The 71,003-nt window shown below is 40.8% G+C and overlaps 4 protein-coding genes across 5 annotated transcripts in view; 2 read left to right on the top strand and 2 right to left on the bottom strand.

The window, feature by feature from the left end:
• HDIP1 (HDAC and MIER1 interacting protein 1) overlaps window positions 1-3,490 on the bottom strand; it is a 14,036-nt gene extending 10,546 nt beyond the window's left edge. Inside the window, exon 1 of the mRNA XM_086758399.1 lies at window positions 3,316-3,490. Within this exon, the coding sequence (XP_086614525.1) occupies window positions 3,316-3,381 (66 nt within the window). The 5' untranslated portion in view covers window positions 3,382-3,490. The remainder of the gene's footprint in view (window positions 1-3,315) is intronic.
• Window positions 3,491-14,210: 10,720 nt separating this feature from the next.
• Window positions 14,211-39,561, top strand: GPT2 (glutamic--pyruvic transaminase 2). The gene is made up of 11 exons (XM_086758093.1): window positions 14,211-14,974; window positions 24,382-24,471; window positions 25,943-26,051; window positions 28,637-28,770; window positions 30,752-30,995; window positions 31,758-31,837; window positions 32,399-32,535; window positions 33,237-33,411; window positions 34,234-34,389; window positions 35,462-35,574; window positions 36,824-39,561. Exons 1-11 carry the CDS (start codon window positions 14,642-14,644, stop codon window positions 36,912-36,914), a joined length of 1,662 nt encoding a protein of 553 aa, XP_086614219.1. The 5' UTR covers window positions 14,211-14,641; the 3' UTR covers window positions 36,915-39,561.
• Window positions 39,562-41,196: 1,635 nt separating this feature from the next.
• On the top strand, window positions 41,197-48,573 carry LOC104483590 (borealin-2). Of its 2 annotated transcripts, XM_086758282.1 has the most exons (10): window positions 41,210-41,511; window positions 41,909-42,037; window positions 43,018-43,058; window positions 43,413-43,473; window positions 44,123-44,190; window positions 44,951-45,018; window positions 46,231-46,329; window positions 47,125-47,257; window positions 47,508-47,594; window positions 48,407-48,573. In XM_086758282.1, the coding sequence occupies exons 1-10, from the start codon at window positions 41,382-41,384 to the stop codon at window positions 48,452-48,454; spliced, it is 864 nt and encodes a 287-aa protein (XP_086614408.1). In that variant the 5' UTR covers window positions 41,210-41,381; the 3' UTR covers window positions 48,455-48,573. The 2 variants fall into 2 exon arrangements, with proteins under 2 accessions (XP_086614409.1, XP_086614408.1); XM_086758283.1 differs by lacking the exon at window positions 46,231-46,329 and having other exon boundaries at window positions 41,197-41,511.
• A 2,474-nt stretch (window positions 48,574-51,047) lies between these two features.
• Window positions 51,048-62,407, bottom strand: DNAJA2 (DnaJ heat shock protein family (Hsp40) member A2). Its single transcript, XM_086757919.1, has 9 exons — window positions 62,239-62,407; window positions 59,477-59,536; window positions 58,267-58,490; window positions 56,849-56,929; window positions 56,407-56,540; window positions 54,504-54,700; window positions 52,662-52,806; window positions 52,362-52,489; window positions 51,048-51,846 (listed from the first exon to the last, which is right to left on the bottom strand). The coding sequence occupies exons 1-9, from the start codon at window positions 62,314-62,316 to the stop codon at window positions 51,658-51,660; spliced, it is 1,236 nt and encodes a 411-aa protein (XP_086614045.1). The 5' UTR covers window positions 62,317-62,407; the 3' UTR covers window positions 51,048-51,657.
• Between the last annotated feature and the right edge of the window lie 8,596 nt (window positions 62,408-71,003).

Raw genomic sequence — 71,003 nt, 5'->3', positions numbered from 1 at the left:
GGGGGGGGGGGGATTAAAAAAAAAAAAAAAAACCACCAAAAAAAAAAAAACCACACCAAACCAGGACGTAATTTCTCAAATGTAATTCTTTAAGACAGGTCTCTACAAGTTTGCCAGTGTCCACTAAAACAAACAGGAGTACAGAACCATGACTCCCTGCCCACCAGACACACAGAAGAACCAAGTTCCAACGTTCTACTGGCTAGGAAAAAAACCTGCCAAATCAGTACACGAATTTGTCGAGGGGAACTTAACTGCTACTCAGAATAAACCATTTTTTTTTCTGCTTTCTGTAGCACATCTTAACTCCTGTACTTCACCTTATAAACAGCTTACAGATAGACTTTTGATACAGGTTTTACACAACTAAAGGCTTTTAAAATTCCCTTTATGGAGACACTGACATAATAAAAACAACTCTAATCAAGATTTAATGATCCTCAAAGCTCAGAATTTAGCAGACTTGTGTGCACACTTATCTCCTTGTTCATAAGTCAATATAAGAGTACTACAAGACACTATCTAGCAGACAGTTTGTTCATATTGTTAAGGTGATATAGGAGTTCCATTTATGCCCATTTTTTGAACACCTAGGTCTCTCCAATAACTGCCTTTCCAGGCTCAGTCTAAAAAAAAAAAAAAAAAAAAAAAAAATTGGGCTGACACAAGGAAAGGCAGACACAAGGAAAATACTGGGTCTACTCCCATCCATGAACTTAACTGTGTTTAACAGAACAATATTGTTCTCGTGTTACAGGTTTGGCACATAGGCATGTGTCCTTTGGGGGTATTAGGTGGGAAATGGCTTGTTCACCGAAAGATAGCAGTTAATCCTTTGAAGACCTACACTGGTAACATCCTGTAATAATTATTAAGGCAACACAGTCCTACAAACACTATTTACCCTGTTTAACATTTTCCTAATAAAAAATAAATTGAGTTTCCCATACAAGAAAGTTTACCTGAAGCTAAACTAAGAAGTGATAATTATTTCTTCTGATCGACTGTGAGTACTTCAGGATACCTAGTTCAATGGGGTTGTGCTTTGGTTGTGAAAATATCATTTTAAAAAAATCTTCTTTTATTTTAAAAAATTCTAAGTGGCAAGTACATATCATCTAAATTACAACAGAAGTTTAAAAGCCTAAGAAGTGTTACTCAATATTGTGTTCCAATATTTGTGGCTGTCTAAGTATTTCCATGCACGCCACTTCCAGCGAAGAAATCAGAAACAAATGCAAAGCCCTTGTTTACAGAAGAATTTAAGAAACATGAGTACAGGACAAAACCACTTAAGAGTTATAACAAGCGCTTCCCCACACTCTGCAAAGGGCTTACTTGTACCGTCGGTTTTAGTTTCTTGTCCTCTCTCAAACATTTGGCACTGGCAAACAAGGTCCTATGAGCAATGCTTGTGCTGGGGCAGCACACATATTCATTCCATGTTAGGCACAGAGGAGTTGCAAACAGAAAATCTACACTGACATATGCATATCACACATTTTATTTTTAAAGCACAGAACAAAGTGACAGTTTCAGCATCAGCTTAAAAAGCCTATGTTTGCTTACTTGACCTTCCTACTGTTGGTGGTTTGACATTCACTGCATTTATTTATAAAAATAAAACAAAAAAAACAACCAAATCCCACCACCACTCTCATATTCAACTTCTCGCTTATTTTAATTTCTCCTTTCACCAACTGAATAATCAGAACTTGGCACACTATTTTTTTTTCTCTGAACTAGGACTTCAGTGAAGTGCATAACACATGAGCATTTGCAGTGGCTCATCTATTGCTTAAAAGATGAAAGAATGCCCCCCCCCAGCTTAACATTCCAAACTGTTGCAGGATGAGTAGAAACACTATAAAAACTATGCAAGTCAGAACAAGTAATATGACTTTAAAAAAAAAAATCCTTTTAAGTAAGGAATAATAGCATGAAGTTATCTTTTTTAAATATAGCTAAAATAGTGCATACAAGTCAAGTTCCAGGATCAAATAAGAGGAACGTGTTTCCCAGGATTACATGAAAAAGCCTCTCCCCCCATGCTGAGCCCCACTGCAGCCTTCTGCAGCACTGTGCCATTGTTCCAGTGGAGGAGTGCTGCTGGGACCAGCTGGCCTATTTTTAACAGTAATATCATCACCAGCAAAAAGCACAAATGAAGACAAGCTCGTGATATAGCAACAGTTGAAATCAGCTGTTGTTAATGATTCAGTAACTCCATTTTGTACACATAACAGAACAGCAGTGAGACACAAACAACCATTCATGCATATATTTGGACCCCTTAATAGAAATTGCAGCAAAATTGCAGGGCCTGTTGTGACAGGATGAGGGGTAATGGTTTTTAAATAGAGAGAGGTAGATTCAGATTGGATCTTGGGAAAAAAATTTTACACTGAGGGTGGTGGAACAGTGGCCCAGGTTGCCCAGAGAGGTGGTGGATGTCCCATCCCTGGAAACATTCAAGGCCAGGTTGGCTGGGGCTCTGAGCAACCTGATCTGGTTGGAGATGTCCCTGCTCCTTGCAGGGGGGTTGGACTGGGTGGGCTATGAAGGTCCCTTCCCACCCAAACCATTCTATGATTCTATGAAAGTCTCAATTTTGCTGTTTCTAAAGCACTCCATGAGAAAACACCACAAGTGAACGCTCTCCTGACCAGCCTTAGGCACACACGTCACCCAAAGGACAAACTCCACTGTGTAAATTACTGAGTTCATTATATTTGTGAATAAATTACGTAGTCACTAGACAATATTAGCGCACAAATGAACAATTTTGGACGTCCGTTCAGCAAAATGGAACACGGTATTTAACCCGCACTCCAAGCGGAGCCTGCAAAGGCAACAGTTATTCACTGCATGTAAACACTGCTTCACAGCGGCACGGAGACAGTTTAACGTTTCCCCCCCTCCTCCTCCAAAGCTCAGCCGACAGCTCCCATCGCGAACACCCGTTCGGCGGCGGCGGCTACCGAGGGGCGACCATAGCCCGCACGGAGCAGGAAACAGGAAGCCGGACGGCGGGGCCCGGCCCGGCGGGCGGGCGGCAGCCGGCGGAGCCCGGCCGCGGCGCGCCCCTCTGCCGCAGAGGCAGGGGGCTCGGACCCCACCGACCTCCCGCAGCCCCGCCCACGGTTCCCGGCCCTCCCGTCAGCCAGAACCCTGGCAGCAGGAGGCACCTGCCTTCGCCGAGGCGGCCGGCGAGCCCCTCCGCCAGCGGGGTGGGCAGAGGCGGAGGGGCCGCCATTCCTCCCCCCAAGGGGGGCGCCAGTGCCCGTTCCCCGCCGGGGCCGGCAGGCGCCTCACCTGCTGGTCGCACTCTGGGCAGGACTTGGTGGCCATCTTCACTTTCTTGGCCCTGCTCGCGGACATGCTCGCTGCCACAGCGCCGGCCGCTCCGCCCCGGGGAGGGCGGGAGGAGAGGCCTGGGGCGCGCGGCCGGCAGGAGCGGACACCGCGCTCCGACAAAGGAGCCGCGCCCCCGCCGCCCGAGAGTGCCCGCCCACCCCGCCTGGCGCCGGCAGGGCGGGGCGGGGCGGGGCGCGCCGGATTGGCCGCGCGGGGAGGGGGCGGGGAGCCGTGTAACGGCCGCGCTGTAGCGGCCTCTCGGGTGCCTCCGGCGCGGCGGGGAGGTGGCCCGCGCTCCGCGGGAGCTTCCGGGCGGTCGTGTTTCTGCGGAGCGGTGGTGCGTTCCGCTCCGGTACCGCGTCCCAGCTGCTGGTGCCCACGGGCAGCAGCGGCAGGAGGCAGCTCCGCTGGAGCGGACAGCTCTCAACAAGCGTTAAGCACTGTTTCTCTGGTTTTCACCTCAGTCCAGAAGAAGACAAGGCTAACGTTGAGGGGGAGGGTTATCCCCTGCCGTCCCTTTACCTCAACAGTTGCGGTATTCAATCACGCCTCTAAAAGTTGTGCTTGCAAATCTGATGTTTTCACATCAGTATGTTCACTTTCCGCCTAAAAATATTGATAGCATAATCTAAACAAACTGTACTCTTATCATAGAATCACAGAATGGTTAGGGTTGGAAGGGACCTTCAAAGCCCACCTAGTCCAACCCCCCCGCAAGGAGCAGGGACATCCCCAACCAGATCAGGTTGCTCAGAGCCTCATCCAGCCTGGCCTTGAACATTTCCAGGGATGGGACATCCACCACCTCTCTGGGCAACCTGTTCCAGTGTTCTATAACTCGCATCGTAAAAAATTTTTTCCTAATATCTAATCTAAATCTACCCCCCTCTATTTTAAAACCATTACTCGTCCTATCACAACAGGCCCTGCTGAAGACTCTCTTCCCATCTTTTCTGTAGCCCCCTTGAGGTACTGGAAGACCACTATCAGGTCTCCCCGGAGCCTCCTCTTCTCCAGGCTGAACAGCCCCAACTCTCTCCGCCTGTCCTCATAAGAGAGGTGCTCCAGCCCTCTCATCATCTTCGTGGCCCTCCTCTGGACCTTCTCCAACTGGTCCATGTCCTTCTTGTGCTGGGGGCTCCAGAACTGGACACAGTACTCCAGGTGGGGTCTCACCAGAGCAGAGTAGAGGAGCAGAATCCCCTCCCTCGACCTGCTGGCCACGCTCCTCTTGATGCAGCCCAGGATGCGGTTGGCCTTCTGGGCCACAAGGGCGCATTGCCGGCTCATGTTGAGCTTCTCATCCACCAGCACTCCCAAGTCCCTCTCCTCAGGGCTGCTCTCAATCCATTCTCCGCCCAGCCTGTGTTTGTGCCTGGGATTGCCCTGACCCACGTGCAGGACCTTGCACTTGGCCTGGTTGAACTTCATGAGGTTGGCACAGGCCCACCTCTCCAGCCTGTCAAGGTCCCTCTGGATGGCAGCCCTCCCTTCCAGCGTGTCGACAGCACCACAGAGCTTGGTGTCATCGGCAAAACTTGCTGAGGGTGCACTCTATTCCACCGTCCATGTCGCCGACAGAGATGTTGAACAGGGCCGGGCCCAGCTTGGACCCCTGAGGGACGCCACTCGTGACCGGTCTCCACTTGGATATTGAGCCGTTGACCACCACTCTCTGAGTGCAGCCATCCAGCCAACTCCTTATCCACCGAATGGTCCGTCCATCAAACCCATGTCTCTCCAGCTTAGAGAGAAGGATGTTGTGCGGGACAGTGTCAAATGCCTTGCACAAGTCCAGGTAGATGATATCTGTTGCTCATTCCTTATCCACCGATGCTGTAACCCCGTCATAGAAGGCCACCAAATTGGTCAGGCAAGATCTGCCCTTGGTGAAGCCATGTTGGCTGTCACCAACCACCTCCTTGCTCTCCATGTGCCTTAGCATGGTTTCCAGGAGAATCTGCTCCATGACCTTGCCAGGCACAGAGGTAAGGCTGAGCGGCCTGTAGTTGCCCGGGTCTTCCTTGTTCCCCTTTTTAAAAATGGGGGTTGTGTTCCCTCTCTTCCAGTCATCGGGGACCTTACCAGACCGCCATGACTTGTCAAATACGATGGCCAGTGGCTTAGCAACTTCATCCGCCAGTTCCCTCAGGACCTGCAGATGCACTTCATCCGGTCCCATGGACTTGTGCACCTTCAGGTTCCTCAGATGTTCATATCCAAATCATTTATCTCTAGAGTTCAAAAAAGAGGAAAGTGATAATGACGATACTGGTATTAATAGGCATTTGGATTATTTTTTTTCTTGTACTACAAATTGTCCACAAGAGAAAAGTGCGGCAAAGTCTCGACAGAAAATTCTTTTTGAAGATTACGGTTTAAAATAGCCTGAAGTACAGCTGCCAGCAAATACTAAAGAACTGTACTGGAACTGTAATCCTTTCACATGGGTAGCAATGTGAAGCTGGCTCTGGGCCCAATATAACATAGTTTTTATTTTATGTTTGTAGTTTAGTCTTGAACTCCGTTTGCTGCATGTAAATATTGAGAAAAAACATCGGAGGAGAGGCAGTTTTAGTAAGACTTCTGTCTTACTTCTCTTTCAGGGAAATTAACCTAAAAGCGGTTTGGAGGAAAGTTTTTTAAAGTGACTTTTATAGCTATTTAAATGTTAATACTGTCTACTAGCTCATTACTGAGCTGCTTTGATGCCTTTGGTCAGTTCTTGGTGGACAGGAATCTAGAGAGAGTATTTATTCATCTGCCAGGACAGTCCAAATAATTCTTCCCTGCCAGGCAAATTAAAAAGAAACTTCTTCCTTCAGGCAGAAAAAGACTAGCACTTGTCATAGCTTCTTACAGAGTAAAATTCTCTCTACGGCTGAAGGCCCAGTGGTCTTATCTTCCTGTGTCTTGTTGATCTTCCCTACAGATCAGATCGCTTCTGGTATCCTAGTCGCCAAGTAATCTTGTCTAGAGTCTCACTAGTGCTTGATCTATTCAGCTTAATTGTTGAGGTTCTGTGAAACTTGAAAATCGGGTTCCAGATCCATAACTGACAACACATGCTCTAGATAAGCAATATGTTCTTATTACAAATTTCTGAGTGACATGATTGCTGTGCACACCTTAAATGTAGACTGTAAAAACGGAAACATCTTCTGGAGGGACACACAGAATAACAAATCGCATAGATCTGTTTTGAGGAAAATCTGATTATTTAGGAGGTAACCCACGGAAGTGATGTGATATAATAAACCTAACAATAAAGAGGTGCATCCTCACCTTAATCATTAGAAATGTGGTTCCTCTTAGTAATCTTGACAGTTAATCTTCTCATATGACAAAGTCCACAGGTCACAGTGTTAGGATAAAATTTTCATTTTCTAAACCTTAAAACCAAATCTCTTTCACTTCATATTAACCCTGATCTCCTCAGAGTCAATTTCTCACACTTACCATTTGAAGCGTGAGGCCGCAGTTCTGGCTCCAAGTTGTTTACTGTCTTGTTGACAAGTTACCTCTGTGATTATCAGGGCCAGATCTCCAATAAGAGCTCCTGGATAAAACAGAATAACAGAACTCTGGACTAGACTGTTTTTCACACGCAGACTGAGGAAATGCAAGGGTTTTAACCACTTCTAATCTGCTCGGGCTCCACTTTTCCCACCTGGCCCAGGAGAACATCTTCCCACCCTTCCTTTAGCAGTCACCCTGATGAGGGAGAAGTCATCTCAAAGTATCCTAGTGGAGAGGGGCATATCTTGTCATGGAAAGAGACTCCATGAAGACAGCCCTGAAATGAAGAAGATTATGATCCATATTTGTACAAAATACTGTACTTCTCGTTGTACTTCTCACTGTATTTGATTTCATAAGTCTTTAATATAAATATTTATATATTTGTCTATTCACTAATATACACAGGTTAATTAAAGACATTGAAAAATCTATTCCGGTAACAGACCACTGGTAATGTTTCTTTGTTGTTGTTATGCACTCTTCTTAAATGAATTGATTTCATGTAAAACTGCTGTGAGATTTAAATGACCAGAAGGACCTGTTTCGTAAATGTTTTTTCTGCCTGTTTTCCACTGGAAGCCCTAGATGTCACAACTGGCTGCAGTGGAAACTTTTGCATTATTGCAACACAAAGGATTTGGATAGATAAAACAAATGCTGATAGAGGTAATTGCTCCAGATAGCTTTGTATTTTTGCTAGGGTAAAAAGTAAAGACAATAAAATGACCTCTACGTTTTTATTCTAAATTACTCACGTTAAGCAAAAGAGGAAGGATGCTTATTAAACTATTCTACAACTAAGATTTCCACCACTGGAACACATAGTAGTTGGACTTTAAGTGCAATGCTTGCTTCATGCACACTATCATGGAATGAAACCAGTGCTGGAATGGATAGAAGAACTGTAGGCAAACAAAAAAAGACTCATATTATAAATTAAATATGGTAAAATATAATTGGAAGTGTTTTAAACCCTAAATATTTATGGTGGGGGACATCACTGGACTCTGGTTATCACCTCTCCACACAAATATACTCCGAGGGGTTTTCTAAATGCTGTGGGCATCCAGATGCTGTAAGTCACAATGAGCGTATCCAAGTATTAACTTTGTCTCTTACAGATACATGCAAGACATACAGATATACAGTTTTGATTGATATAGTTTTTCTGATTCTGTGCCCAATGCCACAACTATAAAACAGTGCAGTCTCATACACAAATTTCTCTTCCTGCAGACCGCAGTCAGCGTTGTCAGACAGCAGCATGCTACTACTGTACCGCTGCCGCTACCAGGCCCAAGGCAGCAGGAAGAGCACCAGAGCTCCACTGTCTCAGCAGGGCCTGAATTTCTGTGAGGTAATTTACATTTATGTCCTCGGAAGTGCCCTTTGGTTTCCCAGTTTGTCATGCCAGCCCTCACCATCCTTACTACCAATACTGTATGATGAGTACAGAATCAAATATCACTTGCAATATCCTTTCCTGTAAAAGTACAACCTACTGATTTCTCTTCTACCCTTCCTCCTTCTTGAGTCTCTCTCTTGAGCCCAGTTGCCACGCAGGGCATGAGAACACGCTCGTCTGTGCTTGCGAGCATCTTGGGCTCCCCAAAGAGCAGGCTGTGGTTTCTGCGCAAGTATAGTGTTACTGAATCGGCTGATTTGCCCTTTTCCTTTTCTTCTCAATATTTAAGTTATGCCTCAGAGGACAGGCTTTGTTTTCCGTCTCTCTCTGCATATTGTTTTCAGACTACAGCTATCCATTACCAGCAGAGGCCTTTCTCCAGAGACACACAAAGACAAGACAGGTATATTTTTTATAAAAACTGTGACTGCTGCCGAAAGCACAAATGTGTTCTACATAAGCAGGACATCCAGATTTTCTTCCTGAATCAAGACCGAATCCATGCAACCAGGACCTTGAGACTACTTCTGGATTATTTTTTTTTTGTCTTAACTGAGAAGGTGCAGACATAGCAAGACACAGACAGACTCCGTTGGTATGGCAGAAGGGGCTCTGCTGTGGGCAGCAGTACTACCTAGTACAGAAGTTAATGAACATACACGAGAACTAACAAGATCTATTACAATACCCTGCCTTTCTTTACAGAGCAAATAGACTAGTCGGTGACAGCTGTCCAACTATTCTAATACAAACACAAATATTTTCCTAATTGGATGCAAACAAGATAGCATTTGTAGCCAAACAACTGATTATTAAAATTTACCAAACAGACAAGTATTTTTCTCGTTACTCTAATTTACTAACACATTAGTTTTGAGTTCTGAAAGTCCAAGACTATTTATTTTGCATCATTTCAGAGGTTTAATCCAGCACTGAGAAAAAAAAACAACAAATACCTTTTTAAGGGTAGAGATAGCTCCTCTCTTGAAAAGTCAATAAGGAGTGGCACTTTGCAAGACCAAGGCTCATTTAAAATGTGCTTTACACTAATCTGAAATAGAAAATAAGAAAATTCTTCAATTTCTCTATTTTATGAAAAGCTATATGTGACTTTTTACATGTCTGTTCCCAATGGCTTCTTTTCTTTGCTGTTGTCGCAACACTGTCCAGCTGATCCAAATGGTCTGAGACCTCAGGGTTCTTCCTTCCTTCACCAGAGTGTGGTGTACATGCCTGCCACCCCAGCCTCTTGCGCGCTACAGTATTTCAGCGTGCGACTGTAATTTTACTGGAAAAAAGTCCCAAAGCAGGCACAGTTCACACATCTGATCCACATTAGATTTTGAGAGAGAAGCACTTCATAAGTTTCCTTTCTGCTCACCACTACAGGGAATTTAAAGCACTCTGCCCTCCCAGGGGCTCCCTGGGAGCTGTGCCGGCAGGGCTGGCAGCCTCAGATTGTCTACGAGCTGACAGCATGCAGCAAATTGAAAAATTCCTAAAATGCTGTGCAACCTTGTGTCAGAAAGGTTATAGCATGCATCCTGATTAAGTAACAACCTCCTAATTAGTCAGCTATATTCAGTGGGGTTTTTATTCTTTCCACAGATCTAGAGAATTATTAAGTTTTATCTAAAATACATGGCTATTCATACCAAGAACGGGGCATGTCAGAGGAAAATTACAAATAATAAGAACAGCTGGATGATATTTGCAACATTATCATGAATGAATTGAAGCTGTAATGTTACAGTATACAACTGGTAAGAGGGTTTCAGGAAGCCCACGTTCAGGTTGACTTCCTTTCTCAAGTTTAGGTTTTGCACATTAGCGGTCGCCTGAAAAAAAAGACCATGCCACCCGAGTAAGTGAGTATGTCAGCTTCTACCAGTGCAATAGAACTGCTAGCTGTTTCAGACAATGACGACATTAGGAGCCATCACCAAGCTTCCCAGGTAACCAAGGGCCGCTCTTGCTTCAGTCACTACAGCACCTTCCCCTCTGCCGCAACATCATCATCACTTGTCCACCACAATCTGCGGTGACAGAGTCTAATCAAAATGAAGCCCATTTCAGTAAATGTAATTCTTTTTTTCAGAAGTCATATCTTTTCTATACCTGTACTGTACTTCTTTTTGTAATTAGAAAGAAACATTTTCATTTCTAGCTCCTGTATTTTAGTAAGCTGCTATATTAATATGGAGGAAAAAAAAATCCTTGAACTTTTCCATTCAATTGTGTGATTTTACTTGATATTTAAAGCAAATGTGTCCAATACAGGGACCTTGCCCATGTATTTTTTAACAATGAGTTATATGTCACTGAAACCCTATAGGGGTAAAAACTTGGTGGGAAGACGCCTCTCTAATCAAGCTGAGGCATAACCTACAAAATTAGTCTTATTCTCACTTATCAGGCCTTCTTCTGGGTAAACTTTACTAAAATCCAGATATAGTTCAAAAGAGTTTCCTTTAATTTTTCATCAAAAGCTTTCTGAGCAGTTTCATTTTAACAGTAGTGTGTATAAAAATGCTTTGCAAAAAGGAAATTATATTATTTGCATAGAACATATTTTCAATTAATTCTTATGAAGTGAATTCAATAGACTATTTTACATGCTCCATTTTGGGTTTGTTTTTCAGGTAGGGGGTTGGGCTTTTTTTTTTTGCTTATCATGAGAGAATGAGAGCTGGTAAACATTAAGATATGAAGTCACTGAACTGGCATTTTTTCCACTGAGTGCATTGAGCTTTGGACCAGATCTTAAAGGCTTGTGTTCAGTTTGAAGAACAGTAGGAACAGTAATTTCTCTGAAAATGGTCATTATATTCTGAACTGCTACCATTAGCAGTATTCCCCAGGAAACATCATCCCCCATACTTGTACAATACATACTTGTATAATACAGAATACAGGAAGGGTTTGCTCTTCTTGCCTAAAAACCCATATTTTTTCTAATGTGATTTCCATTTACTTAGTGTCCTCAGAATCCATTTAAATAGGACTTTATTATTTAAATATAATGAACAACATGTTGCCATTTTAAGCTATTAAGAGTAGTTTTCTATCCAGTGCCTTTATTTAAATGAAACAGCAGATGAAAAAAATCAGTGCTTAGTTACCATGTGCTGTTATTGTAATAATGGGGTTTAAAGAGTGCAACAAGTCATGACAAAGAAGCTTGCTGAAGGTCAAAATGGAAACACGTGACAGCAGCTGTTTATCAAGGTTTTTTTGACAACTCTCTATGTATTTATGCATTTGCTGTTGTTTTGTATCTCCGGCTCCTCACCACCAATATGAAATTTGTTATTTTAGGTTCTTACGACTGCAAGACAACCAGTCTCTGTCTTTATCATTGAAGACGGAACGCAACACGGAGATCAAGGAACTGCCCTTGGCAAGCAGCACTCAGCACCTTTGCCTGGCTTGTCTGAAACCTGCGTTCATACGATTTGTATAGGATACATCAGCTGTTGATCAGGCCAGTTGATCACCACCGCCAACCTGCCAACGTCTAACATCTTCTCTGAGCACGCTATCCGCAGTTCAACTCAGGGGGCAGGGGCCAGAGAGAAAGGAAGACTTCCCTAAGTAAATGCAAAAAGATACTTCATCCTTAACAGGTCATTGCGCAAGATTTTTACAAACATGCATCAACTGATTTCATAGCTCCTGAGGCAAATTTTCCTGATTTTACAGGCAGATATGCCAAGCCACAGTAAGTCAGAGTGGCATGCACAAAAACACAGTCAGAGGAGCAGAATGCTGACTCTCCCGAAGCCATCGGGAGCCTTCCCGCTCGCTGCAAAAGACAAGAAGACAGGCACAGCTTTGCCTTGAAACTTGCGAGTTCATCACACACTGCTTCCTTTCCTGAAAGTATCCACATTAAAATAACATTTGGAGATATATTTATCATAATTGAAGCAACCTATATGTTTTCTATAACACAAATGAGACTTCATGTTACACTGAACATGGAAAAATTTTTTTCATCTTATTATAAATATATATATAGAATATATATAATATATACACATAAACTATATTTCCTGTGTGCATTTCTTAACTTAGGAAATTAATCAGACTATTGAATTTCAAGTTTGCATACATCCATTCAAATGTTTTACTAAAAACATAGGCTTTGGCTTCCACAACGCGTTTTAAGATTGTTAGCCTTATTCCAGTGCTCCTGTGCTATGTTACGCGCATTACAGGATTTGCAAGCAAGATGTGAGGTCTTGCTTGGGTTGTCAGCCAGAGGCAGGAACAGAGATGTCAGGTGGTCTGTACCGTTCCTTCCCAGGGGATCAGTCAGAGATACTGCTGGCTGGAAACTTTCTGCTACGCCAGCTGTTTCTCGGGGGTGGATTGGGGGTGGACCAAGAGCAAAGGTTAATTTGTGTTCTTCCCCTAGCGAAATCCATGCTTCCAAATCCATCGGACTTCAAATTTTAACAGGCTAGGTAGCATTTCAACCCTGATTTCTAATGAACCCTGCAACACTCGAAATCAAATCAAGATGTCTAGGAAGTTTATTTGTATACACTGAATGTAAATACTAGAATTTCTAGTAAGTTGAACATTTCAGGTGATCTGATTAAAGCTTATTGTAAAATCAGTTCTGGTTTTGTTTTTGTGGTAAATTTGACCTTGACAAGTCATACCACAGCTTGAAATCTTTTCTTCTGAACTACATTTTATCACACCTGGAAAAAAAAAAAGGACCATGATACTGCTTGTTAACTATCAGTCAAAAAGCCAGATTCAGGTAACACTCAGCTTTCCAGATACACAGCCAATGAAAAAATTTAAAGTGTCAAAATGTACAGCCTCCAAAACTTGAGATTTCAAAAGTTAAAAAAGTTTAAAATATGGGGGAAAAAAAAAAATCACTGTGAAGGAGAAGCAGACCGCAATGTCCTGAAACAGTTATTAAAGCTGCAAATAAACAAAAACGTCCTTCTTGGAACCTGAATTTCTAACATATAGTGTTCTACTGGGTCATTTTGTGAGCAGAATTTTGGAGGGAGGATAAGCAGGGCCAGACACACTCCACTCAGCCTTCACAAGCTGAGCAGTAAACAAGAAAAAGCTTTTGGTACAATCAGTACAATGACTGGAAATACACAAAATGTAATTCCTGATTAAAACAAATTAGTTGCCTGCACCATCCCTAGACGGTCCCATCAGCACAAAACCCATCCCATTTCTGTTTTTGTTGTTAACTATGAATTGACTAAAATTCTCAAGCAGCAATTATTTTTAAATTAGCACAGAGCAAGAGCTAAAATACTGCACTTGAAATAGAATAAGGACTTGAACAAATTATTTACGAAACTAAACACTACAGCAAGCAGAAGGTCGTTAGAAAGAAAAAATAGCAAAGACAGGAAAAATACTCTAATTGTATATGACAAAATAAAACCAAAAGCAGCTTGCTTCCTCGTCATCCTTCCTTTCCAAGGAAAGATACCAAAACACGCAGAACAGAACCCATGTCTCAAACCATCTAATTTAGGTGCCTAAAATAGGGAGCTGGTTTCTCTAAGTCAGTGGAGGAAAAGAAAGACGAAGGTTCCACGGAAACAATCCACAAAGAAGCCTGATTTACAGCCCAGGCCGTTACTCAGGGAGGTAACGTTAGGTCACAGGAATATTCCTGAGTGAATGCTCCCTTTTTCTGCTCTCTGAGCGCAAACAAGGAGCCTCTGCCGGGCACCCACGGCCGGGTAAAACGGCAGCAAAACCACCGGGGAAGCAGGGAGCGAGCATTTCCCGCTCTTTCTCCCCTGAGTTCTGCTGCTGTTGTACGGCAGATCTGCAGTCACCCGCTACGAAAGCCGAACACCCGAGCGGCACAAACACTTTCACCATCCGGAAAGCCCCGGCGCTGCCCTGGGTCCCCTGCCCAGCTCGCCCGCTCGCGGGCGGGGCGGGGCGGACGAGGCCTGTGGGTGCGGCAGTTTCCCGCCCATCACCTGACGCCGTGGGCGGGCGGGGGCCGCAGAGCTACAAAAGCCGCGGGGCCGCGCACCGCCCTGCTCGCTGGCGCAGTCGGCGCGTTGTGGGGGTGTGGGGGGAGCTTTGGCGGGATGGCGTTACCCACGGCTCCTCCGCAGTGCTAGGGCGAGACGGGGCCGCGGCGCCAGCCTGAGGCCATGGTGGGATCCGCTGTTCCTCCGGTGGCATCGCAAGGCCGCGGGATCCGTTGTATCCGTCGCAATTAGCTTTGCGGGGCCTGGGCGCAGGAGGACTCAGCATGTCCGTGTGACGGTGCCAACCGCTCGGCGTTCCTCCGGACCGCGCCTCGCTGCTCTCCCTACCCTGGCGTGGGGAACTGCCTGCAGGAGCATGCATCGATTTGGCTTGGTGGCCAAGCAAGCCGCGGCAAGCCGGGGCCCGGGGCTCGGCCAGGGCGGAAGGGAAGCCGTGGCTTCGCGCTGCGCAGCTTTGCTGGCGGCTGGGCGGCCGCCGCCGCGCCCCCGGCTCCCGCTGCCGCCGCCGGAGGGGAGGATGCGCTGGAGCAGCGCTGCCAAGGCCTCCGCGGTGAAGATCAACGAGAAGGCGAGCAGGGAGAAGATCCTGACGCTGGAGTCCATGAACCCGCAAGTGAAGGCGGTGGAATACGCAGTGCGGGGCCCCATCGTACTTAAAGCCGGCGAAATCGAGAAGGAGCTGCGGAAGGTGAGGCAGGGGCAGCCGGGGCTGCGCGGCCGGCCGGGCGCCGCGCCGTCCGCACTGGCCCTACCCCCGGGGCACTCCTCCGCCGCCGCCACTCCTGATTGGGGCGTCGGGGGGCTCGGCAGGGCCGCGGCCGGCGGTGGGGCCGACGTGGCAGGCGGTGGGGCCGGCGGGACGGCTGACAGGCGGCCGAGCGGGGTCCACGTCTCTTGAGCCGCTCCGGCCCTTCGCCGCGGTCCCATGGCCTCTCTGTTGTAAGAGGGTGGTTGACCAGCGCTCATCGCAGTGACAGGGCGTGTAAAGCCTTCGTGAGGGTTCTGGGCAGGGAGACACCTTTGGAAACGGCGGTGTCCGCAGGCCGGAGGTGGGCCCAGCCCCTCCCGCACCCCCCTGGGCCTTCCAAAGCCGGGGAGACTCTGGTGCTTTCTGTAGAGACCACCGACACTGTGCTTCTCTTCTTATCCGTTGCAGAAGTTGAGGTACTGAAGGACCATAAGCCTTCAGAGCACAAACGCTGGGTAATGCTGCCCGAAGTTCTAGGTGGCTTGCACTTTTAGAAGGATTGGGCAATAAAGCCTGATACAAGATACTCCTGAGGGTCTGGGCCAAAGTGTACTAAATAAAGCATCAAAATCAGTCAGTGCTTACATTTTGTCCTTCGTATTTTGCTCCTATTCCTTATCTTGATATTAAGACTTAGCATTGAAAAACAAAACAAAACAAAAAAAAACCAAAACAAAAAAACCCAAACCCTTAGCAATTCAGGCATGGCTTTTTGCTTGTACTATTTCCATCACAGTTTCCCCTGTCAGCATGAGGACTCACTTATTTGTGTTTTGAATAAAGCACCTGGCATGGTTACTTTTCTGTGATTCCAGATGTTATTCCCTGCCTTCACTGCCTTAGGAAGTCTTGCTAATATGTTATTACAGGTATTGCAAAACTGATTTGATTAGCATAGTGAAGTGCTTTGAACAAAAACAGTGCCATAGCAATGCCAGCAAAATGAGATTATTTTAATTCTTTGGTCTTTCTGTTACTTGCTTCCCCTTGTTTTAGAAAGTGAACCATGTTTTCAGCTTGCTGTGCATTATATACATCAGTTACTTGTGCCTAACTTGGTAATTATTAAAAACAGCTAATTTCTTAGAATTCTACTTAAAAATTTCAGAGTGGTGATGGAGATTTGCTTTCAGAACACTTGTTTTGATTTTTGCCTTAAGTCTTGTTTATAAAGGTATCATTGACTTTATGCAACTAGGTTCTCTAGAGGGTGCATTTTCCAGAGTGTAAAATCTTAGTGTTCTCATGGAGTATGTTTGTTTTCAAGTTACCATCACAGGGCAGGAGATAGGACTTGACAAAACAAATATTATATGATCCTCACTGACTCCTCCCAGCTCCCTTGCTTACTCCAATTACTAGCTGAGTCACTGGCAGGGAGAATAATTATTCTGTGCACCTTTTAAAAAATGCCAGAGCAAGTCCTTGCCAATTGCTTTATTAAAAGACTGTAAAGGCAGTTTTGTGCCCACCTACGTGTCATTTTCCATTTAAAAGTTTTTGTGGTTTTTTCTTAAACTAGTGTCATGGAATACTATCATTGGCTACCGGTGTTCATAGACATGTGACTGTGCTGTAAGATGACTAAAGCAAACAAAAGCCTCCCTGTTTGGCAGGGAAGGAAGACAGGATTACTGCAAAAGTTGGGAGAGTCTATCTGCAGAGAACACTAATCAACTTAAGGAAGCAGCTGAACAACTTTCTGCACTGCTCAAGTTATTAATCACTCTTTGCCTTTCGGATAAAAATATTGTTATTCCTTCTATTGTTTAACCAAACTGTTTGGTAAAGGATACATATAGCCTTGAGTCTATGTTCCTTGTAACTGAAATGTTATACATTATCTAAATGTCTATTTTTTGGTCTAAAATTGACTTCTGTGCAATCACAGGTCAATGGCACTTCTCTACTTTTAATTTTCATCCCTCTCAACCTTAGCTGACACAGTTAGGTCAACCACTGCCAGCAGAATTAGCACTGCCTGACAAAAAAAAAAGAGGCTGAAGCTGTTGTCAGAGAAAGGTGATGTCCTGCAGCATCTCTAGATCCATGTTTACTCTTTGTAACTTGACAGCAGAAGGGATGCCCCATAGCAACTCTACTGCATGTGATGGGGAAGGAGCTTTGCACAGACATGACAGCACGGACTCCACAGTACAACAAGGAAGCACTGTGCTGGCTGGTGGTAGCAAGAGTGGGCAGAGGTGAAGCAATGATATAGCCACTGGTAAATCTGCATTTGTCCTGTTCCACCAAGATGCGTTTGGGTCATTTGTTTCTAAACTAAAAGCATCTTAAATGCAGACGTTTTCTAATTGGAGCAATGGAGGCTTTCTCTGTTCAAACTCGGTTCAATTCAATAAGAACTTCATACCTGTGTAACTTACACAGCTTGTTATGTAGACTCTAAAACAGCTACTTGAAGCTTTTTGCACCAAAAAAGGTATCAGGTTTCATCCCAGTGCACATAGAAAGGACTAAAATGTTACCTGATAAGTCTCTTGACTAGGCAATTGAAGGGATGGTTCTTTAAAAAAGTAAATTAAAATGAGGCATTAATTTCAGCTAATGTGCTCAGGATTAAGCCAATATAAGTGGCAAGTCAGAATAGTCTTATTAAAGCGGAGTAAGATTGATTGTCCAGGAGTGTATGGATGGGGCATGCTGTACTTCGACTTCACAAGTTTTGTGGGCCTGTAACCTGTATTCATCTGGATAAAAAAAAAAAAATCAAGGTTTTGATCTACATTAAGTCTTTCCAGCTGGAAATCTTTATGCAAAATTACTTACTTGAATAATTTATCTGAATTTTTTTTTGTAATTTTGAAATTGCATCATGCTTGAAAAGTGAAAACCTGATTTCTCTTCCCCTTTGCTAATGGTAATAACTAGCTGAGTCTGGCTTACTAAGGTGATACAAGGAGAAAGAACTGACTTCAGCCATTTTCCTTAATGTTTCTGGAAATTTTTAAAGCAAGCTAGAGCACAGCCATTTTTTAATAAATTATACTCTCAATAGAACTCGAACAATATCTTTTTTTCTATCCCTCTTTTTTTTTGACTTGCTAACAGATGGGCACCGTGACAAGTATTGACTTTAATTACATTTCAGACTAGAAATTTTAGCCTGAGCGTTAATTCTATGCAAGAATAATGCAATCTCTGGATAAAGCCCTTCTCTTTACTTAATCAGTAATAACAAGCTAGTTTAATCTTTACATAGGCAGCACACATAGCTGATTTATTACTTTGCATTCATGTGAATTTTATTCAATTTTTATTATGGAAAGTCCCTTCATATCTGTTACTGTTGACATCTCCACTTACTCTACTTATTTCTGTATTTCCTGCTTAAGTTTTACATAATGTTAAGTTCTATGTCAGGTTAAGTTGACTTACACATACTTGCAAAGCATGTGCGTATTAAACAGCATTTTAGGATCTGCAAGTCAACTCAGGTTAACATTGAGAACTGTGCCCAGCTTCCTTAAGTCGCATGAGATTAGGTCCCTGTTCAAAACTTCCAAGTTACTGAAACAGAATTGTAGGGCAGAAAGGGGTAGAGGGATAGTATGCAGAGATATGTTGGTAGCATGTAGAAAGTTCCTTCAGGTCAGCACAGGTGGCTAGCATATTCCACCACTATGTCTGTAGCCGTGTGCCTTTAATGGTAATAGGCAGTCTCCACACACTGAACCCCATTTTCTTCTGAACAACCACTGTAGTCTCACTTTTACAGTAAAAGGGTTCTACACTAATCTCCTGTGCTCTAGTTTTTAATTAGCATAACTGTTGCAAATAGGTTCCTGTTGCATGTTTATTCTTCAAGTCACTGGTTCACACCCTATATTTCTGTTCAGATAAAACTTCCAGAAACCCTTCTACTTATGTAGCTATAATCTCAGGCAGCTTCTGCTAAAGAATTTGGGTTAAAAGACTAAAGTTTCTTTTTTTTTTTTTAAATAGTTCTTCAGGCTTTTAAATTGAATAGAAAAAGTTCAGACTTAGAATCCAGACTTAATTGTAAATGTGAGTTGACTGTGTCCCTGGGAATTGTGGAAAGATAAAACACAGTTTAGACAATGACATGCAGAAATATAATTTGACATGCCAAGAAAAAAAGATACAAGATTGACTAGTACACCCAGTAATGAAAGATCTTAAGCTTAAATTACCATCCTATAATTTTCTGCTTTGACTACGTGACTATGTGCACACTAAGGAAGTATCTTCCAGAGCATTTGACCTCATTAAGACAGAACTGTTGTTCCTCAGTTGCCTGTACATGTTGCATATGGAAGCAAATCTGTAGTAAAACACATGTTTTTTAATAGGGTGAAAACTGCTGCAGATGAAGATGAGAGAAATTCAGTTCTAAGAATGCAGTTAGCAAAATTGTATGTTCAGAAGCATACAGTCAACAAGATCCAGTTATATGATTTTGGTTTTTTTATTGAATACAATAGCAAAATGTATTCTAAAATAGCCCTTTTCCAACAGGTCTTCAAGTTAAGAGGATCCTAATGTCTAATCTGCTTCTAATTAGCATTATTTTAATTCTGTCATTTACAGTCACATTAAAATCTAGGGCTTTATTCATATAAGCAAAATTTCTGAATGCAAATGCACTTTGAACAATGTATAAGGCAAAAACAACTTGAGGACAACTCCTGTTCTTTAATCCCTGAATCAGACCTGCCAGTTAATGGTCAGCCCCAGAGATTTTCTCATCTGATATTAGGGGGCATGCAAGTTATCACTGCCATTGCAAGTCAAAATCCAGAATTCAACTTCTTCCTTCCAACAACAGTTCCTGTCAGCTTGAATCACATATGCATAACACAAGCTCAAAGCCTTACTCTGCAGTAAGCAGGTCAGGTTTATTTTTCTGCTGTGAGCTGTTTTAATAAAAAGATTGGAATGTTAATTCAGGCCTTCAGGTCCCTATTAGTTAAGGGCCTCTGGGTGGTGCTTTCTTGGCCCTTTGAGAGAGGAAGGAAAAAAAAACAGTCAAGCAAGCAAGTTGGCTCCTACAGCATAGATCTCAGCTGTGCTGAAATGTTTGGTTTTGCCAGTGCTTTTGTTCTACAGCTTGTTCATGCAAGTCACAGCAAAACCAGATTTGGCTTGTGCTAAGGAAATAGCACAGCGTTTCATAGTATGGTGTTACTGCCTGACAACCGTCAAGAGGAGGCACAAAGCAATGGCAATGAAAATGAAACAATGGGGAGCAGCCAAGAGCGGACAAATTCTGAAATCTGGGAATAGCTGAAATACCGTGTTGCTCTTCTGGGATTAAAAGTGCCTCACGTTTTCCTGGCCTCCTCAAGGGAACCCTTTTCAATTATTTCCTGTCGCCATTACCAAATACAGATCACGCAAGCCTCTCTACAGACTGCAGGTTCTCCTTTGAAGACTTTCGCAAAGACAGCTGTTTTCACCCTTCTTTACTCTCTTTGGGCACAGTGTTATTTTGCAATTTGCGAGCATTCATAGATGGCCATTGTAAAGGGAACCTCTAGGCATACTGAAACTCCTAAGAAACAAACCAGCTCCTGGAAGTGCATTGCCTTCATGTTAGTTCTTTGGGATAGCCTATGTTCCGGCATCGTATTACTTCTTTGATCAAATAATTCTCCCAACACTTCTTGCAGGGTGACTCCTTGAGAGACAGCTCATTATTTCATACCGTACTCCTTACCTGCTGGGTTTCTTGAGGCTGTGGGGATGTCTAGGGGAAGAGGAAGCTTCTCCAAACCTAGTTAGCTCCATAAAGATTTGTAATGACTCTGTACCAACCAATTCTGGATCACATATGAAAATCCCTTCTCCCAACTTTGTTTGATACTTAGAACATTGATACAGTTGTTAGAATAATTCTGTCTGACCTGCTTCAGGTTTCTGAGGCTTTTCATCTGGTCTCTTAAAAGACTGCATTTCCTCTGAGGAGAGTGACAGAAGTAACTGCTGAAGGAACTAATTTCCAAAGAGTTTATTCCAAATCTGGGAAGATTCCTTTATTCTATTAAAATAATTTCATTATCAAGAAGACAGCAACTGAAAAAAAAAAAAAGAACACATTTTCTGATTTGCATCTGAATTTGAAAGTGTAAGATGGCTTCTTCAGCTTTAAAAATGGCTACTACAATTAGTCTCTTTGCTAACAATTTCAAAAGAATGTCAGAAGATTGGCTTTGTTCCCGAGGTGAAGATGAATCATGTTGTTAGGTGCCACTAAAGGCAGAAAGTTGTAGTAGTGGTTGTTTTGTAGGGCTGGGGATTGGTTTTCCTCCCTGATGTGCTTCATACCCACTTGAGTAGACAGGAGTATCAATCTGACGCTTACTGCTCCTGTGTTTGTTATTAGAGCTCCCATTCTGCAAGCTTCACTTTTCCAAATCTCTGTCTGCTGGTAGAGGCCCGTTACAATCCAGTCAGACTGCCTCTAGAACACACCTTGAAAGCCTGCCCGTATTCGGAGAGGGAGATTGAAAGAGAATAACGACAGTGAATGTGAATATCTTGCCCTAACAAACTATGTCCTGTTGCAGCAGTTTTCCTGCTGTTCTACAGCCTGATGTTGAGGTTATCAGTATCACATTCACACTTCCTCCTTTCATACAGATCTTTTCATAGACTATCCAAAAAGTATTTGACATTTATCTTCCCTTGGATACACATGCACACCAGCACCATCACCACAGGAGAAGCCTTGACACAAGTAACCAGTGACTAATACCACTCTGTTGTAAGGATTTAAGTAGAATTCTGTCTTGAACTCATCTGCAGAATCTGCACTCTCTAGACTTTCCTTGATGCCAGCTTCTGATATTTGTGCTTTGAACCTTTGACTCATTAGCATTTGATGCTTGTTCTTGCCTTGCTACTGTTTCCTGTTCCTTCTTTCCGAAATGGTAAGATGAGACTTTTTCTTCTGGAGAAATAAAAACTAAATCTGAACAACTTCTGATATTCTTTCTTTCCACAGAAAGACTGGAAATCAAGTAATAAAAAAAGATGAGAAAAAAACTAAGTAGTCATAACATTTTTTTTCTAGATTTCACTAGGAGGGGATATAGTGAATCTTGTGAAGACAGTTCTAAACAATTGCTGATATTAACTCATTGTCAGCGAAGGCAAAGGCTCTAGTTATTTAAAAGCATCTCTCTTTTGAAAGACAAAAACAGCAACAGCTCTTGTATGTTTTGCTGTTTTCTCCAGATCAATCATTTTAGTAGCAAAGGTAGTGTGGGGTTTGTGGAGTTGGTGATGACTATGTTACGTGCAGTCGATGCCCAAAGGCGGTGATGGCATAAACGCAGAGTTTGGCACTAGCAGAGATCTGGATGATATAAATGCTAATAAGCTGCAACATCCTTTACAATAAACCTGACACAGATACTAAAAAGGTCTGTTACCTTTGTTGTAAAGGTTGTACCACTATAAAAACTCCAAGGGTACATTATGAAATGCAGGGTATCGTTCAGCATTTCACTAACCAAAGCAGCAACTATTCTTTATTGCAGATCACAGTAGTATTTGTGTGCAAAAACCATCTAATTTGTCTAACATAACGTATTGATATTGTTAGGGGTTTTGCTTGTTCTGCTTTTAATCTGGTAAAACAGCATATTCCTGTTTCATCTTATTGCTGAGAACTGCTGTGGTTTTTTTAGACTGCCTAGCTTAAGGTATCCTGTATTCTTTAAAAAAATTGTATTACTGTGAAAATCTAGTGAGACTGATTCAATTTGCTCTAAAAGGACCAAATGCAACCAAAACCTATGGGAATTTTTCTAAATTTCATGCAAACTGCATTTGTTCTCCTTCTACATGTATCCTTATTTTCCTGCTTATTTGTAAATTAGAATGAAACAATGTTGTGCTATCAGTGGACCCCAGATAGTTTGAAGAGAACCTATTTCTAGCTGTTTGCATTTCTCATAAATTGCCAAACTTCAGTCTCAGACACCTGTAATCTTTATCTGGTATCCTTCTTAATTCTTTATTTAAGGTTGAAATACAACTCTTATTTAGGCATTCACTTAAATCAGCAAACATGAAAACAAAGGACTTGGTGGAGTCAGTGTGTCAGTTTTTTATTATGTTATGTGAATGTTTTTTTCAATTCCTGCTAAATTTAAGGCCATATAAAACTGATCTTTTTGAGTCAGGATCACATAAGTCCAATTGTCTTTTTTTTAATGGCATTTCTAAAACCTAACTGCTGTCAGTTATGTGATGGACTGGATCTGTAGTAGGGATTTGAATCCCCTTATCATATAACCTCTCAGCCACATTACGCAGCTGTACACCTCCAAATCTTGGCATACCTGGGAATTTGTACCCCCGTTGACTACTAATATTTGGCCATTGTTATCTTTGCACATCTAGGTTGTGGTCTGTCACTGAAGTCCAATACATAATCTATGGTAGAAAAGCAAAAATTAGTTAAGGCTTGCCAGCCACATATTCTATATCCAAAGCCAATAACTTGCTGTAAATGCATAGGCCAGGAAGAGGCTTTGTGAGTTCAGTTATTTAAATCAACGGTGGTTTTTTTTTTCCTACCAGTCAGTTCCTTGCCTTTTTTTCCTTTATTTTATTTTCCTTTCAAAGAGCTGTGATTGCTAATCAGCATTCATCAACTGTTTTCCCTCTGTTCTCATGATATATTCAGTTCCTCCCAGGAAAAATGGCTGCCTGTTCAGATTTCAGAGACTAGGAAGCTTTTAAGTATTCATGGTGATTATTTAGCACTTCTGCTTTTTATCATAGAGAGCCTCTCTATGATATACTTTGTAAAATATCTGTATATAGAAAAGTGAGGTAATCACACAATATTTCATCTAAATAGAAAATAAATAAGCAAGCAGTATCTTTACTATTTTTGCTCTAAAAAGTGCTAAAGGTCTTGAGGTTTCTTTTGTTGGTGGATTTCTCAAATGTTCTGAAATCTTTTTAGCTTCTTGATGGATCTCTCCCTCCCTTGGGTGTATCAAACAAATTGCTCTAATACTGACAATTCAAAATGCCTCTTTTTCATCTTTTCTACTTCAATGTGTAGTTTCCAGGCAAGTCAATCTCTTTATGTGTGGCTAGTAGGAAAAAAGAAGAAAAGCCAGCCTATCATTTAAAAATACATCACCGTCAGCATAATTTCTGTAAAGCAGTTAAGATTTACTGTCAGTATTATACGAGAAATGCATTAAGCTTTACATTAAACACTCTACCTATTCTGAGATTAGGCACTACTTAGTTACACCCATATGACAGATACCAAAAAAGAGGAATTCTTTATAATCTACTTCAGCCCTAACAATACATTGTGATTCACCTCTTTTTAGGGAATCAAAAAACCTTTTACTGAAGTAATTAAAGCCAACATTGGAGATGCACATGCAATGGGACAGAGGCCAATCACCTTCCTCCGACAGGTAAGAATATTATAAAATATTATTCTTGATTTTTTATTAGATTACCAAGAATGCCTTAAAATCTGTCTGATGTGTGTATTAGTTTAAATGACTCCCTATATGCATTTAGACTTAACATAGTTATTTTGTAAATTACAAATTTTTATTTCAGAGTCCTATACCTTGCTTGTCAAGTGTCCTCAGTAGCTTTTGTTACCTTTCAGATCATTCCCCAGCCGTACTTTCTCCTGCCACTTCTCCTATGTTTTCAGTCAGCACATTTGTTGTTGCTAATGCACTTCAAAAAAGAAAGTAATTGTCTTCAAAGAAAAAAGCAAATGCCTTTCTTCATCTGACAGCATAGTTTTAAGATCTGCACGCAGCTGGGTGCAACTAGTTGTACTGTTGCTATTTTGCACATTTTCCCTCTGGGCAAGCTAATTCGTAGGTTAACTTTTAGGAAAGACTACAACAGAATCCGTATTTTTATATTTTCCTTAAAACACAAGCAAGGTTTAAAACTAGTATTATGCTATTGACTGGGGATCACAGTTGTAAAATCCTCTGTCTATAATAATGTACATCCAGAAAGCTCCAGGACAAACTGAAGCCATGTCAAAGTGGGGGTCCAGGTGATGAGATTATCGAATTGAGGTATGCAGCAAACTAGGAAGACCAGAGCTTCTTACAAATTACTCACATACAATGTTATTAAAGAAAATACTAGGTAAATGGGAAATCCAGTCTCCCCATGACTGTGTGTGCATGTAAATTAATTCTTTAATCATTGTCCCACAAGATGACAACAGCCTATCCCTATTATACCACGTAAGTATAAAAATGAGAGAGAGACTGGAACAAATTAAGGTGATCTCAAGCAAGACCTCTAGATTCTTTGTGTCTTACATTCCTTCATAAACTAAATTCTGCTAGGTCATGTTTCTTCTTTTACTGTGTTCTGTATCACCACTTCTTTTTTAATTAAATATTGCCCACAAATTCAATTTAGTAATAACTATAAGTTATTTTGGGAAAGGATTATTAGAACATGCAACTGAGACTTCAAAATTTTATCATATTTCTCAGTTCTGCTCCATATTTAAACTCTTGATTTCTTGTTAATAAAGTGGGCTAGGAATACATAAAGAGGGGAGGATAGAGCTGCTTAGAGATAACAAATGAATAATTAACTGTGTTTTACTGTGTTTGCACTACACATAGGTCACTTGGACACCGATCCTCACTGTCTATAATACAAATAGTTAATAATTCTAGACCTGTTTTTATAAGCAGAACTTGGAACTCTATATGATTTCTTCATTCCTGTAAGCACTACCCTTAAAAAAAAACAATTGCAAACTCTTCATCAATAACCTTTGTTTTAAATTAGCTAGTATTTGTGATCTTCATTACCAAGGAAAGTTAACAGTAATATTACCAACTTAAAATAACCATTGAGAAGTGTCTGATTGACATTCTCTTGGCACTCTAGGTAGTGGCACTGTGTACATACCCAAACCTGCTGGACAGTCCAAGCTTTCCAGAAGATGCCAAAAAGCGAGCCAGACGGATCTTGCAGGGTTGTGGAGGAAACAGCTTAGGTAAGCCTCTGTTTCAGTTCCTCCTTGTTGGTATTACAATCAACAAAGGTAGTTTCAGTATCTATAGTGCTGAAATTTCTTAATCATGTTTTATATGATTACAAATCAAATGGGAGATGGCCTAGGGCAAAATGATAGGAGGACAGTTCATGGTGTGGCCTACTGATATGCAGGGACTAATAGTGCAAATTTTTGATGAGAAGAGGACACAGATGAAGATTATACAGTTATGGAGCCTTCACCACAATAAGATCTAGGCATAACCCTAAACAGAAGGCTGAGCTTTTTTTTTTAATTCAAAAAGTAAGTGGCAGAGAGTACTAGTGAAGCTCTGTTACTCTTCTATGACATCTTTTAATCCTGGGCTCTGAGAGCTATGTCTTCTGTGAAGTCTAGGTGGGGCTGTTTACAATTTTATCATCTAGATGTCTCTCTGCCAAGAAGTCTACTATCCCTGTAATGATAGTATCAACAAACAATGTATGTCCATCTCACCTGATCCAGTTCACAGTCCTGTATCTCAATTTTTAGCCATCAGTCCAAGTATGTTTGTCAGGATCTGTACTGGGGTATCAGAAACTCAGGTACCAAGGCGACAGTGCTCTGCAAAGGGAAAGCTACACAGCTGAAAGGTAGTTTTTTACTTAGCCAAGATAGTCCTAGCTGAAGATGTCAAAGACTTATTTCTCCAAGGTAAAATAACCCTTGAAAGGACTAAAGAACTCTTGTTCTTCAACCACTGTTCCTGCAAGAGTCTGCGAATAGTATACACATAAATAAGTACAAACTTTGCATATTCAGTAGATAGGAAATGGAAGGGACAAATTCTTTATCATCTAGCAACTCTACTGCCTACTTGTACCTGGGAAATGCTACTAGAATTTCTACTCTGCAGATAGTGTTACAGCTGCTGGGTACAGCAAAGTATCTGGCACACTTAATTACCTTCTTTCAGGTAGGCTAACAGTGACATTTCAGAATGTCACTACATATGGTCCAGCTATCTGAAGCTTTGTACTCACATCTATACTGGCCTATTTAAGTGTTTTAATTGCAAAGTTAATATGAATGTCTTGACCTCTGGATAACCTCACTTCCCATGAACATTCGTTTGGCAAAACCCTACTCAAGTATTGAGTCTTGCTACTCCCAGACCATGTATGAAGGCTCTGATATGTCCTCAACTTCTGTTGTTTTCAAATACTCTGGGATTCCTTTGACACCACTTACTTTGCATGTGGGATAATTGTCATATCTTTTCAGGCAGTTGAAAAATGTACCCCTCTCCTATATATAAAAATATCTAATACAGGCACATGCAACTTTTTGGGTTGGGCTTATTTATTTGCATTCCACATGGCAAGTAGATGGTTTCTAGTCAAAGCTATTGACTGAGTACCATTAAGTGTAGAAGATCTGAAAACTGAATTCAGGTCTTCTGTATATCCTCACTGAGTCACAGGACTCAGCCCTCCGTGCAGCACAGGACAGGATGACACCTCAGGTTTGTTCTCCTACTTTAACAGCAGCTTCCTAGTTGTGGTCAAAGACCGATGTATAGACCCAATACAACTTCTAGTCCTGTAAAAGTAAACGTTAAGGACATCAGGGAACTTTGTGCCCTGAATTACCATTTTGTCCCACACAGCTGTGCACTATTTGCAAAGGTTATTTGTCTTTATAAATTTCACAGAAGTATTATCAGGCAGACTACCAGCATGTGAGTGTGTGATCAGAGTCACGTCGGGCACAATTATTCCATTCCACCCAACAAGCAAAGAAGATTCTGCAGCTTCATGACAGTATTCTAAATGAGATGTACACTTGTCACTTTATTGTTCATCAGTCTTAGGCTTCGGAATTTGAATCTATTCCTTGCCTTAGCTTAGGCTTGGTTTTACTCTTTATTTGTTGCACATGCTCAGCATGATGCACACAGGCACCTAACATCTTACTTTATATCAGGTTATTAGTTGTGCTAATAACTAATTGCACATATTATTAGCACATGTGGCTTATAGATTGGGGTGAGCCTAAATGTTTCTGCTATGCGTAACTGAAAAGCGGTTGTGGGAGCTGCTGTGGAGGGAGAGAGAAGCAGATTAGGATTTTGGAAATTTCAGACAGTGGGAAAAAATGGTATTATATTATTTTCATATTGCAAATAGAAATCTTATTTTTGTCATGGATTTGAGTAAGTTATTTTCCTTTCTACTGCACATGCTACCTCTGTTCCTTGTTCGCATTACTTAAATAGGTGTTGGCTGACATAAAGAAAGCAACTGGGAAATAGTCAAAATGGGATTGCTGTTCCAGTTTGCAAAGTAGCCTTTAAAACCTACTTTTACCAATACAGTAAATTATTTTTGTATTTTAGTGATACTAAATTTGTCTAATTCCAAATGAATTATTTTGCTCTATGAACAAACCAACTCCTTGAAAAAAAAAATCCTGGAGATCCAAAGCCCTCGTATGTACAAACTACTTCATACAATACTAGCTCAGGAGTTTTCCTAGCAAACAGAAAGTCTGATGTTCATTACTGTACTGTACTCAATTCTCATCTCATTCTCTGTTTTTCACAGGATCTTACAGTGCCAGTCAAGGTATAAATTGCATCCGTGAAGATGTTGCTGTGTATATTGAAAGAAGAGATGGAGGGGTTCCTGCAGATCCAGATAACATATATCTTACCACTGGAGCAAGTGATGGTATTGCTGTAAGTGTTAAAATTAAACCTGCCTCTTTTTGGTATAAACTATAATTTGTCAGTTACCATAAGAAGTACAGGTCTCTGTTGAACAAAACTGATCTCACAAACTTCTGTGAGTTTGATCTAACAGGCACTGAAGTCACATTAACTGGATATCAAATACACCCAATTATGTGGCTGTAAGATGCCAGCTGAGGAACAGGTGCATGGAGACAGTCTCTTAATATACATTAACTTGTATCTTTTGTAAAGGTAGCATAAACTACATAGGTGCCTAAATAGAAATTTAGGAGATTCAGACCATTCAGACCAAATAGTGGTGTCCTCAGTGGTTAGGATCCAGAAGCACTGAAGATTAGAAGGTATGAATCAGTGGCAGAGAGAAGAGGGAATTACCTCGGAGGTGAGAATCCCCAGCAACTCTTCTTCCTAGTAACTCTCTGCTAGTGCAGATTAATCCCAAAGATCGATTTCTGTAGTCAGCTTGTTTGGGAAAAATTTGGTTCAGCTTCAACCAAGGTTCAAAGATAGCCCTCAGTTAAGACTGTCTCTATTAGATTTTTTCTTTTACACAGACACAGTCACTGATGTTACAACAACCAGTAGTTCTTCGCTTTTATTAAGGCAGCATTTTATAGCTCGTTTGTAAAAGCTTTTTTTTAATGACATCTAGTGGCAGAGGCAGAGTTCAGAATGAAAGTGTTCTAACATGAACAGTTCTCCAGATGTCTTTAGTGAATTGGGTTTCCAGAGTTTATGATGCCAAGTGTTATACTGGCAGCTTGTCAGGAATGGCAGCATAGCATTTAAGATCTGTACAATGCTTATTTGATTTCACCAGTGATGAAAAGTCAGCAGTACAATTAATCTCATTATTTGGCACTTCCAAGGATAAAACAACTAATGTTTCATAACTTGGGGGACAGAGGGTGTTAAAGAGTTTCTAAATTTGCATTTGGTCCTGATTATGCCTTTTGGATGCTTGGTATTTTTAAACTAGTGGTGGGTACAGAATCATGTTGATTATAAATCATTAGCTTAGCATCTGAGGTAGTATGTGACAAGAGGCTCAGAAAGGCAGATTTTGTTCTAGAACCAATGAGAAACTTAAAGGATACCGCTGTTACATCTGCAGAAGTAGCTTTGTTTTTACACTATCAATTACATATTGATAAGGATGCCTGCTTTGATTGCATCTGTACTTCAGAGTTCTCCCTTGATTATAAAAACACAAAATCTTTCCACTTCCCGCACCAAATGCACTCTTTTATTTAATTCACATGTAAAAAAGCCTACACAGACACACACAGCCACACAGAGGTAAATCCTCTGGACTGACCTTAGCATAAGCATTACATTTCTGTCTGTATCTTCTGTATCTTCTACATGTGATACATGAGATTTCCATTCTAAGACATGCAGACTTTTGGTCTCTTCTATTACTTGAAAATGAAACCATAATGAAAGTCTCTAGGTTTGTTTCCACCTGGCCACAACTGCTCCTAATCTAAAACTAGTCTCTCTATTCCAAAGGGGAACCTCCACAGGCCCCAGTTCTGATTTCTGATTTTATTTATTGGCGTTTTGTGTTTAGTGAGATAAAATGAGTGAAAGGCAACAAGCAACAACTAGCTGAGGCTTTTTTGCTTACAACTGGGCACAGTAGAAAAATCATCAACTTGATATTCCTGTTTCCAACTTTCCCTCTAGCCTTGTGCTCAGAATGTTTTTCCTAAATTTTGCAGTTGATCAGACATGATCTTTAGAAGCCGTGACATGCAGAGGAGTTCCATTAAGCTGAGTTAGACCATTCTCACCCAGCCAGTAACTTAACTTGAAATAGAAATCTGCCTTAACTCTATATTTTTTTAAGAAGGAAGATCAGTAACTTATTCTAGAGTATACTATTAATTACTATTAATTCTGGTGTGTGACTTTTTTTCTTTTTCTTTTTTTTTTTTTTTTTTAATTCCTGCTTTTTCCCCAGACAATTTTAAAGATCCTGGTCTCAGGAGGTGGAAAATCCCGAACAGGAGTGATGATCCCTATACCACAATATCCCTTATATTCAGCAGCCATATCTGAACTAGATGCTATCCAGGTGAACTACTATTTGGATGAAGAAAATTGCTGGGCTCTAGATGTGAATGAACTTCGCCGTTCCTTGAATGAAGCTAAGGCATATTGCAATCCAAAAGTCCTCTGCATCATCAACCCTGGAAATCCCACAGGTCTGTAGCAATTATGTTTAATGGATGGGTTTTAAGACCAATTTTTTTTCCCTCTTTCATTCATTTGACATTGCAAGCAAATCCTAAATAAGTATCAAATATGTGAAGCTGAACTCTAGAGATCAGTGCTCTGAGTAGAACAGTATGTCTACTTTTAGAAACTTATTTTCAGTATGATGGAACTCCAGGGATTTGGGAAGAGAGGAGAGGGCAGGTTCACTTCACTGGATCCCATTTGAAGCCACTGCTTCCATTGAACTTTTGCAGGCTTGTGGAATGACTTTCAGTCACTTTTGATCTTTATCAAAGATCTTGTCTCTGACATGGCCTGTAGCCTCTTGCCTCTGAGGGGCAGTGACTACAGATACACTCTTAATTCAGTGGCAACCACTGCCTCCCTCAGAAAAATTTAGGTTTTTTGAGTAGTTGAGGTTGATTAGAGAGAAACTATCTCCCACTTAAGCATCAGGCATGTGAGTATTTCAAATGATCAGTTATGCAAAAAAGTATTCTTAATAAATTATGGATTGATTACTGTATCTCACACTTCCTTTGCTTGAGATGGACTAAGTTACCTTAACCACGATTCATCCAAACACGTTCCTTAATTTCACAGTTAGTGAACTGAATTCTAAAATTCAATACCACTTTTCTGAGAAAGAGGGATATCTTAGTGAAAAGCTAGTAGTCTAACTAGGTCTAGGCAAAAAGATTTGTATATATATGCTCCACTAACTTTTTTCTTGCTTTAAAAAACTATAGGACAGGTGCAAAACAGAAAGTGCATTGAAGATGTGATACACTTTGCTTGGGAAGAGAAGCTTTTTCTTCTGGCTGATGAGGTAATGGAATATTCTGTGCTCTCAAAAGCACAGCTAGGAGTATGTATATGAGGTCTAATTTTGTTCCATGTGTGGTGTTGGTATTTTTTAAGTGCAGGGAACAGACTCTGTGCTTTCATATTAAGACATGATCAAACATGCAAGATTCTTAATGTCAGAGGATTAATATGAGAGGTGGTTTGATGTGGATTTGAACTAGGAAGTGTAGGAGACAGAAGCAAGGAGACACAAGGAAGAACTTTGCTGGAACTGACCTAAAAACCTGTGTGATACTCAGACCACTTACAATGAAAGAAACAGAAGGAAAAACAATTTAAACATATAAGTAAAGATTAAATTATACAAAGAAGCTCACTGTTCTTCTGAAGGCTAAACTATTAAGTATGGCCACATAACAGAAAATGTATAATTACAGTAACTATTACTTAACAAAGAACCTTGTGTCTTCTAACGGCTTTGAGTGTTGCCACTGTTTCTTCAGTTCAGATCTGGCTCTCTAAAAGGTCATATTTTATCCTTAGCTGGGGGAACAGAGCACATTAATGTCTTCTGACTGTTCAGGTTTACCAGGACAATGTGTACTCTGAAGGATGCCAGTTTCGTTCTTTCAAAAAGATTCTGTATGAGATGGGACCCGAATACTATAACAATGTTGAGCTGGCCTCTTTTCACTCCACCTCTAAGGGATACATGGGCGAGTAAGTCTGCTTTAGTTTTTTTTAATTTCACCTTCCTCATTAATCTGGTTGGACAGCCGTTTCATATTATTGACCTGAAGGTAATCCACTGTCTTCTCTTAATTTTAACTAAAAACTATTAAGAAAAGGAAAACAAGCATTTAAAGCACAGAGTGTAATGGATTAGCTCAGTGGTTTTCAAAATACCAAGTAAGAAGTGTATTTATTTCAGACACCCAATGCGTCAGTTCCACAAAGGTGAAATCCGACAGTCCTAAACCAGACCTCTGATAAAGGAATATGGTCTCCAGCATTCAAGGGAACAGCTCAAGAATCACTGGGACATTTCATGTTACAAATATTTGGGTTTGGTTGTTTTGGGGAGGAAGAGATGGAAGAAAAATAATTTTCTGATTAAATGAATGCTGCTGCAGCCATATGCTCTTGATCTGAAGGGCAAACAATCCAAGCTAATCGTTAACTTGCCTAACAGGGAAGCTGCATGTACACAGTTTTCTCTGTACAGGATGCTAGGGCTTAATGACATATAATTTAGTTCCATCTTAAAACATTATCAGTATATCAGCTGTTTCAACACCCTGTATGTTACATATTGTAGGATCCTTATTAATAGTTTTTTCACTTCTGCCATTATTTTAATTTCTTTCCCAGTATTTACATACTTGAGGTTGACTGATCTTTTCCGTTCACTTTAATCACAGATGTGGCTACAGAGGAGGTTACATGGAGGTCATTAACTTGCACCCAGAAATTAAAGGACAGCTTGTTAAGCTGCTTTCTGTTCGCCTTTGTCCTCCAGTCTCAGGACAAGCAGCAATGGATATTGTAGTGAATCCACCAATACCTGGAGAAGAATCTTATTCACAGTTCATAAAGGTCAGCAATAACATGCTTGTTCTTTTGTGCATTTCCTAAACCTGTCCTAAGTATCGTGAACTCAAAATATGCACAGAGACCAGACTTCTTTCATTTATTCTTGGAAAATCCTGTAATAACACCAATTTTCGGAACTATGCAGGATATTTTAAATTAACTTAATATGACTACCTTTAAAAATATTTTTTATTCCTTTCATGGTTCCTTTGTTTAGGAGCCAAAGAAAACCTAAGGCGGCACTATCAAATCAGCTTTCTTGCTGGTAAATTCAACTTTTCTCCCATGTTTAGCATGACAAAAAATTGCTAAATAAGATTTGCTTTTACTAAAACTTCAACGGGAATGTAAGTTCAAATACAGTTGTAAAATCAACCTTGTTCTGAGGTATCCACTGCCTCTATAGACTGAACAACACAGTATTCTGTATTAGAGTATACATATAGTTTCTTACTTGTAAAAATGAAACTGAATCTGGCTTAAGAAGTTACAGTATTGCATCAGATCAAAGGTTCAGCTAACATGGTCTCTAAAAATAGCCAAGAGTGGGTGATCAGAAGGAAGAATGTAAGAAGGGGGCATGCAGATAGAGACTTCTGCAGTTTCTGCCTATCTACACCACTTTGTAGTTGTATCCTGCTAATGCCTTTTTGCATTGCTGCCTTTAACGGTGTGACTGGTGTTCAGAACGTCATTTGCTCTAATAGCTCAGCAAAACCCTAAAAGTGCTTAATTCAGGGAAGGCTTCTTGAAGCATCGTAGTTCTCTCTGGCATTTTTATTGCCACTTCAAATATGTCAAACTGAACACCTTCCTTTTAAACAGGAGAAGGAGTCTGTTTTGAACAATCTTGCCAAAAAAGCCAAACTAACAGAAGACATGTTTAACAAGGTACCAGGAATTCACTGCAATCCACTTCAAGGAGCTATGTATGCTTTCCCACGGATCTTTATTCCTTCCAAAGCCATTGAGGAAGCGAAGGTCAGTCTGTCATTTTTACCCCAATCCACTTTAACCTTCAGACTCTTGTGCCTGCCACTTCTATTGATGAATTTTTATTCCAGAGATGGAGCAAGCTCATGTTTTTACAAAAGCAGTACTTCATTGACTAAGTATGATCTTAAATATAACATGACCTTTATTTTAAGAGAGGAAAACAAAACAGAGCATTTCATCACAGTGGTAAGGCTTCCAGGTTGAGAATGTTACCCAAGGACAGTAGTGTTTAATAGAGTAAGTCACAGGGTGGGCAAGTTCCTGGACCGTGCAAATTCCAGTTGCCCCCCACCTGGGTTACATAGGCCTGCAGGTGCAATGGGGATTGTGAATGGCAGTGTGCTACTGATGCTGCAGAAGAAGCCTTATTCAGCAAGTGTGGGAAAGAGGGAGGAAGGTTTCCTTATAAATTTTACTTCTGTAAAATACCTTTTTCTGTTTGGGTCAGTAAGCTGTATTAGTAAATGACAAGTCTTCTTGTTCCTAACTAGAGCTCTGTTACCTAATGTGTAATATTCATTTTTTAAAGAGAATTTCATCAGCATAGCTGAGGACAAAAATAGGGCTGTTTTTCAGCTGATGATTTGATTATGTATATAACCTGCATGTATGTAAGAACTCCCGTAGTTATTAATCGGGGGACTTTCTAGTCAGCAGATAATTCAGGGGAAAAAAAATAGTAGCTGCCAACAGAACTGGAACACACAGCTCTCAAATTAATTTAATCTTGTCAAATGTCAGCGGGTTAGATTTCTGTACGTACAATTTTGAAACTTTAGACAAAAAGTTACAAGGAAGTCAAGGAGAAAAACAAAAATATCTAAACCCTTTCTTTTGAAGCAAGTCTTTTGTGTAGGTTCTTCAGCCTTGTTCCTGAGGGACTGTTACTTAACTCGCAGTGTGAACTGTCCCATTAGCAATTGTTCTTCATCTTCTTTAGTAAATAGAATGAGAAACTAATAATGTAAGATAAGGTTTCAGGAAGAAAAGCAATCATGAAATTCTGTGTATTTGAAATATTTTGACTTCAGTAATTCCAAAGCATCCATTCCCTTAGGCTCATAACATGGCACCTGATATGTTCTATTGCATGAAACTTCTGGAAGAGACCGGAATATGTGTTGTACCTGGAAGTGGATTCGGCCAAAGAGAAGGAACCTACCATTTCAGGTACAGTTTCTGTTTGTTTAAAATCAAATGAACTATAATAAGCTAAGTACCAGCCCAGTACTTTCCCTTCTGATTAAATATAAGAATTTTTATTTCAGTTTATGTTGTCTCACTTTCTACTGGACATTTTCTGTGAACTGACAGCTAGGTCAAAGACCTAGTCTGCTAGAAGACCTATTCAGGTTTTTATGGTGTTTTCACAGCTTGCTGACATAGTTTTATTCTATTTTTGTACACTGACATTTGAAATGCCTTCTCCATGAACACAAACAATAATAAGAGCTTATAATCTAATCTTAAAGTTGGCTAAGGCATTAAAAAAATTGCCCAGCTTTCTTCTGGAGAACGGGGGATTAAACAATGTTTCCACATGGAGGAACTGCATGAAAGCTGTAGTGTCTTCCCTATAAATCTGCTCCTTAAACATGCTGAATAACTCTTCGCTTTGCCAAAACAAGATGTTGGACTAAACCTTCTAATACCAAAACTGTGAACATAAACTCTACTGCCTTTGGTTCCGATAAACAGTACTTTACTCCAGCCGAGCCACTGATAGCTAGAATTTATCACGGAATTTAGTCTTGTTTGGTCTGAACCAACACAACAGAGGGTACCTTTAGCCGTGATAGTTCTGCAGCACAGATAGCTGGGCTAGATATCTGGGCACACGAAGCTCCAGGACAAAGCTAGTGTGAGTCCACTCCTGTACCAGTGTGGGGAAAAAATTTTGTTCTGTAGGGCTTGCATGCAGTCCTGCATACATACTCAACAAGATTTTCAGACAATGCAGAAGAAGAAAAAAAAGGGACTAAAAAAGTGTGAGATGTTGATGCTTCTGAATTAAGTTTTCAATTAAAAAAGAAATGTACATTTACTCATAACCGCCCGCCCCTAAAGCTCAAAAAAAATGGGTGTAATTTGGCATAACTTCTCCAAAAATGGAAACTGAGTTGCTGTTATTTCTTATTGATAACCCTCTTTATCACTCAACGGAAAATAACAATTCTTGAATTCCTATATGTTAACCAATTGAAACAAGTTGCTCTAGTTTAATAGTATAGTTCAATTAAAGCATAAATGCAGAAAATAAGAGAATCATATCAAAGCAGATATTAAACTTAACACACTTCTAGCTGTGCTCTGAGATTAATCAAGATCACAAGTTTAATTTTAAGCAAAGATCACACTTAATTTGTTTTGAAGATAATGTGGGTTGGTTTTTTTTATTCCTTTAAATACTATTTTTCAGAATGACCATTCTTCCTCCCGTAGAGAAGCTGAAGATCCTACTGGAGAAAGTTAAAGACTTCCACATAAAGTTTCTTGAAAAATATGCATGAAACTACTGTGGCTTTTTCCCCTCATCCCCTCCCCTTCAAGGTGAAGGCAGAAAATGAAAAAAAAGATGTGCTGAGAATGTGCTGTTCATCTAATTTAACTAAATTAAAAATAGAACCAATCTCAGATACTGCTACAACTTACTGGACTATTAAATTTAATGTCTGGTATAGAAGACATTGTTACACCAATTTTTGTTTTTTTTAAGAGGAAGGGGAGAATGTGAAGAAAGTGGTGAAAAGAAAGAGTCAGTAAATGATTTTGTGCCTGGATTGGAAGTTACAGTCGTGAACTTTTGACTTAATAGGTTGGGGAAGGGAGTTGCTCATTAAAATTACTACTGTTGTGTGGGGTTTTTTTTACAAAACAGAAATGCCAAGAGCAATTGTTTAGCTTGGAACATGTTTCCCATCTTAAAATTCTACTGAACAAAAATTCAAAGGCCTACATTATAGGTATCGTTCAGTTTAATTATTTTATTGTTGTTGTTAAATACAAAGTGTTCTCCAAATCTGATTAAGATGTAGGTGGGGTGTGCTTATTAAAAAAAAAAAAAAAATCTTTGGCAGATGTCTGCAGATAGCTTGAACTTCTGTTAAAAAGAAATCCCGTCATCACAGCGTAATCTCAGTGGAATATACAGCTTTGATCAGAGGAGTGAACATGGTGTCTGCTTGAACCCTATCTTTATGAAACTGAAACATGAGGAATATTCGCGTCTTATTCATATGCTATTCAACACATTATCCCTGCATAAGATAAGAGCACTGAACACTTCCCCTCCTAACAACTCCATATGTCTCCTGTTAACTCACATCTTTTCTATACATGGGACACAGTAAGTTACTGTTTCAAAGCAGATGTGAGTACTGTCAGTCCTTTCAAGCAGGGTAAAATACAACACCATTTCAGAATGGCTTTGTTTGGATTTGTTTGGAACCACATGACTGAGATACCTGTTAGCTGTCCAAAATCCAGCTCGAACTGGCAAGGACTATCAAATGTTGTTACCAGGAGAAATGCTGGGAGTGGTTTCTAATGAAGAAAAATGTATTGAAAGGAAAATGTCTGGCACCAAGCATAAAGAAAACGATAGTACAGCTCACTGTTAAATCTTCCACAAGCATACTGCTTGCTGAATGACCCTGAGCACTAACTAAAAAACCCAGCTAAACCAGGTTGCTGTCTAGGAGTACAGCTGTATTACTGTACTAATCTGTGCCAGTTTTCCTGTGCATAGATTAAAAGGCTTCTGTTTCTCTGGAGTTGGAAGCTGGACACCTTCTGCTAGCACTGATAAAGGACTGAAGGAACACAGCTTCCAGTATTCATCCATGAAAGCATTAGCATTTGTCAGGCTTGGGCTCAGCATTTACAAAGTTTATTCATTAAGATCTCATTTAATCTAGTCATTAATTTAAAGTTATTTAGATATAAACTCTTTTTAATGTCTACTAGCACTTTGTTAGGCTGCTGTTGTAGCTGGTTCAACATCCTGTGCTGATCCAGGTTACTAAAGCCAAGGGCTACAGAATCACCCTATGGATAAAGCACGTGCCGATCTGTGATGTGTGGAAGACGAGATGTTGCCAACGCTTGTCCTTGCCACAGCAGCTGCTAGTCTGTGGCACAGCACTAGCAGTTGGTGTACTTCTCACAGTTCCTTACTGCAGTCTGTGAGAAGACTTTAGCACTTCTCAGTCACCTGCCAGTGGTCACAGGATCAGAAATGAAAATGGCGTGCTGCTACACAAAGTTACTATGGAGTTTTGGAGAAAAAAAGTTACGCTTCTGTCCTTGGAGAAATGGACTTCTTGGAGGACAGCAGACTGAGAACACTTATGTTGCTACTGATTGCTATTGATAAATACAACCTTTTATCTGTTAGCGCTCTCCACATGGCATTCTTAATATGCACTAATAACAGAAATCCAGAAAGCAAAACTGTAGTAAGAGGTCAGAATATTAATGTAAAAATAAGACAAACAGCACTTTCCTATTGTAGGAATGTGTCCAGATCAGATCTGGCTTTGGACAGTGTAGATTGAAGTTAAGATCTAACAATAGGAGTTAGAATATTTTTTTATATTTTTGTAACTACAGCTTTTTCATGGGGTAGTATTTGTAATCTAATAAGTCAATAGATTTTATATTTGCCTTGCATTTGTAACTGATACTTCTGGGGAAAAAAAAAAAAGTAAAGGTTTACAGGTTTCTAGTGATAACTTACAGGTGTGAAAAGCTTTTTGTTTTAAGTCAGGACAGCAATTCTTACACTTTTAAATCAAAATATAATGGCATAAACTGAGTTTTTTCTAAACATTCTATTATGGTGCCTTTTATGTTTCTGACATTACAAGAGAACAATTTGTTCTTGATGCATCTCATATGGAGGGGTGGTGATTTCTATTGCCCATCCACAATATTTGTATGTATTGTGATAAGGTTAATGTGCATTTTTTTGTGGAACAATCCTGTAAAGCTAAAAAAAAAGTCTTATTTTCAATGTCTTTGAAATATTTCATTAATAACAGAGAATCCTTACTTTCAAATGCATGCTTCTAGGTTTGATTTTCCTACAGGTGCTCCTTATAATGGTACTTCAGATGTATGAGACTTCCAAATAATAAAGCACATGTTAAAAAAAAAGGTAATAGTTCTCTATTTCCTGTGTTACTGAAGCAACACTTGCTGGGTTGCACTATGAGGCACTTAACTTCATGTTCAAGCCAGTATTTACTTTAATCCATGTACCAGATCATTCATTTCTGCATCACTCCAATTTATGGACTTGAAGTTTGTCAAACTTGTTACCACAAAACTACTCCCTACCAACAATGGTCTTAGGCATGTTTTATGCTCATAATTAATTGTATCTCTTTATGGAAGGAGTTGTAACCAGGAGCTAAGCACGCCAGACTTCTTTCTTCATAGGGAGGATCAATCAGTCAGTTAAGGCTGATCAACTGTGGCCTGAAAGCTCTGGTGAGGGTTTTATTTTTGTATTGTTGGATGTTTCATTTTTGAAAAATTTTTTACATGGCTTGTATGAGCTTAAATTTACAGAGCAACATAATCTTGTCTTTTTGCAGTGACACCTCATAATGACTTTAATGATGTTTGTCTGGTAATTCAAAAGAAAATGAAGTTTAGGAAAAGGGAAGCTAGTCCTGCTTCCCTAAACATATATGCATATACTACTACCACTAAAAAAAAAAAAAAAAAAAAAGCAGAAGTAGGCTATTATCTTATTTGTACCAGGTATTTTAATGTTTTCTGGAGCAGAAACATTTATGTGGTTTTTTTTTTTTGCAGGGGGGAGTAGGTTGTTTGTTTTACAAACAAAAACATGGTATGATATAAAATGATTATATTATGAATTGTCAAGTCAGATTTTTTACAGCTTTTTTGGAATGACGTAGGCTGTAGGATCAGTAGATAAGGATACTGTGCCACACACATGATACAGAAAAAGTTATTACCTTCAGAGAGCTTGCGGCATCACCTCCATACACTGTGTGAAAACCACTAGTGTTTTAAAACATTACCTGAATTCCTTTTTACATAGTTCCTTGGTCAATAAAGAATACAGGCTTTCTCATTTGTACAAACCCGAGCATACTCTTACCTCTGGTGTGATTTTTTTTTTTACTGGGATGCATGCAAGATTCGCAAGGAATTCTACTTTTAAGGATATGGATGTGAAAGGTTTTGTCCGTTCAATACTACCTGTAGTCACACCTTTCTCCTTATTACACGTTTATTAAATGCTCTCTTCACCTGATTACAATTTACACAACCTGTAACTATTTGCATCCGGCAGAACGGGCTGCTCACTCTGCTCGCTTTGAAGCACTGCATATTCTGAACAGCGATAAAACAGCTAAACCCAAACCTCGGCTCTGAGGCAGGGTCCTTCCCGTGCAGCAAAGGGGTTTCCAGTACCGGTCCGAGTCCCGGCAGCAGAACCGCTGCCTGCCCCCGGGCCCCACGGCGCTCGCCGCCGGGGTGGAAGCGGTCACCCGCCCCACCGCGGCTCCTCGTGTGCCCGGTTCTGCAGCGGCCGCTTCAAAACCATCAGCAGAGCAGCGCGATAAGTTTGGTTCCACCGGGACAAAGGGTCTGTGCGTGCGGGTGGGCTACACCTGTGCCGGCCCAGCTCCTCTCAGGACGCGGCGGCCCCGACTCTGTGCCTGTCCGGCCGGGTCCGGGCCAACCACCGAGGCGGGGAATCCCCAATTCTCACCCTCCGCGCGCCCCCTTCCCTCCCTTCCGATCGGAGAGGCCGAGGGCCCGCGGGTACCCTCCCGGGCCGCCTCGGCCCCTCACGGCCGCAGCCCGCCCCGCCGCCCCGGAGGGTGTGTCCGCCGGCGGAGGGGGAGGCGGGGAGGAGGCAGGAAGAGGCCCCCCCGCCCTTACAAAAGCTTCGCGGGCGAGCTCCGGCGCGTTTGCCCCGTGCGGTGCCAGCTATGCCCCTGAAGAAGCCCGTGGGCAAGCAGCGCAGCACCGACTCGGGCGTGGAGCCCGACCGCGGGGCCCTCTCCCAGGAGAAGAAGGATCAGCGCGTCGCGCTCTTCCTCCGAGACTTCGACCAGCAGGGTAGGGCCGGGCGGCAGCGCCGGGCGCGCTGGGGCTGCCCCGCACGGCGCCGAGGGCGGGCACCGTGGCGGTGGCGGTGCTGGCGCTGCCCGGCGCGGGGAACGAACCCCCGAGGGGACGGGAGGGGAGCGGCCGGCCGGAGCCGCTCCGGGGAGGACCGGGAGGCGCGGGAGCTCGCGGGCCTCGTTCCCCGGCTCCCGCGGGCCCCTCGCGTTTTACCTCCCGGCACCGTGTGCCCGCAGGCCCCGGAGCGCCCGATGGCGGCCGCAGGGCTCTCCGGCTCCCGGGCCGGATCACCCCGGACGAACCGCTACTTTATTTTTTAAGGCGGTCTACCCGCGCTTATACTTAGAAATGGGTTACAAATACGGCAATAGAACCCTGGTTTGTTTTAAAGCCAAGGAAAATATCCAGGAAATGAAGAAAGAGCTTGACTCGCTTTTGCAAACAGCCGAGAAGGCCTTTACAGTGGAGCTGCTGAAGATGCCCGTCGCCATCAGGAAAATGAAAAGGAAAGACTTACTCGGTAAGCGCTCGCGGTCCGGTGACGGCCAGGGGCGCGGGCAGCGCGGTGCACCCTTGGCCGGTGCGAGAAAACCCGCAAACGCGGCCGGCTCTGCGGGGACGCTCGCTCCCTGCCGCGCGTTCCCAGCCGGCGCGCAGCAGTGCCGCGCAGCGGGCGCCCAGGGAGCGCGGAGTTCGAGCGGAGTGACCCGCGTAAGGGCGGGTGTGGAATCAGTAGGTAACAGCGTGTAGAGTCTGCAGCCTTGCTCTTAAGTCGTGTGTGCTCTGAAATCGTCTTATGTAAATGCTGAAGAGACAAGGAATAATTCCATGCGTAAGAACATCAGTGCTTATTTCCGTCTGAATCTCTTCGTCCTAACCACAGAGATTATTCTCTCTTTCTGTTAATTTGAAGTCCTTTACTACTGATCCTTTCTTATCTAGTCGTTCATCTGTGATGGTGAGCGAAGAAGTTTAATTTTAACTTCACATTTATGCAGCAGTCTAAACTGTGGTGTGCAGTATATTCCAGTGAGAACTGGTATTTTTGGAATCCACCTTGCAGCTGGAAATTGCAAGGGCTGCACAAAGATCAAACCTAAGGCTCTTGAAAAACTTGAGTTTACTGTAAGCCTTTGCTGAGTATGTGTTTCAGTGTCTTTCTCGAAAACTTGTGCCTGCAAGTGTCAGCTTTCAGCAGCACACTGTGCGGGGGTTTCTCCTTTGAATGCTGTTGTGTGCGGTGTGACTGTGCTCGGTGTCCTTTGAAAGATGAAACGTGCTGATATGGTGTAAGATTGCCATCCTTGCTTTGGGGGAGTGACTGTCCTACAAGACTTGAATCTTGTTCACATGCGACGTGTATGCTAGCTGTGGTTAACTGTTTAAGCAACGGTAGTCCTGAATTACTTGTTCAGCTTCGTAGCCTATAGGGTGAGAACCTACAGATAACAATTACTCCAGTAACAGTATATAAACAAGTTATAGTTTTTTGACTTACAGACTTGCGAGGAGGGGAGGAAGTGGCTCTTGCTGCTGCAGTGGTAAGTGTGTGTTTTCAAATTTTATCACAGCTTACAGAACAGAAGTTGTATTTCTCTGCTGTAAACGTTTCAGACAAGTGATTTTGTTGAAATAGAAGACAATATGAAAAGGCTAGGCAGCCAGCTGTAGTGCAGTTATGAACATTATTTAAAGCTTTAGAGTCATCTGCAGGCAGAAATCCAGATGTTTGTGAAAAAATAAACTGATGTTCAGCCCATCCCACTTCTGTCACTTTATTTTATGCCCTTTTAGTTCCCTGCGTTTTGCAGGATAATAGGCATTTACTGGGCGAAATCTGTTGACTTTCCCTTGCTGGACAAACTTTTCCTTTTTTTTTTTTTTTTTTTTTTTAGACTGACTGCTCCCTAGAAGACATACCAAATCCAAAACTGGTGAGGACCAACAGCAAAAAAGGCAAGTCAATCCAGTAATATATAGCTTGGCTCTTAAATTTTCTTTCTTTTGATTGGTTTTTACTGAGCATTTGTTAAGTGAATGTTAAGCCTGAGGGATACAAGAGGGAAAAGTGTTTAACATACAGGTCCCCTCAGCATTCAGTGTGGAGGCTCCTGAGCTGTTCCTCTGTTCAGGTGCTTTAAAACAGGAGGTAAGAGTTCCTGCCCTTTGGATTTATCACTGAAGATGGCGAGAAGAGGCAGATTGAAGTGACTTGTCAGTGCTTTACAGAAGAGGTAGGAAAGTCACCCCTGTTTTTCGCATAGGTTCCCCTTTGACCTCCTGCGCATTGAGGTTTGTAAGGAAAATACCATTTCTCTCCATACTCCAAAATATGCAGTAAGAAGGACGCTGCCACTGAAATGTGATTCTGTTTGGGGGCTGAAGGGTTATCTAGTGTCCCTTAACTGTCCTGTGTGTCGCAGTGTCTATGACAAACCGCAGTGTTTGCTTTGAGCTCTGTCTTGGGCAAGCGACCACTGGATAGCAGAACCGATACGTAGCTGTGAGTGGATAAACAGGCTTCAAACAAATGAGTTTGAAGTGGTGTTTTGTGCTCTTCATGAGATTTAAAAAAAAATTTTCTTTGTCTTTCTAATGTTTCTAGTTAAGGTAACTACAATTGTTGAATATGAAGATGCCAAGCCTGTTTCTACAAAGAAAATATCTAAAAAAGTAAGTTTATCCTGAACAAACAACGTAACAGTTTAATCAGTTCTGACCTGCTGTGACCCTGCTAGATCCATGACCAGGCAGGCCAGTGGCCTGCTGTTTGTTTGAAAAATCAGTTGTTTTAAATTCAAGGTATTTAAGTTAAAAGCAAGGCTAAACTGTACAGTAAATTAATTTTATAATGAAAGATGGTGTCTGAACTTCACAGACTTGTGAATACTGGCATAGTCTCTCTCTTGACTTACCAATAAGTCTTGATGGCTTGAGGAACCTTTTTTTTTTTTTTTTTTGTTGAAACGTTTTTTAAAAAAGCCCTCAACTTTATGTTTTAATACATGCTTTTCTATAACTGAATGACTTGTGCATTCTTGTCCACCTTGATCTCCAAACCAAATAGCACAGGTGTGTCAATTTTACCACTGGATGCTGAAGAATGTAGCAAGATGACATCAAAGACAAAAAATTATATGCAGAGTTAATGGGCATTAATTGTAAGAGGGCTCACAAGTTGGAAGGGTGTTTTGTTAGGAAGGTGGTTGTTTGTACAGAACTTCAGTTTGAAGTTTTGGCATTATGAAACTCTGGTTTTGAAATGCGTATTTGATGTTTTATGTACATGTAGAACTAGATAAAAGGCGGCACTATGGGGCTTAACTGTTCTTTTTTCAAAGGGAATTCTTACAGTACTGTTCCCTGGAAATATCTATCATCTTGCCTTAAAATGCCACTTCTTTTAACTGCAGTCTTACCTATACGCTTTCAGGTTTCCAAAACAAAGTCGTTGGTTTCATTGCCCTCTGGTTTAAATAGCAAACTGAACCATCTTTCTAGGTAAGAAAGACTGAGCTTTGATAGCTCAAAGTCACTGGAACTTGTGAATGCTGAATAAAACTCTTTCAGATAAAGTAGCTGAGATGTGGGGCCATCTGATAAAGATGTCTTCCATAATCAGAGTCAGATGCGCTGTGGTGATGTGAGCCTTGAACACAAAAAGTGCTCTGGCTGATGGAGGGCTGTAGTTGTATTATCTCTCAACTCACTGAATGCTCAGCTCTGAATCTCTGTAGTCAGTACAGATTTCCAGACAACACTTAATGGAGGAGAGTGTGTAAGGGAATCATCTTTGCTCTGTTACGACTAGTGAATTGTTGTGCAATAGTTTTGCCCTCATACATAGTTGAAAGGGAGGTGTCATTAGCAGGAAAATACACGCTTGCAAAAACACCTTAAAGCTACTTACAGTCATGATGGACCAAATTCAAGTCTCACTGTAAGGTCTAAGGAATTAAAAAATTGGTGGATATCTGGATGAAAATGTTTTTGAGAAGCTCCTGCTACACCTGTGGCTCCAGTGTGCATACTTGTACCCACTAGCACTTGATTTGATAAATTCAAATTGTTTTCAGAGAAATGAGATTTAAATAATGTGTTTAGTGTCCCTAAAAGAAATTAACAAAATCTTAGCCAGGTTTAATTACTTTGTTGAATTTGGATTATAGAATTTTTGGCTAAACAAAATCAAATTAGATAAAACTGCTTTGCCTGGGGAAGTCTAACTTTTCAGTCTTGAAAGGTTGCTTTTATTCAAGTACAGTAGCACTGGACCAAAGCCACATGCCCTTACAGTATCTCCAAAGTCTGTGTGGGAAAAAGGAGACAAAAGGAAGGAGTGAGGTAAATGTTTATCGTCAAGATTTTGGTGAAAAGTTTCTAGAAAAATTGATTCCTGCTGAAAAAGAAACTTCCCAAGAAATTTTTGTACACTCAAATAGAAAGCTGTGGATGCTCCCTTAATTATGCCCAGCTCTGATACTGCAGCCCTGTCTCACATAAATTATCCTTTCCTCCCCCTTGGTGTGAGGCGCTGTTAGATCGCATCTGCCTCTGCAGAGCTGGTTCACATGTGTGTGCACTGGATCTCTGTTGTGGAGCACTTCAGTGTTCTCTGATTCACCAGCTCTTTCTTTGTCTTGGCTAAAACTCTACAGTAGATAGATAAAGAGGAAATAAAAAAAACCAAAACCAACAACCACTTTTTGCTAGGTCTTCTCACTCTTCTGCAAGTGTGACTGAGGCTATTAAGTCTCTTCCTTTGGATTGCAGTGCCACAAATTTCAAAGTCACACCAAAAGTGTCTAAAAGGTAAGAGTTTTTTGGCTTGTTCTTAATAAAGAAATTTGTTAAATTTATTATTTTTTTTTAATTATAAGTTCTACTTCTGCCGAGTATTGTTTAAAGGTATAGTTTACAGCTTAAAGTAATTCTCAGAGCCCAAGCTTGATAAAAAAGTCACCAAAACATCAGCGTGTTTAAAAAAATAAAAATAAACCAAACCCCCAAAGAACCCCAACCAAATAAGTTGACAATCAGTTCTTCGCATATTGAGCAGTTAAGGTTTTCAGTTATAATCATTCTCCACATGCTACAGAGCTTGCTCTTGGCAGAAGCCATCAGCCAAAGTGAGGGGATGAGAAACATGATGTCCTAACTGTGTCACAAAACCAGCAAGTGGCTTGGTTTTATCTTGGCTGCCTCTGAATTTCAGAGGCTTGCTTCCATGCAGAAGAGACTTCACTTCAAAAATGGAAGATTTGAGGAAGAACAAATGTATCGTGAATGCAGTGTGGTGTAAAGCACGCCCTGTATCTCAGAGAGCTTGCAGCTTTGGTTATTTCTTGATATCCGCCTCTGTAGCAGAGACAGTGCACATCTTAGCTTGAGCCCTGAGGCACGAAGTTTCCTCTTCCAAAACTGTAAGCGTTCACTGTTGATATTGGAGAGCGGATAGTCTTGTTACCGAGTGGCCCATGGAAAAACTTAAACATGACTGCCTTTCTGTTAGGTATGTTTGCTACTACTTGCATTTGCTTCATGCTTGGAAATTCCCTGCAGAGCATGGGAAGTCAACCTCAGAGTAACATTTTTGTTGTGTTCTAGTGCTGGACCCCAGCAGACTGTCTCAAGAACTCTACCTACCAGTGGAAGAGTTCAAGGCATGTTACTAAGAAGTAAATCAGTACCCCAAGATAAGACTGTTCCGTTTGTAAACATTCCTCTGGCTGATGGACAGGTATTGAAACTTTTTTTTTTTAAAAAAAAAAACAAACATCATTTTTATCTTACAATAGCTGATAAACTGTGAGTAGTCTGATAGTGATAACTCTTGCTATTCCTGAATGAGTTGCTGCTAAACAAAAGGAAAAATGGTTACTACAGTTTTGCAGTGTAGCAGGGAAGCATGTGATTTTCAGAAAAGCTGGCCACCCAGTAAAAGCTTTCAGAATAGTTTTGATCTTACAACTGTTTCTTTTCATGTTTAGACACTGTGTACGGCCGGTGGCGACCTCCGTGGTATTGATGTGCAACTACTACATCAAGATACAGTACAGCATATTCATAACTTAGTGGTAAGCCTAAACTAGTAGGTTTACATATTCAGACACCTAGTCTCAGGTTTTCATGTGAGATACTGTCAGGAATGCAAATTTGAAGTGATTTGACTCTTCTGAGGTTAAGCCTAAATGGGTTGGCATGAATTGGAGGGAGGAATAGGGCGAGGGAGGAACGGGAAGGGGAGAACTGCCACGTACGTAACGTATAAAAGTAAATGCACTTCAGTGAACACATGCGGTTTGGTAATTGCCAGGGGCCAACAGAAGCATAAGCTCTTCCTTCTAGATTGCTCTGGTGTCTCCTGCCATGTGAGCAAACTGCCATTCACCGTCTCGTATTCACAAGGGCTTACAAGGCTACAGCTAAGTTTCGGTTCCTGTTACGATCTCTCCATTATTCTATGTCCCTTGCTGGGTAAGAACTGTGCTCCTGTTAATTCTCTGCTGCAGTTGAATAGTAACTGCCTTACCTTTGGTTCAGGGAAGTAAATTGTTTTGGAGCAGAATGAACACATCATGCCTGACTCTTCTGAAGATGAGGGTACCTAGGCTTTTGGATGAAGTCATGTGCAGCACTAGGAGTCTATGTAGACATAAGAAATATTAATCAGTTTCCAGTCTTGCAGGTGTTTAGACTTGAATGCAGCTGTCAGAGTTAAGCTAAAGGTCTGGAAGCTGGTTTGTGTTTCATAGCGTGGACCTGGTGCTGTCGGTAGAGAATAGGGGAGTGTTTGCTCGCTGCTTACTTTTAGCAATAGTGACTTTTCTCTCTCTTCTTCCCAGTTCTGTTGGGTAGCTTGAACTAAAATGGATTTTTCTCCCCTTAGAGTGAGCTGACTGTACTGTGTGGAAAGGCAACAGCTAAACCAAATTAACGGAACAGTCTCGTGACTACAAAATATTCATGACAGCTGTTGGTTGCTGCCTCTAAAGTGCATAGAGAATATCTATAATGTCTTAATAAAGCTGTATACTGCCAAGTAAATGTTTTGTTTTTTTTATAAAAGCTTACAATGTGATCTGTATTATTCAATTCCTGTTATCTCTGTGAAGGACACAACAGCAGAAAACAATTCTACTTTTCCAACTTTGGAAAAAGCTTAGTTAACAGCTAACCTCAGTTTGCACTAAAATGACTAGTAAGTAGTAGGTTGCATGTAGGAAATAAGTTTTAACTGATAGTCTAAACAGGACTCTGTTGTTTTTACATAACTATCTGTAAGTGCAGAGCTCTCTTTGTCATTCTTTTCTGCATGCCACAAGCAGAATGTAGTGTTGGTTTATGACTCATGTTTAGTCTTCCCAGTATCAGTCTCCTTGAATGTAACTCTGGAATTAAGCTGAAGGGGAAGCTTCTAAACTCTTGAATGACCTTTTAAGGCATGTAACTTTAGTTCTGTGGTGGCATATATGAACCTGGCACAGGAATAAAACTTATTTCTAGTCTTGTGCTGTGACATGACAGTAGTGTGCAGGATGTCAGATAGCAACCCAGGCTTACTGTAACTTGTGATGTCAACCCAGTTCTTCTAGTACTGACATTCTTTTGAGTAACTTGTACAAAAGACTTCTAGCATCTTTCCTGGTAAAGCCGCCCGTCCAGCAGTCACTGTGCTGTGGGTGCTCTAGTATTTTCAGAGCTTGCGGCTGCACTTGACTTTTATTCTGCCAGTGGTGATTTCAATTAAAGTGTTTGCACTGTGTCAACGGATGGTATGAAAGACTCCCACACTCTTTAAACTAAAATATTAGATGAAAAATGAAATCTAGATGAGTTTTCCTTCTGGTCTGCTTCTACCCTTGCTTCACTTAAGGAAACAAAGGTCACAAATTTCAAATAAGGAAAAAAACCCAGAGCTTTCCAAAGGGATGGGAGACAAAACTGGTAAAGAACATGTATCAAACCCAGATTAAAACTATGCTCTCAGTTAGTAACCAGAAAAATACAGCAATAAACCTCTCCTCCCAATTATACATGAAGTTTACAGAACATTCGTGAATAATTAGCTTTGTAATGCAGTAGTTTAACTGGAATTAACATCCATTTTCCCTTAAATTGGTAAGAGCATCACCTCAATGTGGTATCAGCTTTTGATTAATGCAGGCATTACGAGAGAAATAATTTAACTAGTCACTCCTGTACTACACTCAGGTAGCCAAAATTGCAATGCAGTACTGAAACCTGCAGGGTTGTTGGTTTTTTTTTTTTTAATTTTTGGGAAAGGTATAGTGTTAGGCATGCTTTGCCAGACAGGCCAAACACACTGTTGCTGTGGATCTCACTGGGGGTTTTGTTATGGTGGTAGTCGTATTACAAAAAGAGTTGCCAGTGTTTCATACCAGGCCTGCTTGTTAAAGTATTTCTGAATTGCAATTTAGAGCTTAGCTTTTTTTGTGACTAAAAGGCTGCTACTAAGAGCCCTGACATGGAGGGCAGGCTATACACTGTAATGAAGCACAAGGACTCTCTGGCAACTGAAGTGATTCTTAGGAATTGTCCCCAGGCTAGGAAGCCTCCAGAACTCTACTTACATCTACAGCCTTCCTTATAAATTGGGTAAGAGAGGCATACAATTAACTGCCCCACACCTTTTTTTCCAGTGATTGCTTCAACTTCATCAGCCCAAGGTGAGAGTGGAAGGTTACAGGTTAATAACTAAAATACAGTGTTCCTATGACATCCTACGTGAGGGGCTGAGAAATTGTTGCATATTAACAGATAAGTCTTTGACACGTTTCATTTTTTTTCCAAACAGCAGTAATCTTTCTTCTACTCACTACTTCAACTTCTTTGTAAACCTATTTTTCAAAATGCTTAAGTAACTGGTACCTGGTAATGATTTAAGGTCACTTTTTTTTGCTTTGTTGTGGCATTTACCAATTAAAAGCATATAAATAAGGAACAGAACTAAAGCTGGAGAATATATTGTCTTAACAGTTAAAACAGAAAGTGCAAATAACTGGGAAGATAACATCTACAGTTCGTATGTTTCCAGGTCAAAAATTTTTCTCAAGTACAATACTAATCTCAATCTCTTCACAAACTGTGTTAATGCAACCACAAGTTGCCAGGCATAATGTTCATTTTTACAGAGTTTTTTTTTAAAAACTGGAAACATTTTTCTAGGAAGTCAGGCTGAATCAGGCTTTGAAGTGGATTCAAAGGTTAAGATAAAGACACCATTATTTTGGGATTTGGTAACCTTTTAAATTAAGATTATCTTCTGATTGAACTGTGATAAACTTGTGTTTTGTTCATGCAAAGGGGACTGGCTGCAGTCCTCCCCATGCCCATTTAGTCATACCTCATTACAAGGAAAGACTTTTATATGTGGCACACAATTGGTAGCTAACTGCACTTGAGTCTTAAAGCAACTTCAGCTTCCCTGTGTTTTTAAGATATCTACCATCTTCATACACAGCATACTTAAAGCCACTAGAAAATTAAGAGTTACAAGGCAAAATAAGTATCTTATACACCAACTGCTTTTATTTAATTTCAGAAACCGTTCACAAGATGGTAGAAAAAAAAAACCAAAAAAAAAAAGACAAACCACCCTTACAACCACTTCTAATTTAGTCTTCCCTTGTTCCCAGTCAGCTCTAAACCCATTATGTGCAAAGCCCATTTACCACGCATCTAGATGACAGATACAGGCTATGAAATTCTTTATTCTACTTGTAGCAGCTTATGCAGGTGCAGCCAATACCAAGCCTCAGGACAAATTGTACACAAACTTTACAATGTAGAATTTAAATTTAAAATATGAAACTTAAAATCTACACAAAACTGATAAAAATCAAGCACCGATACGAGGACAAACTTAAAACCCATGTGAAAAGGAGTCTCGTCTTCCTTTCAAGTGCTTTATTCTGCTACACAGTCAAAATGAAGATGTAAGCTTGTGGTTAGTTTAAATTACACTCTGTAGATACTATAGACCAATTTAAAAGTTACACATACAGCAATAGATGTCCATTGGTTCATCTGGATTACTTATACAATCCAGCTGGATTGTTGAAAACAAGTCAGGCAAAATTTGAAAGAAAATCCTTGTGCAACTTTTTAGACAAACGTTTACTGATGGGCACACTGTACCCCAGGTCCATGATGGCTGCTTTCTTCATCAGAACTATCGTTATAAGCTTCACGTCTCTGGCCACCACCTGAACCACGAGTGGTATCAAATTCCTGAAGATCTACCTCTTCTGCATCACCAATTACATTGGGAAATTCTGGTCTAGCTGGCAAAAGATCTTCAAGTTCCTGCCCCCCAAAAAAGAAGCATATTCAGTATTGCATCTATAACTTCTAAGTAAACTGACCGGTTTCCCACAACTGCAAGATTCCCTCTCAGAGCAGGGTTGGTTTAGAAGGCTGAGCTGATGTAAACCCTGAAGTGCATACTCATTTAAAAGTACCCAGAGTATTTGTATCAACTGGAAGATGCTGCTTAAAGAAAACCAACAGCTCCACATATCATCAACCAAGAGTGCAATCAGTAAATACAGCTGCATTCTGAAAATTTATCACACAGCAGCAGGAAGATTCTTCCTTCTGCCCTCGCCTGCCCCACATCTGCACAACTCTTAAATACAGGCCCCATACATTCATATTCCTATTGGTATTTTCAAGTTACATGTTGCCCATAAACAACGTTAAAAGAACAACTGTACTTGCATCTAAATTTAAGCCCTGAAAGCAACCATGTGAGGTACAACACAGACTTTGCATACACTGTCAAGTAAGACCACCACATTTATGCTTGAAAAACTACTTACTGAAAGCTTTTCTGGGCTAATCCAGTTATTTTCAGGAAACTGAACATCAAACTTAATGTAAAGATCCCCCTTCTCAAAAGGATTGCGATACTGTGGCATTCCTTCACCTCTGACTACGCGAACACAACCTGTAATTCAAAGAGAAGTAAGCTGGAGAGTGCTGTTCAGAACAAATCCTTCTCTATACAATTCTCTTCATTTCTCTAGCACAGGCTCAGTTAACAGGGCAACAAGAATAGGATTAAGTGTTCAAGAATCACAAAAGCATAGTCAGAAAAGTCCTTATCAGGTCAAGCTTACCTGGTTCAATTACTTTTCCAGGAGGATATTTAACCACAATTTGACGTCCATCAAGATGCTTAAATGTGAACTGAAATCCACACAGTGCTTCAACAAGTCCAATCTTGTGCGTCATATGCAAGTCATTCCCATCCCGCTGGAACACCTGAAAAACAAGAACAGGAGATACCTTTTCTAGTCCTAGTTATTTAGAATAGTTATTTCTAGACTAGTTGTTTAGAATTCATTATTATTTATTCTTACAATCCAATGTCAGAGTCACAGCTTTTGTACAAAGTTGACTTGATCCTGTTAATTCCAATAGCTTAACACGCTTGGAAAGTTTGTGCCCGATCAAAGTGTCGTCTAAAACAAGGCAAATCACACTATGTCCCATGATGTAAGGATCAAAGTGAACAAGAAGGCCTGTATAGCAGCAGTGCTCTCTTACCCCCAAGATGTTCCACACAAGCAACCTATAAACAAAACTTAGGGCAGTCTGACCCTACTTCCCCTGCACCAGACTCCAAAAAACACACTAGTCCTCACACGTATCTGCTTCAGCTTACTTTATCTACCACAGGGCTTTGATCAATTAGTCCACAGCAGTCGTAAGTGATCTTTAAGCCGTATCACTCAGGATTCTTAATCAGAGTAAATGTCAGCTTTATCCACTGGCAAAACCATTGACTCCCACCTGAAGGGAAGTTTTAAGAACACTAAAAGCCAGCCTAGTTTTACTTGGTAGGACACAAGGTACAGTATTTTTCAGAATTGTTAATACTGTATAACTAGATGTAGTTCAGAAGACGATGAAGACAGAAATGGCATCCACCATCTGGAATTCGGTGCTGTCATGCATATCTGACTGTTCTGTACGCTCACAGACTGTTTTTTCCCTTACGATAGTCAAAAAATCAACTGCGATGCCATGTTTCAGCCAGCATTACAGAAGAGAAGAATGTGTATAAAGCTATGCAAAACTGACCGACAAATTAGCAGTCCTTGACCCAGCTTTGAAAAGCTTACAAAGCACCTAATTTTCAGATAACTATTATATCCTTAATATGTGACTGAAACGTAAATTTGTACCCAATGCTATTCTTTGTGTCACAACAGAACCCCCCCCACCATTCCATTCAATATTTTTTCTAGAGCATAACATACAAAGTATTTCGTATTTCATCATAGTAATACCTGGCCTTTTTAAACAAAAGCATTCAAAAAAAGAAGCAGTGACCTTAACTCTGCCCTAAGGGAGTTTTAACACAGAAGAAGATAAATTGCAGTATTTAATTCAAAAGTGCCATGTATATACCCCAGAATACAGTAAGCAAAAGCCTTAACAAACTACTACAAAATAATCATGTTTATTTGTTTTGTTCAATGAGTGAGTCACATCAGCATTCCGTGTTACATTTCCACAACCACAGTAGCAGAGAGAGAAAGCACCATCTGGGGATTTTAATAGGAGTTCCCTGCCATGTCACAAGACATCAAAAAAAAAAAAAAAAAAGCAACACCTAGCATTTTGTTAGTGTTACAAGCAAAGCACATTGAAGTTAACATCCTGAGTGGCTCTTCACTGCGTCCAGCGCAACAAAGTCAGCCTGACCTTACCTAAGAAAGCTACCTTTTATTTGCACTAGGAAACACCAGTATCTGCATGTCCTCTGGCTACAGACTTGCAAAGTTTCTTCTGGCTCAGCATGAAAGCCATGTTACTTGCTACAGATCTACTAAAAGCTATTCACCATCTCTTCCAGAGCTGCAACTATATGAATGACTTTAAAATGAACAGCCATCTATATCACTTAAAGACTAGGATAAAAGGCATTTAAAATATAAATTCAAAAGCATTACCTCATTCTCCTTTTCTTGGAGCAAGAGGACAATATCGCCTGGTTCCACACCTGGAGCCTGATCTGCTTCTCCACTGAATGTAATTCTTTGTCCATGTTTCATGCCTTTGTCTACATGGACTTCAAGTATTTTTACCTCTTTGATCACCTTCTTCCCTTCACATTTTTTACAGCGGTCTTTTTCATTAATTACTTCACCTAAAGAAAGGCAAATTTAGAGTTCAGAGATTTCCTCATAACTGCATCCAATTATTTTAAGGTAAGCTGAAGAACACATGCAAAACAATCAGTGATTTAGATGTTGCTTTATGAATTCCTCACAAGAGGAAAGACAGGCTCAGTTTACCGTAGCTGGAAGAGGGAGAAGGGAAAAAAAAAGAGGGATGGGGCAGAATACAAAGATACACAGAACCTTCCAAGCTGTCTTATCAAAGATTTTGAAAAGTGAGGTGCTTTAGAGAAAGCCAAAGCAAGACTTCATCTACAGCTTCTAGTGTTGCTTAAGTGTTAATTTGACTCCAGTATGCTTACCACCCAACTTACTACTCTTAAAAGAAAAAAAGAAAAAAAAAACCCTACTTTTTCATTCCTTATTATGCTGGAGGACAACAGCTATAAGATGAAGCTAAAACCAAAGTGAAGCATCTCCCCTCCCTTAAAAGTCAAAACACAAATTTTGAACCATTTCAATGAAATTAGGAAGCTTAGTTCCACTTTTGTTAGCAACAGTGAAAAAAAGGATTCCCGGGTTCTGCTCACTGCCAGCCACATTTTGCAGTACACCACCATGACATGGGACTATGTAAATGCAGCCAGCAGAACCACAGAGCCTTGCATACAAAATGGGGGAGAAGACAGCTGGTCAAATCACAGTTTCATGCAAGACCAATATATAGGTTTTCCCATGGAAAGGATCTAACATTTTCTCACACAAGGGATTTCACTTTTACACTCCAAAACAGAATAGTTTTTCACATTGTCTGTCACCTCTAGCAAGGCAATTACTTTTTCCAGAAAACTGAAGGATGACTATCGAAAACAGCTTAAATTCTCTGTTCTAATTTATCTTTATTTTTCAAGTAAGGTATTGTCTTTGTATAGAGCAACGAAAATATTAGGCCACATGAACTGTACAAGTTCAGTACTTATTTCCAAGGGGCAGAAGCAGATGCACTTGGCTTAAGACATTAAACTTGCTAGCTTAAACCACCTTTCTGTGAAATAAAGCATAACATTATGATGCAGCTGAAACTACTAAATATGTAGGTTTGCTGCGTACACAGTGAAAACAAGATATTCAAACACTACTTCATCTAAGAAATGTTTTGATCAGTCACAAAATACAACTCTTTTTAATTTCCAAGTATTGCGAAGAGTAAAATCATGCACAAGGAGACATTACTATTCCACAAACTGCAGAAAATGTAACCAGGAATCACATGAAGTGCAGGTCATGTGCTGAACTTGTTCCCCCAAACATAACCAATTCAGCAAAAGGTACCTTCTTAAATTGAAGAAGTTAAAATCCAACTTCAGGTTTCCATTTTTAACCTAAACCCACCCTTGGATATTAGGAAATTCAAAAAGACAAAAAGGTCCTAAAACAACAAAACCTTGTTTTTTACTTTCACAGTAAAGAGTAATAGCAATAAGTAGTATTCACATCTAAGTGTTTTTAAAAACAATCAATCCCTACTGTTCAAGCTTCCAGGCTGTTTTTCAGTACATTAGCACTGTAAATCTCGCTGTTGTTCCAAGTAAACTGGTTTCTCCATGCTGACATCAGATTTAGACCCAACTGACCAGATGGAAGCAAAACTGTCCTGGATAAGTTCTTCCTGAGACTTAACCAGCAGGTTGAATCCAACTAAATGCATTTAGTAACACAGAATAGCTTGGCCTACCTTCTCCATTGCAGTCAGAGCATACAGACTGCATCTGCTGAACCATTCCAGGAGCCAGCTGTCTGATCATGATACGTACACCTCTACCCCGGCAAGCATTACATTTCTGCACGGCTCCAGCCTTCCCTCCCTGCCTGGAATAGAAAGCACCAGTAGCATGAAAAGCAAGTTTTTCAGAAACATATGACAAAAAAACCCCTACATCAGTAGGTTAACATGCCTAATTGCACTGCCAGGTTCTCTTCTCCCCCTTCCCCGCCACCAAACAAAGCCCTTGAATAGTTCCAGTTCTATCTACAGTATCATTCAAGTTCAACAGTTTTCTAGTCTGAAAGCAGGCTCCACTAAGCCAAATACTGATAAAGATCTGACACAGTAGACGCTTCATTACACTATATGCTAATAAAGCCATCCAAGAACTCAAAAATATAAACAAACTTACCCATTACATGCACTACAAAGGACATTCTTGCTAAGCTGTAGTTTAGTTGTCTTTCCGTTATACAGATCTTCTAAAGAAACTCTACAAAATAAAGCATTTCTCCTGGGTTATCATTTAATAGTTTACTTTGCCCATGTAATTAAAACACTTTAAAACATTAAAATTTTAATTTAAAACATTAAAACACTGCTATTAAAGTAAGATTTTAAAGGATCATTTTAGCTTTAACAAGGAGTCATTAAAAACTATTCCACACACAATCCTGAACATAGCTTCAGAGAAAAGCTGTAATTTAATCAGAAGAAACCAGATAGTTTCTCTATAGGAAACAATCTGATCTGGCATTTTAGGTTTTGTTATATAGCCATAGTTGGTTTATTTTTTTTAGTTCTACCTGGCAAGTGAGAAACAAACCTCTCTAGACACCCCGGACAATATTTATAGCATGCATACATAAGAATACATATAGAATACTTATTACTGTATTGGCTTTCCACATGAAATAGTTTAGGGGGGAGGTGTCAGCATGTCCCCAAGGCCACTTAACTCTTTAGATTTGCTCATGTTTCAATTTTTTTAGAAGCTCTTGAATACACTATCCAACTCGAATAACCTTCATATATTGATAGAAGTTTATGAATGCATTTACTGTTTCTCCTAAAGGGGTTTGTTAGTGGACAGAAATTTCAACTCAATGTATTGAGAAAAGGTTGCCTGGCATCAGTGTTTACAAATAACAACAAACCCAAAGCTAATTAATAATACAGTGCACAGTACTAGTGACTAAACTAAGCAAGCATGCAAAAGTAAACAGACCTTACTAAACACAGTTTGCCAACCACAGGGAAGATACAGCTTAATTTAAGAACTTAGAAAGGACCTGCTCAGCAGGCAAAAAGCCAGTTATGACTGCAGAGATCTACAAAACACAATTAGATGTGATATTCAAGCACGGCTTTAAAGAAAAAAATAAACCCACCACACACACTTTTCCATTAATTATGCAGTTCAACTTTAGTTCCAGCTGGTATTACGCTGTGAATGCACGGTAACTTAAGTCTTTCCAGAGCCTTAGTACCTCTGCTAATCCAGCTAATGAGTTGGTTGTTGAATGCTTTTTCAGATTAGAACTTCCACAAACAGAATTAAGGAGCAAAACCAAGGAAAATAATGCTAACAAAGCGTACACCAGCTAATAATCAAGCAAAGCAAAGCATTAGGTAGACTGTAAGATTAACCAATTATGAGAAGTAACTCAAGATGACTGCCTTCTGGGCTACACGTGACACGCAGTCCTGAAAAGTGGATGCAGACAGCAGAACCTCTCAACTGAGAAGCATATCAAGTACATGAACTAGCAGAGTCAAGTACTGACCAGGAAAGCTCAAAAGTACAAACTGCAGTACCAAGATACTCACTTGAGTGGATGCATCATATCTTCTCCTCTTCTTCTACCATTACGACTTCTACTCTGACCACCCATGAAGTTGAACAATCCACCACCAAAGATATGGGAGAAAATATCGTCCATTCCACTGCTTCCACCGCTACCTTCTCGAAGACCCTGTTCTCCATATCTATCATATAACTCACGTTTCTCTGGATTTGACAATACTTCATAGGCAAAGCTTATTTCTTTGAACTAGAAGAGGAAAAGAGTCAAAACAGTGCATGATAATTTATAACTTCAAGGGAGCATTTTAGTACTGTTTCTTGCCCAGCGTGAACATCCAATTAAGGTGGTATGCAACAGAATAATTTTCTACCCTCATTCTAATACGCAAGACTTAAAAGTCAGACTTGGGCTTACTTGTGTTAGCTCGTATCATAAAATATGACATTTTATTGCAAAACTTAATTGATTTGGTTCTTTACTTACTAGCATAAGACAGTTTTCTTACAGAGACAGAAAAAAAATCCAACCAAAGAAGAAAACCTTCAACTACACAACATTGCAGCAGCCAACAGGCAAAAAACCCCCAAACAGTTACATCCTAATGGCAAAGACTTCAAGATATATTAGGCACTTAAAATATGCTAACAACTGAGCAACTTGTTAAATTGCACATTAACATGTTTGTCCTCAAAAACAAATTACTATCTTTTCACAGCCATCTCTGCTCACCTCTAAGCAACCCTCAAAACTTCAGTTCTTGTGAACAGAATCAGCTGAGTCAACTTAATTAACTTTCTTTAATCACTATTAGCATAACAAATCAAATTTAACCTTCCCACATGTAATTTGTTTCAGGTTGCAGCAGTTTCAAGAACCTCCACACATACATTTTGCCACATTGAAAAAAAACTTTTAAAACTGACTCTCTGTCTTTTTCAGATACCCTGTAGATGCCAATGCCAGGTGACATCATCTCAGCAGATGAAGAGAGGCAGTTTTTCCCTCAGCATTACCTTCTCAACAAATCTGACTCAACCAACTGCTGCATTTTTTCATGAGGTACACTGGTAGATTTTGAGATTGGGAAGAAGTAGACAAGACAGGGTTTCCTCTCACAGTTATTATTTTTGAACAACTTGTAACAGTAAGGCCCCAACACCTGTACAGATATTACTGTAATAGCAAACTTCAGGAGTTTAAAAAAAGAAGAAAAAAAAAAAAAAAGGTCTTACTTTGTCCCCTGCATTTGGATTCTTATCAGGATGGTACTCCTTGGCCAGCTTCCTGTATGCCTAGTTCAAAGAAGTACAAAATTAGTTTAAATTTTGATTAATTCATTCTTCAGGGAGAAAGAAAATCCTAGTAAAGCAAAGTGAGAAAATCAGTGGTTTGAAATCACTCATACATTGAAGTGATACATAAGAAACTCTGACATTGCTATACGCATAGATTAACTACACTTGGATTTAAACACAACTATAACACACAATAGCTAGAATAGTTTTTCAGCTTCTCTTAATTAACTTACAGGAAGAATCACATTGGACTGTCATTAAAATGACTTACCTACAGAACCCACTCAAAACCGACAATGTGAGAATTTAAGTTTCAACTCATTTGTCATTCACTTTGGTCACAGCAATATATTGACAACAAAATGGCTGCCTCAGCTTCTCATTCAACCCTATCAGTCGGTCCTCACAATGATAATTTTATTCTTCCTTACCTATCAATAATGGAAGACTTAATCTCACTTTGAACTAAATATATGAGTTACATGTGTAGAAATGTACAGATCATTGCTTTTATTTAACTTCATTGTTCTAAAACAGTAGGAGGGATAAGTACGGCCAAATCTTCAGAAAAGATTTTTCAGAATGCTTTTTTTGGACTGTCAGGACCATCACTTTTTCCTACAGCAGTATTTCACCTGTTTTGCTTATACTATAGAGAATCAAAGCAAATAACAGCACAGGCAGATACTTTTCCTACAGTTTGAGTTTTTGACAGTAAAGACCTCAACTCTTCCCCTACTTGACCTCAACACCCCGCAGCAACAATCAGGGGGCAGATATTAAAAAATGACATGGTATGCAGTCTTTTATTTTTAAGTTTATACTTGTTTTAAAAAGCTACAATGATGCAACTGCAAACAACTAAAACTACTTCTTAGAGTGGATTTTTCAAAAGCTCTATTTCTGTAAAACAGAGCACCTAAACTACCTCTTTAGAACTACAACGTTAAGCTTTCCACACAAAGCTTTACAGAGATCACAACTTTCCATTTTGTACTGGAACAAGTCAGATTCCCTTTTTGTATCTGCACAGTTACCTCTTTTTACTGGTTATCTTGAAATATTCTCTACTTCTGCATACAATCAAGAAAAAAAGTTTGATAAAGAACTAATGAAACAAACAAAAAAAACCATTGATATTACAAGCTAAATATTGTAAACCACAGTAAGCATAAAGAAGAAAAATCACAGGTCTTAGAGGAAAAATTACCCAGCAGTAACAAAGCATAACCTTCCGGAAACATGCATAGTCTGTAATAATAATGGATTTCCCCCACATATTTGAAAAAGTCTAACCAAGAGTTACATAACATTATCTAGTCAGGAAAAAAAGGAGCTTGCATGCTGATCTTTAAAAAGAGAGAGCCCTCATATGTCTTTGCTGATAACAGCATTCCAGTTTAGTGCAATTCTTAAGACTACACATGGCCCGAAAGGAAGTTACCACTATTTAATCAGAAACGGATTCAGAAACAAGGTCTACTCTGGAACCATATTATAACTTCAATAAAAGTTAATTTAAGGAATCAGTGTTAAAGCCTGTTCTCTCAGCCCTTTCTGATTAAGCCATTACCTACTTGTTTTCACTTTCCTGTATGTTCCTATATAGGCCAATATATCAGATTATTAATAATGCATCCATATGCCTTTTTGGTGACAACAAGATATAGATGAACTTCTTGCTCTTGCAGGCAGTTGGAAACATTACATTCCACAGTAAGTCTAATCTCTAGCAATTAGTATTGAGCAGTGGAGGTTATCCCAGTGGAAAACTGTTGTCAGTTTTTAATTCTTACAGGACACAGATACATTTAAGAGAATTCAGTAAGGAAAAAAAATTTTCTACTTGATCACGTTCGGGGTACAGCACTATCTTCTCACCGCACGCCTTCCACCTCTAACACCATTTCAACACTGCAATGGCCTATCCCTGCACAAATTAGGCTACCACACACATGATGGGTAACGCATAGCTGTTAATACCAGCACCACCCATCAGCGGAAGCTGGCCACTGCTAGTAAACCGTCTAGTTAATTATCCTCCTTCACGTGTAAATGATCATTAAGTCCCTTCACAGAAAAGCGGTTGATACCCTACGGAATGAAATGGAGGTAGTGAATCGTTACAGCGACGACCGGGCTCCAAGTTTTCACCTCACTTCTTTGTTCACCTTACCTTGTCACTCTCGGCCCGAGAGCTCGCACACAGGAGCAAAACGAAACCTTACTAAGGCCCACACGTGGGGCAGACAATGGCTCCGCTTCGAATGCTCTGGTCCCTCACGAGCATTTTGGCCTCCGAAAGGCTTTTCACCGGCTGCGAACACCGCTCTGCCGCTGCGGAGCGGAGACCAGCAGAGGCCCGGCGGAGAGACACGGGGAGCACGGCCGGGCCCCGCTGCCCCCCCCACCCGCCAGGCCCCAGCGGCGCAGCCCAGCTCTGCGGGCTGAGCCGGCACCAGGCGCCTCCACCCGGCGCCGCGCCTCCCCTCCCCGCCCCACAGGCCTCGGCCGCACAGGCCGCCGCCGCCTCCAGGCCGCGCTCCCCGCACCCAGGGCCTTTCCCCGGCTCCGCCGCCCGCCGGCCCCGGGCCCGGGCCCGCACGCTCCGCGGGGCTCTGCCCGGCGGCGAGCCCGCCCCCTCCCCCGCAGCGCTGCCGTCCGGGCGCTGGGCCGCCGCCGCCGCCCCTCCCCCGCACCTTCTTGAGCTCGTTGTCGGAGGCCCCAGGCGGCACCCCCAGAATGTCGTACAGCTTCGTGTCGGCCACGTTCGCCATGGCAGCGGCAGGGCGGCGGGCGAGGGCCGGGACGGGCCGAGGAGCGCCGAGGGCGAGACCAGCAGCAGGACGAAAGCCGCCGCGACGTCACACGCAGACGCCCGGCGTCACCACGCCGCGACGCGGGAGGAGCTCGGCGCCGCGGCCCCGCCCCACTCCGGGCGCCTGACCCAGTTCCGGCGCGGCCCGGCGGGGGGCGCGCGCGCTCGCAGGGGCGTGGGGACTCGAGCCCGTGCCGCGCGCGGGGGCGGGAGAGGGGGGGCGCGGCGCGGGGCGGGGCGCGCGGGGGGCGGGGCGCCGCCCAGCAAACCGCTTTCGGCTCCCCCCGGCCCCTCACCGCGAAGCCGCAGATCCCGCGCGCACCTACAGCGCCATGCGGGGTGTGGCGTTCCCGTCGCAGTACGTCACTGAGGTGCGTGGGGCACCCGCGCGCCAGCCTGCCGCCTCGCCTCGAGCGGGCGTTCTCCTTCAGGGCCGCGCTGCTGGAGCCGTGGTTATAAATAGCCTTGGTTCCCGTCTGCGCCGTTCTCCTGTTTTGCTCCACTTCTAGAATCTTAAAAAAAGCACCAGTTGCCGTGCTAGGCCTGCAGCTACTCACAGGAGTCCTTGCGTGGCGCAGGTGCCCTGAGGCCCTAGCTGGACACAGGCAAATAAAAAGCCCGGTTGTGTTTGATCCGAGCTTTGTCTCGTAAAGCCCGACCAGGAGAGCAGCTACTGAGCCTTTTCCCGGGCCTGGTCTGTCGGTGGTCAGCCCCTCGGTGGGCAGGGGCTGCCTGCAGGCTCTACAAGCGTGCCTCGCGCGGGGAGATGGGATGAGGTGTCGGTGAGGGTGGAAAACCAGAAGTAGGCAAACCCGGGGTGTGCCTGGGAGGGGGTGCTCCCTGAGGAGAGATGAGCAAGGCTGAGGAGTATCTGCTGGGAACAGATCACTGACCTGGCACAGGAGAGAGCAGAAAAAGCCCTGTGAAGTAATTAATGGATTTGTGGGGTAGGAATTTGAATAGGCCCCTTGCCTGAGGGGAGGAGATGTGATGCTCAAAGGCTTCTTCCCTCTTTGTAGGAGGACTCTTCGTCTTTAGTTCCTTGACACAGCTTGTGGTTGCGATGGCTGTATTGGGAAATACAGTCTGCTAGTGGCTTATTTGTTCCTTCTTAGGCTGGTATTTATGGGGCCCTAAACTCCATTGTTTATTCAGTGTGGCCGAATCTGATTCAGTAGGAGATGGTGGTAATACCTGCCTCTGGTGTGGCAGGTGTGGCAGCAGTCAAGAGCAGCACAGGAGAATGGAGACTAGTTTTAAAGGGAGAAAAACAGCGGCAGGGCAGAGAACAGCTACGGGAAAGACAGTTTAGTGGAGTGTAATTATCAGTCTGTTTCAGAGATGTGCAGAAAAAAAAAACCTCTTAAGGAGAGGTATGTTTCTTTGGTATTTTTGGAGGCTGTGTGTGCAGCGCTTTTGTAATTGCATGGTTTAACATACGTGGCTAAAGCCAATGAGGTTTCACAATTTGGTTTACCTGTGATTTGCACTACTGGGCTTAATCTTTTTTTTTGGCAAAGTTGAATTCAGCTACGCTAAGAACTGTCTGGCATGCATACCTATTTTGGATTGTGCTCACTTGCACTTCTAGAGATTTGGTTGGTTGTTTTTTTTTTGTCATACAGGATTTTCTTTTTAGTGGGCAGTCAGGTTGGAAGAAAAGTTAGTAGCGTGTGGAGGATCACTTCTTTGCCCTATGAGTCAGACATAATTTTAGGAGTTAAGTGGAATCAGCAGGACTGATATAAGTAGTATTTACAATACCATAGGATAGCATTTATATGTGTCTTTGCATTAAAAAAAATAATCTAAGGATCTAAGAGGGTAAGCTAGCTCAAACCAGTGGGTTGCTGTTTATGTCTATGCCTGTAGGGATAAAGTTCACCAAAAGTATAATTCAGCCCAGACTTACCTGTCCTGTGAGCTGAGTGGCTTGTTTGCAACTCAAGCCAAAATGTGAGCCATCAGATTGACGGATAGTAGGAATGGTGGGTGAACTTGCTGTATCAGCTGAGCCGAAGATAAGGAGGCAGTTTAGAAGCCGTGTGTGTATACTTTCTTCTTCCTTGCCAAAGCATCCTTGTTACCACAGGCCCGTTTTAGGTCCTTTACAACAAAACCATGCCATAAATAATAGCAAAACTCTGAGATGAAACTTTACATTTTATTATCAAGTGGAGCTAAAGAATCACAAGCTTAGGTGATAACCTTTTTATTAAATTAAAATGCAGACTAATGGAAAGGTAGGGTTTCCTCTTCCTGCATACTGTTTTTACCATCAACTTGTGAGTTGTATTGACAGAACATGTTAGGCATGCAGCTGAAATGTTGTGTCCTCTCCCACTTTTTTTAACACTTGCACATTGTATTTGTTTTTGTTGTATGTCTTCTTCAATTTTTATACTTTTCCTTCTCCTCCAGAAAAGGGTTTTTCATTTAGTTTCTAATGTTACTATTATCACACAATGTGATGAAAAGCAGTTGCTATATGAGGTTTTATTTGTTTATTTTTAAATAGGTGGCACAATTCTCAGCTGTTCAAGGTGTTGTTTTAGCCGTACAACAGGCACTAAAAGGGATCATTCAAATTCAGTTCTTGTTTCAGACCTTTTTTGCATTCTTAATATGAAACAAATTGGTTTTTTTTAAGATGAAGCATATTACAATACTTCCTTAGAAATCAAATTAGTATTGATTATGTTTATCACTGGAGAATCAGAAAGAGATCAGTTTCATGTTACTGCAAAAGAAAAATAAACCCCCTTCCATCAAGTTGTTTTATGTGTTTAACACGGTCTTAACACAAAAAGATAAGCAGGTATTGCTGACTACTGCTTAAATCTAATACTATACAATCAAATTTAAATTCAAAAAAGTATTATGTTTAAATACTGAAGAAGAATGCAGTTACAGTGGGAAAAAAAAAACCAAACAACTTACAGAGCCTACATGGCCATTGCTTTGAATCTTTTTGGTATCAGCTTTCATCAGATAAGACAAACAGTATCTGTCTGATTTCTAGAACTTTTCAACTATGGAAAGAAAGCAAGCCAGTAAAGAGCAAAAAAAAGAGCCTGAAAACTGTAAAGAATTTTAAGACTCACTAACTAAAGAGCCTTTTAGGCTGTGGGCAGCTGCCCGTGCTGGCAGGTGTAGAGGGCACACCAGCCAGGGCTTTTGCGCCGTCCAGCTGTTCCCTTGTTGGTCAGGAAGAGCACCCTGCCTGCCCCTCTCCTGGCCAGGGAAGCAGGCTTGAGCTTTGCCATGATCAGAACAACAGGTTTGGTTTATGGTCCTGCCACAGCTGTGGTGATGAAACCTGGAGCTGCCTGCCAGGTACCTCTGTGCACCAGTAATGAGTTGCATACATTATTCCTTTTGCCCTTTCCTGGCCCTCGTTTTTGCTGTCCTTACAGCTCTGTTGTTCCATCCCAGTCTCCTCCCAAATAAATGACCTGCGCCTCATTACTTATTTGCCATTGGTCTCAGTTTGCATCTGTACTCGGATTTGGGTTACTCGGACAATCTCAGCCTTACTCAGTATGACTGATCCGGTTACCTAGGTGCTGGTGGCCTTCCATAGCTCTGCTCCCCAAAAGGTCCCTAGTAGTCCCTTCCAGTTATCTCTAATGTCTGGCAATTTCTCCTGTAACTCCCCCTTGAGCTCCTGTGGGATCCAGCCACTCTCACAGCACTATCTGTGACTTGTCACCATCCCATAGTGTTATTTGTAATGCCTAGTGATTTTTTTTTTTAATATCCTATCCAGTAGTTTTCCACATCTTGTTCAGTTAACTGAATCTCATGCCAAAACCTAGTCAGTGGCCTGCCATTTGCCCACAACCCTAATTGAGTATAGTAGAATAACTGATAGAAAATCAGAATATTAAATACTTACTTTTAACTGAGTTTTTGTTCTTTTAAAAAAATATATGAACATGTAAGCACTATGCATTTTTTATTACAAAATGAAAATAGACAACAGCAAAGAGGGGCACATTGACAGGTAGAGTCATAACAGTCAGAAAACTGTAGGTAGGGATCTGTTAAGGGGGAGGGAAAAGGGATTAAGGGATTTAAAAAAAAAATTTAAAAAAGGGATTTAAGGGATTTTCCTTCACAGTTAGTGAAAACAACTTAGGAGTTCCATATTTTTAAATGCCAGATTATCCAGGCACTTGGGCTATACTAGATTTTTTTCCATCTGAAGGGTGTGTGACAAATCTTTCTTTCTTGCAAGTGGAGTGTTTTGAGTTTGGATTTGAGTTTTAGGGTTTTGGGGTGTGGTGTTTTGGTTTTTGTTACTCGGGGAAATTATCCTACTTTTTGCCTGCATATGGGCTGTTGTCAGAGATCTTGGAGCTCCCAACAGATCCCATGTTAGCAAGCTGGGTGAGGGGAAAGTGGGTCCTAGTTTGGCATAGAGTTTCTGAGCTAAGTTACGAAGTACCAAGTTAGATTATCAGGCTTAATTTGTAACGGTCTTTAGCAAGATGGAAAACCTATTTTTCTAAGCTTAAAAGGATTGTTATTTTGTGCTATAGTAAGAGCTGGATGAGTGAAGAAAAAAAAGGTCTTATGTGTATATAAAAAGCAAAAAAAGTGTGTGTGTGTACATATATTAATTGAAAAATTGACATTGCCGGAAGTTTCCTTCTCCATTTTAGTTGCAGCTACTTGGAACCCATATCACTGACTTATTTGTAACCATTGTACTAAGCCGTGTCTTAGATCAAACTGTGTATTTGCATCTGTGCCTGTGCCTGTGCCTTAACACTGGATAAGCATTTAACACACTAAGATTCCAGCTCATCAGTCTAAACATAATTTTTGTTATTATTTGACAGTTTCATTATCTTGTGTATTTGCTTGGCTTTTCTTGTCTGTTGCTCCTTGTGCTAAAACTGTGCTTTGGGGGGACTTTTATGGACCTTAGAGCTTATTACAGTAGGAGCCTGATACAATTATGTTATACGAATGTCAACAGTAAGCAAAGATGTTGTGGAAATTAGTTTGGATAAGGAATCAAAGCTTTAGCTTTGAAACAAAAAGAAGTGGTTGTTTAGAATTTCTTCTTAGTACCTTTTAAAGAGATTAATTTAAGATTTGAGAATGTTTGTGGGAAGTTTTCAAGTTTAGGTTATCCATTGAGAGAGAAATGCCACATGGTTAATTGGCAAAGAGAGCAAGGAGTGAACAGTACAAAAATTTATTCACAACTCAAATATACACTTAATTTTTGACAAAAGAATTTCTAAATTTCAAAACCATCATTTGTAGTGGTGGTGGTTTTTTTTTTTTTTTTTAAACAAGCTAAAACAAAACACCTTTTCCTTAGGAGGAAAAGGGAAAATCATCAAAATCAATGTTGAAAATCAACCAGCCCTGTGGCAGTCTGACTTACATTCCTGAATGAGATCCAGCTTCCTTCTTTTTCTAATGTAAAGATCTCAATGTTACTGGGAATCATACTGGAAAAAATTTTTCCAAAGACAAACCTTTTTAAAAACAGTGTTTCCGTTTCTTAGGATGTATAATGCATGGAACAGCTGAGATGTGAGTAAGACCCTTGACATGGCGTGAAGCGGCCTTGCTAGCTGTTATTCTTTTCAGTTAGGTTTTGTAATACAGCTGTAATATGCTTGTATTTGCTGGTTTTATATAAGACTTCTTTTTTTTTCCGTGTGCAGCAACTCCTGTAGTATTCAATACAAAATGAGTGCCTGAGCTGTAAGTATATGATCTTTAAATTTTACTGACAATTTCAGGTCACTTGCACTCTGAGGACTCTTCACGTGCATTACTCAGAAGTCTTGCTGGTTGTGTAGACTTCGCCGTTAACTCTGTGTGGAGTGGGAAGCAAAGGCATTCTTAAGATAAAGGCTATGTTTTTTTAAAACACATGCAAACACACAATCTCTATATACAAAGACAGATTTACACAGGTATTATATTTTCATGCTTAAAATTTGGATACAACTAAAATTTACGTACTATTGAACTGTACGCTTTTAACAATCTGGTGTATTTGGTTTTGTTTTCTGTAGTATGTGCAAACATTCTCAGTGAAGAAAAATACACTCTCATTTACTACTTTGTGTCAAGTCTATTCTTTAATTGAAGGACTATTCTCAAGAATTTCAAGGGAAAGGAACAAGGGCATTTTCTTGTCAGATAATGTAAAGGTACTGTTGTTATACCTCTGTATCTGTTTACATTTTTCCTGAAGTATGTTACAGCTGGTACAAAATACCGTAGGGCCTTGAAGAGTAGGGTGAGAAGGTAACAACTGTGGAGTGGTATCTAGATAGTGCTGAACAGACTGTACCAAGTTTTAAGCAAGGATGAGAGAAACCATTGGAGAAGGTAGCTGGGGACAAACAGCAGGTGTTTAAAGTTTACTTAGAGAAGACGACTTATTTCTGAGAATCATCCTTAGGTAATCCCGAAACAGTCATGTGGGATTTAATTCTTTCCAGACGCAGTTAAAATACAGTTGAATGATGACTGGCTTCTGAGCCATGGAACTTGAGATAGTGTGCAGAAGCCTTCTTTATATTGCCAGATCTACCTTATGCTGTTACGGGGTTTTTGACGGAAGGAGAGTGTGTATGTAGGTATGCTGAAGAAGGAAGTACTTACATGGGTGGGGGAAGCAAAGGATAATGGGAATTGGGGAATTAAGATATATAGTACAGTTTTAAGAATGCTTTAGCAAAAAAAAAAAGAGGCTTCTTGAGGTAATAAGCTGCCTCTGAACCTGTCCATCTACAAGAGTTTATACCCTTTTAGAAGAAAGGAGGCAGCAAAGGTGCAGATAACTAGCTTGTTCTAGTATTTTGAGGCTAGGACATGTATAAAATGTGATTAAAGTATTCTGTAGAAGCAATCAGCTGTTCACTTAATAGCTTATTTATTCTATAGAAGAAACCACAACTGTTCATTATTCTTCCAATAATCCATTTAGTCAGTGGCTGTCTTAAAAAAAGCCAGTCCAGCTTTTGACAGGATCTTGTCCTTGAACAAGGAACATATTCCAGAAAACTTGACAATGGCTTGTGACTGACCATTTCCTCCATGCTTTGAGTTTATATTTGTAATTAATCTTATTACAGCCAAAAGTCAAATTTTTACTAGATCAACGCTTTCATAGCCAGTGTTTAGGAGATGCATAAGGAATTTATTAGAAACTGTTAGATATCAGCTTTTTATAAATATTTTCCATTGCACATGTGTTCTCCAGTTATTTTGTGTCTCGGATAAAATAGTTTACATTAAATATTTCACTACAGTTATTTCCATGAGTACAAAGACTGCAACATAAGTAACAGGGAAAAATGCTTCACCTTAAGTTCTGAAAGTATCTGCATTTCCTTTGTTCATTTATATAGTCAAAATTTTGATGGCTAGAGTTATGTGTTATTTTGGAGAGAGATCATCTGATAAAAGTTTTATGTACAAGACAGATCTTGTGTTTAGATAAATGTAGAGGATTGTCACATTTGGAGCTTTCCCAAATGAAACAGTTTTACAAGCTGGGGCAGTATTTCTTGACCAATTTAGGAGTGCTATTTCAAAGCTGTGCACTAAAGGGCAAGTCTGTCCTCATGTATAGATTTTTGAGTTTAACCATCCACCAGTATATATGACATCATTTGTTTTATTTCTAATGGTTACTTCATAATTTTTGCTTCAGTCTTGCTCTAGTTGATCTCAGTTTTACTATTAATTTCAACAGAAGTGGAAGTCTGAAGATTTACCAAATGTCTGTCTACTCTTTGCCAATTAGAAACATGTTTGAATAACAAGTATCTGAAAGTATGAGATGTCTGTCTGCCTTTCTGCTACCAATAACTCTCTAGCCTTTGGGAACAATATGTGATTTAGTGGAGAGAAATATTAAAATTCTCTTGCAGATCCTTGCTAGTATTAAAAGCAGAAGTTGTTTATTCATGTATCTATTATCTTTGTACTCTGGGAACATGTGAAAAAAAACTGTTAACTTGTCATACTCCTTCACTTGAATAATGACTCATTTCTGATTTCTTGTGAGAGGTTTGGGAAGGGGGAAAGGTGAGGAAATAGAATCTCTTCTTATGTTACTTAATGACATTTTTTGTAATTTGAAGTGGAGAAAAAATGCCTGAATAAAAAATGAAATGGCTTGTGAGAAACAGTAATACTTGAGATTTTCAGACTTACACTCCTCAGAGATGGCACATAAAGAGTCCTCAGAGTGCAAGTGACCTGAAATTGTTAGTAAAATTTAAAGATCATATACTTACAGCTCAGGCACTCATTTTGTATTGAATACTACAGGACTTGCTGCACACGGGAAAAAAAAAGAAAAGTCTTATATAAGACCAGCGAATACAAGCGTATTACAGCCATATTACAAAACCTAACTGAAGAGAACAACAGCTAGCAAGGCCACTTCCCACTGCTGCTCCTGAAATGGTGTCACTGCCACCCGCGCGGGCCTGGACGTGCCCCCGCCTCAAGGGCTTCTTAAAAACAAACAAAAAACCCGCCACAGCACAACAGAAAACTTTGCATTGTCCAACTAAACTGTTTTCATTAAAATTACTCATCTGAAATTGTCTGGCAGTTGTGACAGAAATGTCAGTGTTGAATTGTTTCCATAGT

Source organism: Chlamydotis macqueenii, chromosome 13, assembly GCF_036417535.1.
Source record: "Chlamydotis macqueenii isolate bChlMac1 chromosome 13, bChlMac1.mat, whole genome shotgun sequence".
In the NCBI taxonomy this organism is placed as follows: domain Eukaryota; kingdom Metazoa; phylum Chordata; class Aves; order Otidiformes; family Otididae; genus Chlamydotis; species Chlamydotis macqueenii.
This window is presented reverse-complemented; position numbering and strand designations above follow the sequence as displayed.

Bases quoted from the DNA above. Each gene is read 5' to 3' on its own strand.
- GPT2 (XM_086758093.1), top strand. From the start codon at position 14,642: ATGCATCGATTTGGCTTGGTGGCCAAGCAAGCCGCGGCAAGCCGGGGC. The intron at 30,996-31,757 runs GTCTGTAGCAAT...AAAAAACTATAG, and splicing joins CAACCCTGGAAATCCCACAG to GACAGGTGCAAAACAGAAAG. The intron at 31,838-32,398 runs GTAATGGAATAT...CTGACTGTTCAG, and splicing joins TTTTTCTTCTGGCTGATGAG to GTTTACCAGGACAATGTGTA.
- LOC104483590 (XM_086758282.1), top strand. From the start codon at position 41,382: ATGCCCCTGAAGAAGCCCGTGGGCAAGCAGCGCAGCACCGACTCGGGC. The intron at 46,330-47,124 runs GTAAGAGTTTTT...GTTGTGTTCTAG, and splicing joins ACACCAAAAGTGTCTAAAAG to TGCTGGACCCCAGCAGACTG. The intron at 47,258-47,507 runs GTATTGAAACTT...TTTCATGTTTAG, and splicing joins TTCCTCTGGCTGATGGACAG to ACACTGTGTACGGCCGGTGG.
- DNAJA2 (XM_086757919.1), bottom strand. From the start codon at position 62,316: ATGGCGAACGTGGCCGACACGAAGCTGTACGACATTCTGGGGGTGCCG. The intron at 58,491-59,476 runs GTAAGACCTTTT...TTCCTCTTCTAG, and splicing joins ATCCAAATGCAGGGGACAAA to TTCAAAGAAATAAGCTTTGC. The intron at 54,701-56,406 runs GTAGGCCAAGCT...GCCTTTCTTTAG, and splicing joins CTCTGACTGCAATGGAGAAG to GTGAAGTAATTAATGAAAAA.